Here is a 69,731-nt window from a genome sequence, read left to right as displayed (position 1 = left end):
AATTCCAGAGCATTTCTAATGCCAAAAAGAAAGGCCATCATTCCCCAGGCCCCATTCTCCACAGCTCCTGGCAACCACCAATCTACTCTGTCTCATCCTGTGCCACCTATTTTAATGTTTAATTGTGTAAAAAGCGAGTCTCTCTATTTTTTTATACTGTCTTATACTAATTTCCATGAAATCATGGTTTCGTTGTGCGCTATGTTTTCAAATACGTTTTACATACAGTTAATAAATGGAGAAGACTAAGGTAACTTTCCCACTTTTCCATCCTCTGGTGGGTGGTGCCCATAATAGAACCAACCACATATTCAACCCACGTTTTGATGAAGCACCCGGTTATTCGCATTTTGTTTTTCTGGGTTCATTTTGTTATTGCCCTTTTCTCCTATTCTAATGCTGCAGGGAAATGGAGCTCATTCCTCGTATTACTCCTCTAGGCCCTTTGGCCTTGTAACCCTTTGCTGGTGTTTGTATAACATCTGTCCTCATGGCATAATAGTCATTGCCTCAAGTGGTATGGGTCTTGTGACCTGATGTAGTGCAGCTGTGCCTAGGTTGCGAGACTTTATCCTTGTTTCCTTGATTTTGCTTCTTTGGATAAGTGGGAGGAATTTAGAGATGAGAGGTGTTTGTGTTTTTGTTTTTGTTTTGTTTTTAATCATATAGGGGAATTGACAAAGTTACTAATACTATTAACTCTCTTTTGTAGAGGTTATGATTAGATTGGTTTACTCTCTAGAATATTCTTCTCCATCTTGGGGTAGTCTTTCTTCATATGTGCTTGTCTTTATTTTTCAGGTAGTTAATGAATCTCTGCTAATTTGGGTACTGTTTGTTGAAACTAATTAGTACCTCCAAAAACAGAGTTTCTTTTATTTTGTTTTTAATAGGAACCTTACTCAGAATAAGGTAAGGTTTTCCTCTCCCACTGTATTTCTCTGGTACAGATATGAAGTTCAGGCATACATTTTTTTTTCAAGCATAAATTTTAAAGTTAATTTCCAATGTCAATATCAGGAGTTCAAGGGGTGGAGCAGGGGGTGTCTGTCTGGGAGGATCTCTTTCTGACTTGCTCTTTCATTGTTTTGATTAAGGCTAGCACTGCCTATTTAAGTTCAACTTCTGTTTAAAGTCTGTAAAGCTTTCTTGACATGCAAGCTTAAACCAAATAATCATTATGGAATTTTATTCTTGCACATAAGATTCATTTATTAAGCGTGTAGATCATTTACCTGATCTAAGTCACTGATATGTATTTTGCTGATCTGGAAAAACTTTTAGAGGAAGCATAGCTAGTGCTCATTTTTAGCCATTGTCCTTTCCTGTGTATTAAGTTCCCCAAGCCAGATGCTTTTGAAGATACCTGTTGCTCTAAGGAAGCAGAAATCTCTACCTGAGTTTGAGACAATAACAGACTCAGCCATCTTTATCTGAGTTGTTAAGAACTACTGTTTCAGTGCTCCTTATTTAAATGATCATTTTAATGGAGAGCAGGCCAAGTAGTACCAATGTCATTACTTTTTCCTTTGTTGAATGAATTACTTTTCAGGCAGCAGGGATTTATTTATAGCAGTGTCTTACATTTTGCAGCCAGCTCTAGAATAGTCATTTCATTCTGTCGTGGTTATGAAAGCCAAGACCTTTATTATAAAGAAATTTGGAAGATAACAGCTTTGGAATATATAATACATCTCCCTTATAAGTGGAGCAATTTAAAAATTGGAGAAGAAAGGACTCAAGGGGATTTGAAAATGTGGGCTTTTATCCCAAGCCCAAATATCGCATTCTCCAGTCCAGAAATGTGTCCTACCCCAAAATCCATATGTAAAATTTATCTTAAAATAGTTAGACATTAATTTTAACCTTTTTCCAAACATCCCAAGAATAGCTCTGACTTTCCTCTTTCTGAGGTGAAGAGGATATGACGTGTAAATTAGTTGTTCATTTGAGACTCTGCAGAACCTCTTCTCCCTCATTGTGTAGTCTAGCAGTTGAACTCATCACTATGTAATTTATACATCTTGAGCTCACTTGAGTTTGCTGTTTTCTCCTCCCTTTTTATGTCACAGTCAAAGCCTGTATGTACGTTAGGTGCAATGAAATATTTGTCTGTGGGTGTGGCACATGTAGGAGTGCCTTCTTCATCTGCCACTAACATTTAATTGCTAGAATATGGGATTGAGAAAGGCGATATTGGGGTCTGAACAGAAAGCCAGTAAAATCCACAATTGAGCAGCATTCTACTCTGGGAATCACCAATAGCTTTAGAAAAAGGTCAAAGTGCCTACAAATCTATGTAGAGTTTTCTGGTGTGGATATTCTTAACGGTAATATGGGGAAAATAATGCCATTTACTATAGGCCAGTTTTTCCAGAGGAACAATAGCTAAGCTAAATTATTTGTTCTATTCCGCTCGTATGTGTTGAGTTCCCACAGAGCATCAGAATCAAGATGATAGTAGTAAATTTTGAAATGCAGGATTTAAGTAGAATCCAAACAGAGTTTTTAGAGAAATAAGTATTGGAGCTGTGGTTTGGGTTCAGAATTAGTTAAAATTTTGGCATATTATTTACCAAAACCTACTGGAAATCCAGCTGATTGCAAACAGTTTTATTTCCTCCAAGATATAAACAGTGGTTTTCCTTTTCCCCCAGATTGCTGAATAGCTTAAGTGGAAAGAGGGGTAGGGTGGATATATGTCTTAAAAAATTGAGGAAAATTTTCCATACTCTTAGAAAATAGGTTAACAAGGTTTCTAAATGTCAGCTACCTCAGTAAATATTTCGTATTACCATTTAAGTGTTCTTAATTTATGATGTGTAGAAAGTACAAGAACACTCTAAGTTAAAATTTTTTAATATCTGATTTTTTTCTTTGTTGGAAATTAATTCAATTCCTGCTCATATTTTGTCTCAGCCTATGTTGTTATATAAAGTCTTTTCTGTTTTCTGTGTCTCAGTGATCCCTCTTTGGAAACATACAGCCTTCTCTTCCAAAGGATGGCCCTTTGACCCAAAGTAAAATCCCTCCCTGTCTTCCCCTTCAGTGGAGGATAAATCCAGTCCAGACTCTTCGATTAGCTGCATTTACTGCAGTCCTTCCAGCTTCTCTTCCTTTACCTAACACTTTAGCCTCTTGGAATTTTTCTGTTTTCAGGGCATGATGTTTCTTTCATGTGACAGGGTCTTTGCACGTACTCTCTGGAATGCTCTCCCTTCAGCGCGCTCTTCCATGTGCAAACTTTTCTTTAAGGAAGTACCACAATATATTCTTGGTGAAGCCTTTCCTGATTGCCTCAGAAGTAGTTATTCTTTCCTCTGGGTTTTCATGATTCTTCATGGTTCTATTATATCATGTATAATAATTATGTCGCTCCCTACTGTGAGCCTCTCAAGGGCTGGGAGAGAGTCATATTCATGTTTTTATCCCAGTATGGTGCTTACTACAAGTAGTTGCTCATTAAATGATCGACTGATAAGTGAATGGATAGATCAATGGACAGATGGATGGATGGTAAGCACTTTGTAAATAAACATTTGACTAGTTAGGTGCTGTGCTGACAGGAAATTGGGACTTGATTTTTCATGATTTCTAGGTAGAGTAACCATTTAATTTAGCATCCAACCTGGGACATTTTTGAGAGTGCAGATGGGAGGAGGGGTTTTCTATGAACAGTTATGCCAGGACTATAGGTGTAAACCAGAAATCTCTCAGACAAACTGGAACAGATGGTCCCCTACTAGGTCACCAAGGAAAATAACAGTCTAGCCAGGAGAACAGGTTTACCGGGGTGAAAAAGCACCTGGTCCTGTCTGCACCTCCAATTGCATGTTAACTCCAAACCAGTTGGTGCCTCTGTTTATATGGTTTATGTCACAGTTCTCATAGATAGGTAACCAGGGCCATTAGTACCAACTTTCATTTGCGTTAATAATGTGCAGCTTTATCATGGAAACAATTTGTAGACTGTTGTCTCAGAATAGAACAGTACTGAGGAAAGCTGCTTAGTGTCTATTCTAAAACAGACATCTACCTTCTGATGTTAGTTCCTTCTAAAGCCTAACCTACTTCCACTGTAATTCCTCTCTAAAGCCTAACCTACCTTCCAGTGTTATCTTCCACTTTACATTAACTCCAGTGCCCTGCGCCTAGTATATGCTACATAAATATTTATTATTATTATTTTTTAAAATATTTATTTATTTTGGCTGCTCCGGGTCTTAGTTGCAGCACACGGGATCTTCATTGCAGCATGCGGGATCTTTAGTTGAGGCATGCGGGCTCTTTTAGTTGTAGCATGCGGGCTTCTTAGTTGTGGCATGAGTACTCTTAGTTGCAGCATGCATGCAGGATCTAGTTCCCCGACCAGGGATTGAACCCCACCCCCCTGCATTGGGAGCATGGAGCCTTACCCACTGGACCACCAGGGAAGTCCCCATAAATATTTTTTAATGAGTTCATTTACTGTTAAATGAAAGGGCCTGTGTTTCTGTCTCCACGCCTTTCTTCTGCTCTCCTCCCAGCCTCTCAGAATCCTCCCCTTTCTTTTTAAATTGCACTCTTCAGTAATGCCTTCTCAGATTAGCCTGACCCACAGCTGTCTGAACTCTTGGTGTCTGCACATACCTTTTTTGGGCAATTATAGTGCACTGCTTTGTGACATCTCTTTGGTGTTGTCTAGTTTAACTTTTCTTGTGTTTGTTGTTCCTAAAATCAGCCATTCTGTGTGAAAACTCTGACAGCCTATTATTACCCCATTATTTTAAATAGAAAAATTATAATATGATGCACATTAACCACAAACTCTCAACCAGTCTCCTAAAAAAGTAATTTAAACACAGCAAAATGCCTGTGTATAAATAAGAGACTAGCACATAAGGATATAAGATGCTTAAAACAGTACTTCCTGGTCATCAGTAATTAATATGGTTCTTGAGAAACCGTTGCTTTGTATGCAGTATCATGCCTCTCTTACCGCTAGCCACACTGGAGGCCCAAGTATACCCTTTGACATTCTACTTTTGAAAATATCTCCATGTGATTCTGATGCTTTACCAGTTGTGTTAGTGTGTAACCAGAGACTTTTTCCACGTGTGGTTTTGTTTAAAAAAGTAATATTGAGGACTTCCCTGGTGGCGCAGTGGTTAAGAATCCGCCTGCCAATGCAGGGGACATGGGTTCGAGCCCTGGTCTGGGAAGATCCCACATGCTGTGGAGCAACTAAGCCCGTGCGCCACAACTACTGAGCCCATGTGCCACAACTACTGAAGCCCACGCGCCAGAGCCCATTCTCTGCAACAAGAGAAGCCACTGCAATGAGAAGCCCACACACCGCAATGAAGAGTAGCCCCCGTTCTCCACAACTAGAGAAAGCCCGTGGGCAGCAACGAAGATCCAACGCAGCCAAAAATAAATAAATAAATTTATTTTAAAAAGAGAGAGAGATATGTATGCTCTGTAAAGTTTAGTATTAAGAAAGCACAATTATTCTATTAGGAAAAACTGTTAGATATATCTGAATGTACTGAGCATTTATTATAATTGTAAGTCCTTTTTTGTTACTTATATGGCATATCTTCTTAGTGTTTTGCACACTATGTGCTAGTGGAATATCGGTAGATTTGACTTTAAATATACCTACCTTACCTCAAACCAAGTAAGGAGATTGAGCCCTGAAGAGAAAATGTACAAATGCTGAATATGTGCCTAATGCCCTTTTCCCTTCTGTTTTGCAGACTTTAATGCCAAAAGGAAAAAGAAAGTGGCAGAGATCTACCAGGCTCTGAACAGTGATCCCACTGATGTGGCTGCCCTTAGACGTATGGCTATCAGTGAAGGAGGGCTCCTGACTGATGAGATCAGGCAGAAAGTGTGGCCCAAGCTCCTCAATGTCAACACCAATGATCCATCTCCTATATCAGGTAATTAGGGGGAGGTGCTGTGAAGGGGAGCTTGTCTAGGAGGCAGGGAAAAAGAATGCCAGGGTCGGGCTTCCCTGGTGGCGCAGTGGTTGAGAATCTGCCTGCTAATGCAGGGGACACGGGTTCGAGCCCTGGTCTGGGAAGATCCCACATGCCGCGGAGCAACTAGGCCCGTGAGCCACAACTACTGAGCCTGCGCATCTAGAGCCTGTGCTCTGCAACAAGAGAGGCCGCGATAGTGACAGGCCCGCGCACCGCGATGAAGAGTGGCCCCCGCTTGCCGCAACTGGAGAAAGCCCTCGCACAGAAACGAAGACCCAACACAGCCAAAAATAAATAAATAAATTTAAAAAAAAAAAATGTATATTCTGGGAATTCTCTGGTGGTCCAGTGGTTAGGACTCCATGCTTTCACTGTCGAGGGCCCGGGTTCGATCCCTGGTCAGAGAACTAAGATCCCACAAGCCGCACGGCATGACCAAGAAACAAACAAACAAAAATGTATATTCCAGTTTACATTCACTTAGAAGTGGGTTGTAGGAATATGTATTTTAACAAGAATCCCACCTAATTCTGACGCACATGGACTGCATTTTGAGAAACATGGGGCTATGGGAAGAGATAATACCTCTACGGTCCTTATAAAAACAAAAAAACTTTTTATGAGGAAATACTAAGACCATTTTGAATTCTGAAATTCTGTAATTCTATGAAAAACTGTTACAGTTGGCCCCTCCAAGTCCAAGGATTCAACCAACCATGGATCAAATATATTCTGGAAAAAAAAACCTCCAGAAATTTCCAAAAGCAAAACTTGAATTTGCTGTGCTCTCCAACTATTTACATAGCATTTACATTGTATTAGGTTTTTAAAAAAAATTTATATTTTATTTATTTATTTTTGGCCACGTTGGGTCTTCGTTGCTGCGCACGGGCTTTCTCTAGTTGCTGCTAGCAGGGACTACTCTTTGCTGTGGTGTGCGTGCTTCTCATTGCAGTGGCTTCTCTTGTTGCGGAGAATGGGCTCTAGGCGCATGGGCTTCAGTAGTTGTGGCGCGTGGGCTCAGTAGTTGTGGCTCGCGGGCTCTAGAGCGCAGGCTCAGTAGTTGTGGCACACGGGCTTAGTTGCTCCATGGCATGTGGGATCTTCCTGGACCAGGGATCAAACCTATGTCCCCTGCATTGCCAGGCAGATTCTTAATCACTGTGCCACCAGGGAAGTCCTGTATTAGGTTTTATAAGTAATCTAGAGGTGATTTAAAATATACAGGAGTTGTAAAACAACTATACCCCAATAAAAAAAAATAATAAAAAAATAAATAAAAAAGTATATGGGAGGATGTGCATGGGTTATATGCAAATGTTACACCACTTAATACATGGGACTTGAGCCTCTGTGGATTTTGGTATCCTTGGGGGTCCTGGAACCAATCCGCCTCGAATACCAAGGGGCAACTGTACTTATTTGCAAGGCCTGTGTAGTTAAAAAAAAAAAAAAAAGTTCCTTAGAATACAGTGCAAAATACAAAAGAAAGTACAGCAAAACAGTGAATCCACTTTGTCATTTATTCACTCCACAAAAATTTATTGCTTTCCTGCTGTGTTTGGCAAAAGTCCAGGTGCTGGGGATTCTTTCATTCATTTGGCAAGTACTAATTGTGCTCCTAATGTGTGCCAGGTACTAGAGTTGATTAAAACAGCCTCTGCTGATAAAAAGTTCACAGTGTTGTGGTACAGCCGAGTAGATGGTTTTTTTGTTTGTTTTATTTTTTAGTATACCTATTTATTTTATGTTTTTTAATTAATTTATTTATTTATGGCTGCGTCAGGTCTTAGTTGCGGCATGCAGGATCTTTTTTTGCAGCGCTGGTTTCTTCTTCATTGCATCACGCAGGCTCTGTTTCAGCGTGCAGCCCTCCCTCTAGTTGTGGCGTGCAGGTTTTCTCACTCTAGTTGTGGCACGTGGGCTCCAGAGGGCGAGGGCTCTGTAGTTTGTGGCACTCGGGCTCCCTAGTTGAGGCGCGCGGGCTCAGTAGTTGTGGCGCATGGGCTTAGTTGCCCCACAGCATGTGGGATCTTAGTTCCCCGACCAGGGATCAAACCCACATCCCCTGCACTGGAAGGCGGATTCTTTAACACTGGACCACCAGGGAAGTCCCTGAGTAGATGTTTTAAGTTGCCCCTTGTTATTATCTTTGGAACCGGGCTGCCTCAGAGCAGTGATCTTTTTGTTGGAAGGAAAAGGCATTGCTATATTCACACTCTAAATCCTGAAATGGTGTTCCGTGAGATTCCAAATTTCCCATATCTTTATAAGATGAAGTCTGTGTATGCGGAAGTATTGTACAGGCTCCTCTAGTAAGTTTTGATTTCGGTTATGAAGGAAATGTACACTTTTATATATATAACAGCTAGAGACTGCCTCCTTACTTTCAGTTGGGCTTAACAACTGAACACAAGTACTATCTCCTGTTTGCAGTGTCTTAGTTTTAGAATTGCAGGGTCAAGAGAGGTTAGGTTCTTTTTTATGTGAGTTTATCTTAATACTCCTTTCTGAACAGCTCAGTGTTCCCTAGACTTTACAGATGTTAGAGTTTTTCCAGTGGTCTGTGGTTTCCACATTCATGATCTTATTTGATCCTTACAGTAATCTGAGAGGTACATATGGAAGGGAGTAATCCCCAGTTTATAGATGTGGACTTTGAAATTCAGAGCAATTCCCGGTGACACACAGTAGCAGCCTGCATGCAGCTCCTGGCCTCCTGACTTCTCCTCTGCGGCTCTTTGCACTCTGCAGCCTCCTGGATAATCTGTGTTCCCTCCTCTTATGGTCATCATGCCTTGCGTGAAACAGCGTGTTTGGAACTAAAACAGGGATTCCTCTCCAAATGTTGTATCTTGAGTCATGTCCCCTTCAAGAAAAGCCCGAGTATGTCTTTCAGGCCTTTTATGTCATGCCAGGATGTTTTGCTCCTGATGTGGCTTCCCAGACATTCTTGCAATAACATGTTCTTTTTCCTTCAATAGGGAACGACCTACGACAGATGAGCAAGGACTACCAACAAGTGCTTCTGGATGTCAGGCGGTCTTTAAGGCGGTTCCCTCCTGGTGAGACACGCCCTTGGTCTTCCTGGGTGGGGGGTGGCGGGGTGGCTTCTGTCCCAGTTGCACTTACTTTCCTGTGTTGGTGCTTGCTTGTCCCAGGAAGTTTCCATCCCAGCACAGAGCGTGACCACATGCAGGACCCTACCTCCTCAGGGACCCATTGTGCTCCCAATCTGCCGTGTCATTCTTTCACTGTCTCAGTCAGTTCAGAACCCCACTGTGAAGGCCTGAGCCTAAAATAATGTCTTTTGGCCTAGAGGTGGTGAATGAGAGAAGAGGGTTTTTCCCCCCTTCAGAGCCTTAGAGGAGACTTTATAGGGATTGCTAGAGCCATCAGTCTGGCTTTAAAGAGCAGATTGGTTTGGAAGTGGTCACTATAATAAGAACTATTAATATCTTCATTTATAAATAGCGGTATCTTGAATATACATATATTGGGGCCCTTGGACTGGAAGGAAGGCCAATCACTACATGTTTAAAGAGTCTGTTCCTAAAATTGTCTCCCCATTCCCAGGAATAATGAGAAGAATGACCATTGTCTCCACTTTCACAGTGAAGGAAACTGGCCAGCAAACCTCATCTATTTCTCTTCCTTTGGCAACTCCACCTTAGGTCCATGAAGAGAGGAGAATTGCTAGAGGGAACAAGAGCCTCTAAACCCATTTTCTCACTCTTCTGAACCCATGCTCTGGCATTGGATTTTGTCTGTTAAAGGGCCTCTTTCCTGCTTGCACCCTTGGTTCCTGGAAAGGCTCTTTGATTCCTTTGTAGCCAGTAGCCTGCCGTCTTGGTTTTGATAAACACATATGCCTATGGTCCATTCGCCTTTTCCTATCCTGCTGGGCTTGAGGAGACCACATAGGACAGATGCATTCCATATTTTTCCCTAGGTAACCTGTTTTCCCTCTGAGCCCTTTATTCCTCTTCCATTTATGTGACATCAGTCTATGATATTATTCTTGTAGGCTGAGCTTTCCATATGGTTTCATATTTTTTTACATTCACATTCTTCTGAGCTTAGCTGACCTCTTTTATACTGAAAGTTCAAATAAGGTTTACTTTTTTTCTCTCACTACTTTCATTACTTTACCTATCCATAGTAGTTGGTTTACTCCATGTTCTTTTTTATCTTTTAGAGTATGCCTTTTTGAGAAGGAGTGGGTAAAAATGGGCAAGAGGTGAGCTTCACTCTCACCTAAAAACCTTTGTTCAGTTTAGTCTGGGCTCTTGCATTAGCTGTTTTCTCTCATAAGATCTGTTTTTGACTGGAAAACCTAATGGTGTAGGAAAGCTGTGCTGTGTGCCGTTCTTCTAAAACAGGTCATGAGGCCAAGGGTTGGCATTTTTATACTAAAAGCCAGATGAGCTGCGGAGCCACACTGACCACTGCCAGAACTAGGTGCATGCGCTGAAAGATCTCCCGAGACAGTCTCTTCTGTTTCCAGCTGCATCTTTGGATCAAGGAGATCAGTACTTCCTGTGATATTTAGTTTGTTTCTGAGGGGAACATGCATCTCGTACATTTTTTGTTTTTATATAATTTCATACCTACAGAAAAGTTGCAAAAATAGGACAAGGAATTCCCCAGGTGGCTTTTACACAGATTTTCTTATATATCAACCTTTTACTATATTTACCTTAGTATTGCTTTCTCTCTCTCCTTTGTGGTACACACACGCAAATTTTTTTCTGAACTATTAAGAATAAATTACACACATGGTGCCCCTTTATCCCTAAATATTTCAGGGTATATTTTTTTAAAACACGGCTCTTATTACATAATCACACTTAAAATCAGTAACACATTGACAGTATTTACTGCTGTCTAATACAGATTTTTTTCAGATTTCACCATTTATTCCAATAATGTTCTTTATAGGAAAAGGAGATACAAATTCATGCATTTTCCATTCAGTCTTCATATCTCTTTAGCTTCCTTTATTCTGGAATAGTTCCTTTGTATTTTATGACAGGCCAGTTATTTTATAAAATCTCCCTCAGTTTGGGTTTATCTGGTGTTTCCTCCTTTTAAGATTCAGGTGATGGGGCTTCCCTGGTGGCGCAGTGGTTGAGGGTCTGCCTGCTAATGCAGGGGACACGGGTTCGAGCCCTGGTCTGGGAGGATCCCACATGCCGCGGAGCGGCTGGGCCTGTGGGCCACAACTACTGAGCCTGCGCGTCTGGAGCCTGTGCTCCGCAACAAGAGAGGCCGCGATAGTGAGAAGCCCGCGCACCGTGATGAAGAGTGGTCCCCGCTTGCCACAACTAGAGGAAGCCCTCGCATAGAAACGAAGACCCAACACAGCCAAAAATAAATAAATAAATTAATTAATTAATTAATTAAAAAAAAAAAAAGATTCAGGTGATGAAGTCTTGATAGGAATTCCACTGAAGTGGTGCTGAGTTTTCCCTGCAGCACGTCAGGAGGCACGTGCTGTCCACTAGTCACACTACTGGCAGCATGACCTGTGGTGACTTGGGTTTTAAGATGGTGTTGGTTGGGTTCCCCCACTGTAAGGTAGCCAGTCTGTGGCTCTATCCTACATGTCAGGCAGTATCAACAGTGTGTGGATCTTGATGTGTTGCCAAATTGTTGTAATTAATTTTCTTTTATTAAACACTTTCTCTGCTAATCCACTGCTGACCATCTTCCTAACCTCTGTGTTACTAGGCTGCTTGCCATGTTCAAGTGCATCTCCCCTGCCCTCCCCTCCCCAGGCATGCCAGAAGAACAGAGAGAAGGGCTCCAGGAAGAACTGATCGACATCATCCTCCTCATCTTGGAGCGCAACCCTCAGCTGCACTACTACCAGGGCTACCACGACATCGTGGTCACATTTTTGCTGGTGGTAGGCGAGAAGCTGGCAACATCCCTGGTAGAAAAATTGTCTACCCATCACCTCAGGTACCAGCACAAAGGAGCATAAGAGGATGGGTATCACTCCTCAAGTCCCCCTGGGGATAACTCCTCAGCCCATTTCCTAGTCAGTGTTTTCAATGGTTTGAACCCCACTCCACCCTACTGCCCCCAAACCCTGATCCCAGTATTTGGTCTGACCAAGCTCATTGAATTGTCTCCTTCTAGGGATTTCATGGATCCAACAATGGACAACACCAAGCATATATTAAACTATCTGATGCCCATCATTGACCAGGTGAATCCAGAACTCCATGACTTCATGCAGAGGTATATATGTGTCTACATATATGTGTGTACATACACACACACCCCTCTTCAGCTTTCTCCTAGCCTTTGTTTATTCTTCACAAGTCTAGCTCAATTGCATCATCATCTTAGGTTGATTAGTGTTAAGTTCTTCCGAGTTGTCCTTTCCAGTTATCAGCCATCTGGATAATTCAGTTCTGTACACAGTCTTGGAACACTTTTTGGGTGCTGTGCTTTTTGGGGGATAGAAGAGATGTCACAGCCCATGCCCTTGAGGAGTTTACATCTAGTGGAGGGAGGTGGACAAGGTAAGTACGCCAAGGTAGACTTTGAGGTTATTGCTGCAACAGAAGTACAGAGTTCTATAGGATCCAGAGGCGAGAAAGACAAGGCCACCTGTGGGTTGTTTTATTCACCACATACCAAGGAGAAGAAATACTTCTTTGCAGTTCTCGTATGATTTTTCTCTTCTGTTTAGTTGGAAATGTGTCCTTGGCCAATGCCTGCCTCTCTTTAAAAAAGAAAAAAAAAAAGGCTGTGTCTTAAGGTGTTACAGTCACCTCATGTTAACTGTAAAATTAATACAGTTGTGTTTTCAAGCCTGAGAATATGTGCCTGTGCCCCCCCAAAGGATGGACTTTCTCAGAAGGAAAATGGTGGTGTAGTTCTCTGAAAACAGCTAATTCTTGTTGCTGTAGTTGATGTTTGTTGGCCATTAGGAGAGCACCCAGGGAGATAAGGCCACCAGGACCCTACTGTGGTATTAGTGTCATGATGTTGGGTATATTGTAAGGACTTTCTGTGTTGTGAGGAGAAGATGCTGAATTTGTAGGCGGCTGAAATTTCCAGAAAGCATGTTTCTCAAATGCTTTCTTCACACAGCACTGAGGACAAAATAGGCCCAGGGAGGGGGAAGGGATGACTCGGGAGGGGGAAGGGAACCTAACATCTGGACTTCCTTGCTCCTAGTGCCGAGGTGGGGACCATCTTTGCGCTCAGCTGGCTCATCACCTGGTTTGGGCACGTCCTGTCTGACTTCAGGCACGTCGTGCGGTTATACGACTTCTTCCTGGCCTGCCACCCGCTGATGCCCATTTACTTTGCAGCTGTGGTAGGTACAGACCATGAGCCAGCAGCTTGGTGTGCATCCTCAAATCCAGCTTGATCATGTTCCCTAAAGGGAAACCTGGTGATTATGGAAAGATGCAAAAGACAGCACTTCCCGGGCTGGCGTCTCTGGACACTGTTCTGTGGAATGTTAGTGGGAGAGTCATGGGAGAAAAAAATGTTCTGTGTAACAATAAGTTTGGGAAATGCTAGTTAAACAGAGTTGTTAGATTTGTTTACTGCTTGATTCTTCTGAACCTTTAAAATGCTCATGTGCATTGTGAATTATCAGGGTTTCTGTTGACAACTGCTGGAGCTAGTACAACCCCAACTCCGGGTTTAAGAAAAGAAGTGTGGCATTATGATAGAAAGTTGAGATGGCTTTTAGTCGGGGTTGAGGGGCCCCAGTTATCAGAGGGGCCTGAACCATCAGGCGTGAGAGTGGAGGTGGGCACTCACAGCGCTCTTCATTGTCCTTGAAAGGGAGCAAGACCATTCTTTCTGCTGTTTTGAACCATTTCTTCTGTGCTGGAGCTAGGAATCTCCAGTAATCCTTCTTCTTTCCTTCCTCCTAAAAGAACCTCCTTCATTTAATTGGTCAGCCTTTCACGTCATGGGGCGGAAGTTTGCCTCAGCAGGAAGGGTTTGCCCAGTGGGAAAAGTGCTCAGATATGTACATCATTACTTCTAGATGAATACAAGAATTTGCTGAACTTTTGGGGTGATCCCTGTTTGGTACCAATTTAAATTCACCTCTAAGGAGAATGAAATGAAGTGGCCAAGGCCCTGTATGTTCTGGTCTCTGATGCAAGGCCTTGCTCCCCACAGATCGTGTTGTATCGAGAGCAGGAAGTCCTGGATTGTGACTGCGACATGGCCTCAGTCCACCACCTGTTGTCCCAGATCCCTCAGGACCTGCCCTATGAGACACTGATCAGTAGAGCAGGAGACCTCTTTGTTCAGTTTCCCCCGTCCGAACTTGCTCGGGAGGCAGCTGCCCAACAGCAAGCTGAGAAGTGAGTGGGGCCACGGCACCGGTTGAACAGGGGTGTTCGTTAGTGAGCAGAAATGATGGAAGACTGTCTGGCGGGGACGGGGCTGGGAGTGGTGTTTCCAGAGACCTATGCTTATGCTAGTGGAATCCCCACTTGAGACTTCAAGGGTCTTTATAAGAAGAGTTTTCTGAGCAATGGCTGTCTCTGCCCTCAGCCTATTTAATCTAGTTTTTTCCCTTCTTCTCTCATCCCATTCCCTTCTGTCTCCTTCTCCTCTGCAGAACGGCAGCCTCTACCTTCAAAGACTTTGAGCTGGCATCAGCCCAGCAGAGGCCTGACATGGTACTGCGGCAGCGGTTTCGGGGACTTCTGCGGCCTGAGGAGCGAACAAAAGATGTCCTGACCAAACCAAGGACCAACCGCTTTGTGAAGCTGGCAGTGATGGGACTGACGGTGGCACTTGGAGCAGCCGCTCTGGCTGTGGTGAAAAGTGCCCTGGAGTGGGCCCCAAAGTTTCAGCTGCAGCTGTTTCCCTAAATGCCTGAGAAGACACTTCCTCTTACATGACATCAAGGTCTCACCCTTCCATGGACAGATTGGGAGGGGGTGGAATTTCCTTTATTAAAAGGGTTTCTGTCAAGGGTTTTCTATTCCTGCACCCTTCCCCCAGTCCGTGGATGCCTTTGCTTCAGAGGCCAGTAGCAGAGCGTGCGTGACGCTGGGCACTCGGGTCCTGAGCACAGAACTCTTTCTCCCTCACAGTGGGCTTCTGAGTGGGCTCTCTGCTGCCTCCTCTTGTGTTGAGGGAAGTGGGTTTCTGCAGCTCCCAGCTGCCTTTGGAACCCGCTGGGCCTGGTCACTGGGGAGCATCTTGGCTGCTCGTAGTAAGCTGGACCACTGAATGCCCTCCTGGCAGCTCCTCCCATTCTGACTGCTTCAGCCAGACAAAGAAGGACGGAGCTGCTGCTAAAGAAGTCAGACCTTGGAATGAAGGCGAAGGGGCAGAGAAGGCCAGCCTGGGAGCAAGATTGGCCCCTTTTAAGAACAGCTCCATTAGCTGGTCAGAAATCTAAGAGACACATGTGAACTAGGTTACTAGGTAAATCCTACCTATTTTCAGCCTAGAAATCACTTGGGCATTTCCAGTCAAGCAGGAAGGAATGTTACGTTTTAGGGCGCAGACATAGGCTGGTTTTTGCCTGCCTTTTTTTTTTTTCCTCCTTGTTCTCTTCCACAAGCCACATGATGATGCATATAAAAGACACTTTTACTACTATTTTTAGAATTACATACACCCAACATGTAAAGTACCCGCACTTTTAAAGTAATAGTTCCTTCATGGAAAAAAAAAGTCGTTCTTAACAGAAGGATGAGCTTCTAAAACCCTGAAGTTTCCTTTCTACTCAATTATTTAACATTTCACTTTAGTCAGAGTTGCTGTTTGTAAGCAGCCCCACACTTCCGTAGTGCCCACTTCTTCTCCAGCTTCCCTTCCTTCCCTCCTGTTTTCCTCCCGTCACCCTTCTACTCCCAAATAGGCATCCACTCACAACCTTGGCTTTGTTTTTTGGGTTTGACTTACCTCCTCAACTGCTGGTCTCTCCTTCCTGGTAGGAAATGTCACTGGGAACTTGTCAGCACCCAGAAAGGGACAAACTGCATCCTGAAGCGTGTGGTGGGAGCCTGGGACAGCCAGCTTGAGGCTTCCTAAGGACTCTCCAGGTCTTAGAGAACAAGATGGATACTCACTTCCTCTGGTACAGCTTTTCCTGTAAGCGAAGCCAGGTTTGTTTTAGATTAACTGTGGCTTGAAAAAAAGTGCCTTTTGCTGCTTTGAAGAACTGGGGTGTATAGTATGAAGCAGCCATGTACTTTTATTTTCCTGGTCTGTTGCAGGCACTGTTCTCTCTTGGCAGGTGTTTTCTTAAACATGCCAGAAGCACTCCACCCCACCACACCCAGACCTCCACATCCTCCCCGTATGCCCACGGTGTGCAGAGTGGTTAGGAGAGGCATCTGTCTACACTGAGTTACACTAAGCACTTTACAACCAAAAAAAGCTCAAAGTGGCAGGTCATTCTCCATAGCAGGAGTCCCACCTGGGGTTAGCATGATGTGGAGGATGGATTAGTCTAGAAAGTGGTAGATTCATCAAGACAAAGGAAATTCTTCCAGGATCCAGATGATGTGAGAAGTTCCCAGTCTTCTCCCGCAACGAGTTTGTCCTCTTGTCATCTTTCCAAATGGGCAGCATCGGCCCCTCCTGCCACAAGCCCTTGGGCCTGTCTGTAAATACTGAAGGAATTGATGGGGAAGAGGAAAGGAGGTGCATGTGATCAGGGTCCCAAGGCCATGGCTTTTTGGATCCCAGGAAGCAGGTGGCATTGACTTTTGTGGCCTAGGAAGGAGAAAGTTCATTTGTTTTATAGCTTTTCTGACATCAGGATTATCCCCTGCCAATGAGAAGAAAGCAGCATCTTTTTACCTTCAAGTGGTTTACTATTCTGTAAGGAATATGTGTAAATATTTTGTACAGAGCCCTGTATGAAATAAACAGCCATATGTGGTTACTAATCTCTTCTGTCATTCTTTCCTTGTTGGAGTGGCTTTAGCTTTAGACATCTGGCCTTGATGCTCCCTCCCTTCCACCCCTGACCTGGAGATGTGCTGTATCTGTGGACTCCTGGTTGGCCTTGACTTGCCCGGAGAACTTGGACAGTACCTGCAGTCCTGTTTCTGTTTTTCCTGAGGCAAGAATCTACGTTGCCTGGGTTCACTGTTTCCTTGGCCCAGAGGGGAGACGTAAGGGGGCTGAAGGCTGAGCAGGCATCACTCGGCTCCCCGACCGTGTCCCACCACCATAGGCCAGCTGCCCGTGCTGTCCTTTGATTTGACTTGTGGAGGACACAGGGCTGGCCAGGACACCGCCCTGCCTCTGGGAACTCACCAGAGAACTGCATTGAAGGAGTAATTTGTTTTCAGTGGCAGTTTCATAGTTGATTGAATGTAAAGAGAATTTTGATAAATGGAAAACTGAAGGAAGGGTATGTGTGGTGAAATAAATATTTGGGTTTTGTCCCCACTTCCCCTGAAACCCTTAGAATTTTCTGAGTGATAGGAGTGTCTTTTGTTGTTCATAATGATTTCCTTTTGATCCCACCTGAGTTTATGCTAATGAATTGAGTTAAGGTGGGACCCCTGGATAGCCTCAGGATGGCACAGGTCACCGGAAAGACCAAGTGATTAGAGAGTGAGAACTTTGAGCCCCACCACTGACCTCCTGGGAGGGGAGGGGAGGCTGGACATTGAGCACTGCAAAATCTCTTGATTCAGAGTTCAGGAGAGCTGCTGGGTTGGTGCACACATCAAAGTGCTGGGAGGGTGGCATGGCCCGAGAGGGCTTCGGAACACTGCACCCTCTTCCCCCCATTCCTTGCCCTATTCATCTCTTTTATTTGGCTCTTCCTGAGTTGTGTCCTTTATAATAAATCAGTACATGTACGTAAAGTGTTTTCTTGAGTTCTGTGAGTACTTCTAGCAAATTATTGAAACTGAGAGGGTTTTGTAGAAACCACTGAACTTGTAGTTGGCCAGGCAGAAGTGTGGGTAGTCTGGGCACCCCATTTGCAGTTGGATCTGAAGTGGGACAGTCTTGTGGGACTGAGCCCTTTAACTTGTGGCATCAGATGCTAATTCCAGGTAGTTAGTGTCAGAACTGAATTGAATTGTTGGACACCCAGTTGGTGTTGGAAATCAGAGAAGTGGTGTCAGAAAATACTGCACAACATTCAAGGCTGAGGGGGAATTAGTGTAAAAATAATAGCTGAATAACAAGTGTGGGTGTTTTGTAGAAAGATGGAGTGGGCAATGTCAATGGAAGGGTACTTGGGGCTCAGGCCAGGGAGAGCTTTGAGCTCTGTGGAAGGGAGTTGGGAGTCTCTGTAGGCAATTTGGGGGATGAGGATGGGCCATGACCAAAACTGGGTTTGGAGAGAGTTCCTGGTGACATGATGGCAAATGTGTTCCTTCCTGGCTGTGTGAGCTTCTTCAAGTCACTACATCTCTAGAACTCACTGTCAATGACAGTAAAATAGGGATAGTCCCATCCCACATAGACGGTTTAATGAACTGATGTTTGTGAAAATTCTTTACAAACTGAAGTTGTGCAAGTGTTTTGATTCCATTTCAGTGAACATTAATGGATCAATAAATGCCTTAAGCCAGCCTTGCACTTGGGCCCGGGGAGCTCATCCCTGGATTAAGTGACTGAAAGGAAGAATAGGCCAGAGGCTTTTGCCAAATCTGACTAAAAGATGATGGGGCCTGAGGCTCAGCCTGGCTTGCTTTCTTCCTTTTGCTGCTGGTGACTCCCTGCTGCCTTTTCTGCTGTCCTCACAAAGGCCCTTTACTTGCTAGTTGTCTTTTCTGCAGACTTACATTTGGTTGGAATTTGCCAAGCAGCTTTTGTGAGCTGGCAAGGCTGTGGGCTTGCCTCCAGCTTCCTGCTTTTTAAGTGAGTGGCTTTCATGGCAGCCCCAGACACTAGAAGACACATGTTACTCTGGCACGGGCTGTGGGGCCCATCCACCACTTCCTGCCCACATTAGCAGCTGCTCTTTATCTGAGCAATGTGCTTCCTCTTGCCTTCCCCATCCCTGGACAGAAAGATTGTGTCACACAAGCACATTTGGGACCTCTGGCTGCTTCCTCAGGTAGATGGTCTGAGTCCAGAGCCTGTGGGGTTTGGTTTCAAGTCCGCCCTGGAGAGTTGGTGCTGGGGCCCAGTCTGGGGTGACCCCTTGGGAGGGGGAGGCACCTCCACTTGACCCTGCAGTAGGGAGCACTTGTGAGCCTGCCCGTCTTAGATCCTTCACCCACTGGCATGTGAAGTATGGCGCTGAAGGTTAGAACCCCGGGACAGCCCTGCGCCCTTCCATTTGCCCTCCTGACCCCCCACTTGGCTGCAGCAGACATAAACTCGATGCCCGCCTTGGTGTAGATGGAGTGGGCCAAGTGAAAGACGCACGCAGCCCATGTGGTCCCCCCCTCTGCCAGCCTCAGTTTTGATACAGCCATGGGTAAAGAAATGTTTCATTAACACTTCTTAGTACTCATTGGAGAAAGAATGGTGCAAGGGCACAGGAAAGGCCGTGTGAGGAGAGCTGGGGGTGACGAGGACTGTGGTGAACTGGATCAGGAGCATCACGTGACTCTGGACCTGCCATGTGGAAATGAGGAGCCAGGATTACCAAGCTTCGACTTTCGCAAGAGAACTTGGGCATCTAGATTTTCATGTAGCATCTCCAATTTAAAAATACTGGCAACCAATTCAAATTTCTAAAACAATACTGCTAGATAGTTTACCCCCTGTGGCTTGCTGGTTTGTACCTGTGCACCAAAAGAATGATCTGCTTTCCTCCCCTACAGGCCCCTAAGGTTCACCAAGACAGGCCCTGGCAGGAGAGGGAGGAGGGAGGAGCCGGTGAGAGCAAGCGGTTAGCCCTGATCTGGGCCCCTGCAGTGCAGCTCTGCTCAGCTTGCCGTTTCCTCCAGTCAGTGGCTCTGCCTTTCTTGCTCCCGGGGCGGGGGTGGCTCATCAGCCAATGCAGAGCAGGAAGGCACTCACGTTCTCTCACCTCTCTGCTGGGGTCAGCTCTTTTGAGCCTTAGCACCCAAGGACAGGGTAGCAATGCCTTTCCAGGGTCTAGAATAAGCCCTTTCCGCCCTGCCCCAGTGACATGCCCCAACTCCTGGAACCTGGAGTCCAGACCTTGAGTCGCAGAGACGCCCTCCGCCTGTTGTAATGATGATCCACATCCCGGCTCAGACAGTGTGCTGGCCTTCAAAGTGGGGGGTGGGAGGGGTGTAGGAGGGGTCAGAGAATGAGGTAAAAACAGAATGGATGCCCAGAACCGTGTTTTATTAATCTCTGGCCAGCACAGAGTGGGCTTAGTAAACAGCACTGGACCAATACTGTGCCATCTTGTCTGAGATGTTAAAAATTAGGATCACAATCTCACCCGCAACTGCAGCAGGTTCACCTCTTCCTGAAATATCTCTGTTCTCCAACACTGGATGCCCACTGAGAGGTCAGAAGTTTGCAGCAAGAATTTCCTGCCAGCCTGTAGCTGCTGCCTCGGCCCCTCCCTCCCCCTGAAGCCCACGCTGACCTGCAGACCCCGCCTTGTGGACTCTGAACACACTGCAAGCTGCCTGTCCAGGCCAACGCTGACCCAGAGCATCCTGCCCCTCGAGTGGGTGCAGGGGTGCTCAGTCCAGAGCAAGTATCCCAGTGCTCAGCCGCACCCTCGTTCTACACTGACGGGGGCCAACACATCAACTTTTGGCTGCAATTCCCAGAGAGCTTGGGATCCTGCCTGTCTCCGTGCAGAGTCGCAGCCCATGACCCTTTTGCTCCCTCTCATGACATCACACTCATCCCTTCCTGGAAAACCTTTTTTAAAAATAATTAATTAATTAATTAATTTATGGCTGTGTTGGGTCTTCGCTTCTGTGTGAGAGCTTCCTCTAGTTGCGGCAAGCGGGGGCCATTCTTCATCGCGGTGCGCGGGCCTGTCACTATCGTGGCCTCTCTTGTTGCACAGGCTCCAGACGCGCAGGCTCAGTAATTGTGGCGCATGGGCTTAGTTGCTCCGCGGCATGTGGGATCTTCCCAGACCAGGGCCCGAACCCGTGTCCCCTGCATTGGCAGGCAGATTCTCAACCACTGCGCCACCAGGGAAGCCCCCTGGAAAACCATTTTAATTAGTTTACACAGGCGGCAAAGAGGGAGATACGGAAGCTGGACCAGCTGGGCTGTCTTTGGAAACTGCCAGGTCTCCCTCTTGGCTCTGAGCAGAATTAGCAGCAATTCTAAGAGGCCCCAGGCCTCCAACAGCAAAGCCAGAGAAAAGTCACCCCCAGAAAGCCGACAGGGGAGGTGGTAGGCTGTGAGTGCTCAGCGTCCTGCAGACGAGGGAGGTGGATGAGGGAAGTGTGGACTCACACGGGGCTCTCAGAGGCTCCATCCAGCAAGGCCTCCGGCCAGGGCTGTGTTTAAGGCTGGGTTAGGCAGAGATGGGAGCCACAGAGAGGAGATGAAAGGTCTGGCTGGCAAGCCCCAGGAAGGGCAAAGGCACTGGGGCAGATGCAGCCGCGGACAATGGCCAGCTCAGGCAGGGCCTCTGCAATGCCCACAGCAAACAAGGCCATCCACACAGCTCAGGGGCCTTGGTCTCTTCAGGGCCCCTGTCTCAGCCAAGCGCAAAGGCATCTCCCAGGCCACAAATCAGAGCCAAAGCACCAGCCCTGTCCCACAGCAGCTTGCAGATGTGGGGCTGGGTCAGCATGGGGACCAGGCCATCCTCAGCTCAGTGGCAGTTCTGACAGCTGGGGTGGCAAGGAGCCCCATTCACCCGGCAGCGGCAGCCCCCGCTGGTGTCTCCTGGGCCCTAGAGGATGAGCGGGGAGAGGAGAAAAGGTCAGGGCAGTGAAGACAGTGGGCCCCTCCCCCTCCCCCGTGCACTCCATCACACCCCCAAAGCACAGACTCCCACCCTGGGCCTTGGCTCGGGCACATCCCCCTGCTAAGATGACCCTCTCAGCCCCAGCTACCGGATGGAGGCAGCCGTTAAGGCCTTTCTGGGCGGCCTTTCTGGGCTCCCGTAGCAGCCCCAATTACGCGGTCTGGCTACCCACCCCTAGACCTGGAGCCAGAGAGGACACTTGATGGATTTTTGCATATTCAGGATGGGTGAGCACACTGGCGGCATGAGAGCGTGTTCCTTCCGCCTCCACCTGTCTCACTGTCTGCCTGTACGGATAACGCCGAGCCCCAGTTCCAGGAACACTCCTCCCAACAACAGCCACCATGAGCCACCATGCACGTGCTCACCATGTGACAGATGCACCCCGCTAAGCACTGCTCTTGCATTTTTTCATTTGATTCTGACAATAAGCCTGAGGCCCAGCTATCATCTCCACTTCACAGACGAAGAAACTGTGGCTCAGAGAAGGGAGTAACAGCCTAGCCACATGGTCAATGTGTGCCAGAGCCGGGGACCCATCCCTCTACCTCTGACTCCCACCCACACCCTTGGCCGCTGTCCTCTAGGGCAGGGGTGGGCAAACATTTCTGTAAAGGGCCAGACAGTTACCTGAGTCTTTCCCGGCCAGTCGGTCTCTGCCTTTGTAGCGCAAAAGCAGCCACAGACAGTATGCAAACGAATGAGCGGGGCTCCCATAAAACTTTACTTATGGACACTAAAATTCGGCTTTCATATAATTTTTACATGTCATGAAATATTCTTCTTTTGATATGTTCAACCATTTTAAAAGATGCAAAAAACGTTCTTAGTTCACGAGCTACACAAACGCAGGCAGTGGGGTTAGAACTGGCCCATGGGCTGACCTGTCCAATCTCTACTCTCAGGCACTCTCCCACAGCACCCCTGAGCCCTCTGCTCCCTGGGGACTCACCCCGGGGCCCCAGCGAGGACCCTTGGTGACCCAGCAGATCTCCGTGTGGCAGACAGTGCAGCGGATCCAGTCACAGCCATCCTTCTTCTGCACCACGATCTGGCACTGTGGGCAGTGCATGGCCTCGCCCTGCTGCAGCATGGTCTGCAGCAGAGCAGGTGCCGACCTTAGGCCCAGCCCCGCTCCCTGGCCCCCGCCCCACTGCAGAGAGAAACCGGCCACCCCTCCGAGTCGCAGAATCACTCTCCCATGCTGCTCCACCCAGGCCTGGCTGCATGCAGCCTCCTCTCCCATGCGTCTGCAGTCTCCTCTCTCCACCCGGACACTCCCTGCTGCTCGCCACTTGTCCTGAGTCCTATCTCTGGATGGGAGTGATGCCAGCAGGAGCTCAAGCCTCCAGGGCTGGATGAACCACAGTCCTTTCTGAGAAGTCCCCATCCCTCCCCAAAACTCAAATCCCCGGCCCTCAGCCTTGACCCAGCCTCACCCTCAGCATCTCCGTCGTCTGCCGGGCAGCCACGTCGTTCTGAGCCCGCAGGGCCAGGTCGTCTTGGTACTCCTTGCAGTTCATCTGCTCATGGATGGCCTGCAGCAGGATGAGGGGCTCGAGGTGAGAAAGTTACCCAGGGAGTTAGAGAGGTGAGGACCAGAGCAGGCATCCACATAAGCACTTAACGCTTCTACACGGTGTCAGTGACAGAGCCTTCCTTTGTAAATCACACACACCCTGAGGCCAGGGAGGTGAAGCCAGGGTCATCACATATGATAATAATCATATATACCTATTTATTTTAAGTCCTGACAGGCACAGAAATCCCTAAACCGCAGCCACTCGTCGCCGGCTGGGTTCTGCCCTGGCTGTAGGCCTAATGCTCTGAAAGTGAGCTTGCAGGGCTGCGAGAAGGCTCAGCCCTGCCTACTCGCCCGAGACCAGTCTCTGTTGTGGTCATCTGTTGAGAGGATGAGGGCAGGGATGGCCTGAGGTGAGGGTCAGGCAGGGCTCAGTTCAGGATAGGAGTTGACACTCGGTCTGGGGCCAGGGCTGGGGTTGGTCTGTGACGGATCGGGGTTCATCAGAGGCCAGGATCGGGGCTCAGTCTGGGGCCAGGATTATTCAGAGGCTCAGTCCGGGCTCAGGGCTCAGTCTAAGGCTTAGGCTCAGATCAGGGCCCAAGCCAAGCCTGGCCACTGACACACAGCTCTAAGTCATGGCAACCAGGTCAGTATCCCAGCTCCCTTCCCAGGGGAACAAACTCGGAATGGCAGTGAGCTCCTGGCAGGACCAGAGTGACTGGGCAGTGTGGGTCCCTGTCCCCACCTTGCAAAGCAGGCAGTTGACGTGGAAACACACAGGGCAGGTGAATTCGTTGACATCGTCCTCAAAGAAGCACCATCCTTTGCAGTCCGGGGTCTTGCAGTGGTAGCTGAAGGCACTGCGGTTTTCCGCAATGGAGATGCCCAGGTCCAGAAATCGCTGGTAATCCTCGGGGCTCAGGAGCTGCCAGCAGACCACAACCTTGGTGCTCTGGGTTCAGAACACCTGACAATGTGCCCTCTTGGCCACCAAATATTCCTCAGGAAGCCCCCAACCCATGAAGTCCAACATAGCAGTGTTAAAAACTCCATTCAAAAAGTGGGTGAAGGGAATTCCCTGGCAGTCCAGTGGTTAGGACTCTGTGCTTCCACTGCAGGGGGCGTGGGTTCGATCCTGCAAGCCGAATGGCTCAGCCAAAAAAAAAAAAAAAAAGGAAAAAAAAAAGTAGGTTAAAAGTTCTGGAGATGGATGATTGTACAGCAATGTGGCTACACCTAAGGCCACAGAACTGTATACTTAAAAAATGGTTATGTATAACTGATTCACTTTGTTATAAAGCAGAAAGTAACACACCATTGTAAAGCAATTATACTTCAATAAAGATGTTTAAAAAAAAAAAAAAAGGTTAAATGGTAAATGTTATATATATTTTACCACAATGGTTTAAAAAGGGGAAAAAGTGGACAAAAACAATAACAAGCAATGCCAGGAAGATGTGGTTAAACTAGCATCCTGGTACACAGCACTCTGAGAAAGCCACGTGGCAATAATGTTTCAACCATCCCAAACTTTTCTGACCCTTTGAGACTTATTCTACAAGTTTATCCTAAGAAAATAATATATAAGAAGGAAGCGACACCATGCAAAATGTTCCCTGAAGCATTCCTTACAAACGGGAAGGAATTATTAATAATAATTAATAATTATTAATATTAATAATTATTGATATTATTAATAATAATTCCAGAAACTGGAATTATTAAGAGAAGAGAACTAAACAGGATGTATGCCATGGAGATTTATAATAATCTTTAGAAACGTTTTGTAGCAAAATAGCAAAAGCTGTTGTACCTACACTGGTTACAATGAGGTAAAAATCATGCCTATGTTCTATATCTTGACTGAGTGGTAGTCTTAAGAGTTACATTTGTCAAAACTCATCTAACTGCATGCTTACAATGGACGAATTTTATTGTGTGCAAGGTATACCTTAACAGTTAATTTAAAAAGAAAAAAAAACCACGTCTACCCAGGGACACCAAAGGAAACAGAAGAAAACGCAATCAGAGATTTTCTGGGATGGCAGAGTTGGTGGGTGATTTTTCTCTTTGATTTCTGTTCTGGTTCTTGTGGTTTAGGTATGTTTTTTGTAAAACCACCTCCACTGCATTACTCTGCTGATCCCTGCCCCTTCCTCTTTCTCCGCCACACTTGACTATTCTCTGAGGCTTCAGTCAACGTCCAGGGGCTCCAGGGAAGCATGAGCCCTGCAGCTCCTTGGCATGAACTCTGGCCCCATCACAATGCCCCTTGGCAGAGGTGGGTTTTACAGGGAAAGCCTCTGGGCAGCGACTGTGGGTGCCAGGACATATGGAATGATCTATGTCTTGGGGCCTCTCCAGGCAAGAGCAAGGAAGCCAGAGCTGCCCTTCTCAGGTGCCCCACAAACAACAGTTAAAAATGGGGCTTCTCTTAGTGTAAAGGCTGGGAGTTCCCAAAGGCCCACCCCTTCTGTCTGCCCTTTTTCCCGAGGCAGAACCCCTTAGGCGCCAGGAAATACTTGGTAAAGTTTAGGGGGTTCTGAGAAGCAGCATCGTAGGAAATAGGCAGAAGTGATGTGGAGAAACAGGGTCTTGTATATGCAGTGGTGGGGGTCTCTCATTTGGACCTCAGCCACCTTTGGCCCTGCCTCCATGTTGGCCTGGGAATTCCAAGATGCCCAATTCTGGGAAGGCCATTCCCCAGCAGTTTAAAAACCACTGATCAAGTCCAACAGTCCACTTTACAGATGGGTAAATGTAGGCGCAGAGAAGGGAGAGCACTTGCTCAAGATGACCAGCGGTCAGGGGCATAACTTGATAATAATAACATTAATAATAATAGAAAACACACACATGCAGACACATACAGCCCTGTGAAAGGCTGCTGGAGGAGTGGCCCCTATTTGTTCATGTCTCCCCAACTCCACACCCTTGGGTGGTTCCCTCCCACACAAACTCTGGGCTTAAGCATGTGACCTGCTTCGGCCAAAGGGACAGGAGCAAGTGAGCAGCCTTGGAAAGCGCTCCTGCACTGGCTGCTCTTGGATCCTTGAGACACCAGCACATGAGCAGGCCCTGGCCAGCCTGGGGTGGATGAGACCAAAGTGGAAAGAGGCCCTGTCATCCCAGCCATCACAGATAAGACCATCACACCAGTCCATGACAGTGGACCTGCCAGCTAAGCCCAGTTGAGCTCTGCCAGGCCCAACCTGGACCATATGAATCATCCAGCTAAGCCCAACCCAAATTGCTAACTTGCAGATTCATAAGCTAAATAAATGGTGGTTGTTTTGAGTCTGGAGTAATCTGTTACACAGCAGAAGCTAACTGATACAAGGGCTAACTGATACCACATATCAAGCACTACTCCAAATTCTTTACACGTCTTCCACTATAATCTTCACAACCCTTGAAATAGAAACTAACTCTCTGACCCCAACCAAGATGAGAAAACCAAGGCACAGAGAGGCTGCGTATCTGACCTGAGGTCACCAGGCCATCTGGCCCCAGAATTCCCCCCTGCTAACTGCTCTGCTGTCTTTTCTTCATAAGGGTGTTTTCTTTACTAGGTATTTCCCCTAGTTCCTGTCCTGCCCACCCCTTGGGCCTCCAGCATCCCACACAGAAAAGGCTCTTGATAAATGACTGGTGCCTGAGCCTGGGACTCTCAAACCGGTTCCCACCTGCCAGCTCAGGGCCCAGTTCCCTGGGACAGGCGGTGTGCCCCTTCCTCCCCCAGGCCTTACCGCCCGGATCTCCCTCTCCAGCAGCTTGCCCGAGCATGAGTAGGAGTTGTCAATGAAGGGGCAGGCAACCTCGGCCTCCTGGCTGTTGCGGATGGTGCCCTGTAGACACTCCCTGGGGGAGATATGAAGGGGTGGGGAGGTTAGGGGTCATCTGAACCCCATCCCCCAGGACTCCAGCCCCCAGGACTCCAGCCCTCACATGGTGAGGCCTGACCCCAGGCGGGCTTCTCCTCAATACCTCCCTTCCTTCCGATCCCTCCCACCAACCCATCACTTCCGTCCACCCCACTGCCACCCTTATCACTCCGGCCCAGGTCCCATCACCTCGCCTGCAGGACTGCAGGAGCCTCCTCACTGGGCTCCCTGGGGCTACCATGTGCCTCCCCGCAGCCTCCCATCCCATCCCGCCCAGAGCAAACCTGAGAGCCCCGGTGACTCACCCTCCCTAATACCTCTCTGCCCCCATCCCCTAACCCCCTCCATCCCTCTCCTCCAGCTACACTGACCCCTTGCTGCCACAGGCAGGCCAGGCACATACCCACTTTGGACCCCCTGGTCTGCTCAAGTGCAGCCTCCCTCGGGGTTTCCCAGACCTCTTGTAGGGCAGGGCCTCTGTTACTTTTATCATAATCCACTGGTACTTAGCATTTGGCACAATTTACAATTATATCAGTGATTATTTGATTAACATCGGCCTGCCCACAGGAATGTAAGCTTCAGGAGGCGGAAAATGAGCTCTTTTGTTCACTCCTGGATCCCCAGGCCTAGCCCAGTCCCTGGCACCCAGGGCAGCTCATCAAATGTGTGCTGTGAAGAAGGACACGTTCTCCACAGCCCAGGGCCAGGTGTGGAGCCTCAGAGGGCAGACTGTCCACCAGCGAGGGTCAGGGCGGGGTTGGCACGGGCTGCCAGGCCAGAACCCAGGCCTTAACATGGGCCTGGCGGTTGTGTGGAAGGGCGCATGCTCTGGCGACAGAATGCCTGAGCTGTGTGGCCTCGAGCAAGTTGGTGGCCTCTCTGTACCTCACATTCCTCCTCTGCAAAAAGGGGAGAGAGTGCCTACCTCGCAGGTTTCTATGGGCGTCCAAAGAGATGTTAAGAGCACTGCGCCCCACCCCCTTTCAGCCATGGGTACTGCGCAGCCGTGAGGAACTACATCGCTGGGGGTGGGGTCAGGGCCGCACCTGCAGAAGGTGTGCAGACACTCACGCAGCACCACGGCCTCGCCGGGCGCCAGCACCGAGTAGCATACGGGGCACTCGGTAGGCTCGGTGTTCAGCACCAGGCTCCGCTGATCCAGTTGCACGTGCTGTAGGTAGTTCCCCTCCTGCTGCTGCTGCTTCCGCTGGGCACACGGGGGTGGGGCCGCGGGACGGGTCAGGGTCTCAGGGGCGGGCCAGAAGGGCGCAGGACCAGGGGATGGGTCAAACCTGCAGGGCCGGGGAGGGTCTCGGGGGGCAGGATCCTGCGGTGGGGGTGGGACTGGGCAAGCTGAGGTTAGGCGCAGGAGATGCTGGGAAGGGAGGGCCCGGGAGCGGGGCGGGGCGGGAGGCGAGGAAACAGGGGGGTGGGGTGGGGGTGGGGTGGGGGTGGGGCAGGAGGCGGGCCAGGCACTGGCAGGTTAAGGCTGCAACCTGGTGTCAAGCCAGGGAGCGATGGCGTTTGGAAAGGAAGGGGCCAGGGTCTGAGCGGGGAGTCAGGAGTAGCAAGGCTCCCATCTCTGCCAAGAAGCAGGGCAGGGCTAGGGCCAGGGGGGTGAAGGCAGAGCCGGGTCAAGGTCACAGAATAGGTCAGGGGTATGGGAGGTGGTGATAAAGCGAGGGAGCAGAGCAAGGCGGGAGAGAGAACAGGGTCCGGGCCAAGGCTGTAGATGGGACCAGCAGTGAGGTCATGGCCGGGGCGGGACAAGGGCAGACTGGGTCCAAGTGGGGGCTGGGAGCATCCGATCAGAATGGGGGAACGCTCAGGGTTAGGTATCTGTGTAATCAATGCGTGCGTAACATGATGGGGGTGGGGCTGTGGGAGGAGCAGGACAGAGGGCTGGGTCAACCTCCCAGGGAGCGGTGAAGGGCTAGGTCCAAGATCCTAGGAAGTCTGGGTGGGCCACAGCCAGGGAGGAAGGGGAGGTCAGGAATAGTAGGATTCAGGGTGAGGTCAGGGCTGAGTGGAGCAAGAGCTAGGTCACAGGCGGACAAAGGGGTGGCGACGGGGGAGTGGTCAGGGTCTCAGCTAGGATGTTGGGGTCAGAGCCCGGTACTCTCGTGTGCACAGTGAGAGTGTAAGTCAAAGCCAGGGGCAGCGCCACAGCCCACTGGGGGGGCGGGGCAGATAAGCCTGGATGTGCATCACAGCCGGGGAGCAGGGTCCTAGCAACAGGATGACCTCAGGGAGAGGCCAGTCACAGTCAAGTGCAGGGTCACCACCAGTGGTGTGATCAGGAGGGGGCAGCAACAGGGGGAGGAGCGGCAGTGTGGACGTGCCTCCCTTCCTGGCCTATGCCTCCCCCGTCCAGTCTGCAGGTGTCTGTCCGGGGTCCGCGCCCACCTGCTGGTACTGGCGCAGCGCCTCCTCCTCGCCGGCCAGACGCGCTCGCTCCTCCTCGTCCGGCTGGTACGAGGCGGGGACCTGGTAGGCCTCAGGCCGCGCCCGGCAGCACATCTCGCAGCCAGGCCGCGTGGGCTTGTTGATGAAGGTGCAACCGGGGCACTGCCAGCCCACCTGGGGGCAGAGGGGCGGTGAGCGCAGGGAGACGAGACGGGCGGGTCAGGGGCGCAGGGGCGCGCACTGGGCAGCTTACCGGCGGGGGCTCTGGCGCGGCGTCGTTCTGCCCCCGCCCCGGCTCCTGGGGGCCCCCGGGCTTCGGGGGGACTGGCTCCAGGGGGCCCCGTGGCTGCAGCGTGAGGTCCTTGAAGCCCAGATCTGGGGAGGAGGATTCAGGGGTGGTGGATCCCTGCAGCCCATTTCGTCCACACCCTGGGCCAGCCAGGAACCCCGGGCCCTGCACTGACAGCCCCCCCACCCCGCCCCCTTCTATCTCCCTCCTTCCGGAGGAGTCTCCAGCTCGGTGGTCCTGCCGGGTGGGTCCAGACCTGGCCAAGTGTCCTGGCTCCCAAAAGTCAGAGTCCCTCCTCCACCCACGACTGCTCCTGGGTCCTCCCAGCTTAAAAACCCTGGTTGAAAACTGATCTCCTGTGCTCCTAAGTGTAGCACCTAGAGGGATGAACAACACTTCTGAGGTAGTCCTGCCAAAATACTGAACCTGAATCCATTCATGAGGACACGTGGGACAGAAAAACAAAAAACAAAACTGGCCTGGACTCTTCAAACAACAGGAGAGCCAAGGGAAGACAGGAGACCAAAGATTGAAAAAGACTGAGACACCGAGGCCAAGGGCCAGGTCTTTCACCATAAAGGACATTAGTGAGACAACTGGTAAAATTTGAGCAAGATCTGTCCATTAGATCAATGGACCGTATCAATATTAATTTCCTAAATTTGATAGGTGTATGTAGTAAGAAAATGACCCTTTTTTTTTTTTTAAAGGAAATACACACAAGTATTTAGGGGAAAGGGACAATGTGTCTGCAACTTACTCTCATAACAGTTCCAAAAAATTACTTATGCATAAATAAATACTGAGAGAATGATAAAGCAAAACAAATATAGTCAAATGTTAATATTTGGGGAATCCACATGAAAAGCACACGAGAATTCGTTATACAATTCTTTATACAATTTTGCAACTTTTCTGTAGGGCTGAAATATTTCAGAATAAGAAGTAAAAAATTTAGAATAAAAACTAGCTATTATCATATCCAATTTACAGATTTAGAAAACTGAAGAGCAGAGATGGGAAGAGACTTGCCTGAGGTCACACAGCTGATAAATGCCAGGGCGGAGACTGAGCTCAGACCCTCTCCCCTAGACCAGCTGTTCTCTAAATGGTTCCCAAAATGGCTCCTTCCTGGGGTGTCCTTTGTCCTCTCTTCCCCACTATGGATAAGGTCCTCCAGGCACGTTCCTGACAGAAAGCCCCTGGGCTCTGCTCCCTGCTCCCTCTCCCCTACAGCCTCAGGAGAGTGCACGAAAGCCCCTGGGCTCTGCTCCCTGCTCCCTCTCCCCTACAGCCTCAGGAGAGTGCACGCCGCTCAGGAGCAGAGCCTCACCCTCCAGCATCCGCAGCTGCCGCTCCCGCTGCAGCTCCTGAGGGTTGAGTGAGGTGTTGCAGGCTGACAGCAGATAGAGGTAGGCGCTGGCCCCGTTCCGCCGCACCCCGTGGGAGTGCAGGGTCTCCTGGTCCCGGGCCAAGCGCTGCCCAATCACCCACTGCTGCAGGGTTGGTGGAAAGCCATAGTCCAGGAACACCTGGCAGGGAGGATGCAGAGGGAGTGTGGGGAGGGAGGAGCAGAGTAGAGAGAGGCAGGGCAAAAGGGGAACCTCCGCCCTGACGTGTCTTCCTTTTGCCCCTCACTCACCATGTCCTTGAGGGAGGCCACCGTCATGTCAGGCCGCACCGTGAGCCAGATAGTGACCGTGTGCATCTGCGCATCCTCCACGCTCACCCACAGCCTGCGGGGAGGGCAAGGGGCCGCAGGTCCAACCTCAGCCACCAGCCAGCTCCTGGATTCCCACTCCCCTGTGCTTCCTCCTGTATCAGAACTCGCTGCTCAGGCCCCTGCAATGGCTCCACATGGCTCTCAGAATAAAATCCAAACTCACTGTGGCATGGCAAGGGCCTCCATGCTCTGGCCCCTCCCAAGCTCTCCAACCTCTTCTATTATTGGCTATTATTGGCTCCTTAGCCAAACCACAACAGTTATTAACTGTATGCCAAGACTCTTCAAAGCACTTAACATGTATTAACTCATGTAATCCTCTCAGTGAACACATGAGGCAGGTACTGTTGTCACCCCTATTTTAGAGATAAAAACAGGAGGCACAGATAGGTTACAGTGGCTCTGCCAAGTAAACAATTAATAACTGTTAGAGGCAGGATTTCAACCCAAACAGTATTATTCCACAGAAAGCGGTTTTAAACACCAACCTTCTCAAAGATGCTCAAACTTTTTTGGAAGACCAAAAGCATGAAAAGGGAGGGCTAAGACAAAAAAACAGAACTGATCCCAGCACACAGAAAAATTAGGGTGTAGAACAATAACAGGAAAGCCCACTTAGAACCTCCAGAGTGATTTGGGAAAACGCTGCATCCTTAAAGCAAGAACAGCAAGAAACAATCAGAAAATGAGGAAGAATTCCTGTGAATGTAACAGTGACTCCTTACTAACCTAACCTTAGGTCCAACTACAAGTTCACAAGGAAAATGAGAGATATTAAATTACACCATGAGGAGGCAATTCATAAACTCAGAATGTGGGAGAATTCTGGAGGTCAAAGACCAGGTTTCTTAAAAAAAATTAATGGCACTAAAAATAGAGAAAGTGAATAAAAGAGACTCAGACAACATTAAGAAATGCTATTTGATCTCGTTTGGCTCCTGATTGGAACAAACCAACTATAACAAACACTAACGAGGGAGTTACCAGTGGTCAGGACTCTGGGGACCCAGGTTTAATCCCTGGTTGGGGAACTAAGATCCTGCAAGCCATGTGGTGTGGCCAAAAAACAAAAAACAAAAAAACAAAAACACTAACGAGATAATCAAGGAAAGTTGAATATAAATACAGTATTAGGGAATTTTAAGGAATTATTGTTAATTTTTTAGGTGTAATAATGGTATTGAGGTTATTTTTTTAAGTCATTTTTAAAAGACATATCAAATTACTTATGAATGAACTAAAATCTGAGACTTGCTTTAAAATACTCCAGAAAATACCTCAAAATTCCTCAGGATAATGATTTTCAACACCCAGCCAACTATCAGGGAAATAAGAAATTTTTAGACATGTATAGACGCCAAAAGTTTACCATCCACCTCTCCACATGAAAAGTTTTTGAAATACAAGAAAAAAAAAAAAAAGAATAGCTGAGTCTGATGCAGGAGAATGGAAGAAAAGTATAAGGAAATTTAAAGAAGGACGAGATCTTAACCTTCAAGACATTCTTCTTCAAGCAACAGGGGTTTTGAAACATGAAAGTGCATAAAGTTTCAACTGTACTACTTATTCTACACTGAGTAATATTTCCATAATCAAAATACTATAAATGCTATTTTAGTGGGTTTACATTTTTAGAATCAACCTAGAGGCAAAGCATAGAAGCCTGAATTTTACTTAGGAAACAAAATCTAAAAGCTATAACCTTAACACCAATAACAGAAAAGTACAGTTGGAACCCTCATATCTAATGTCATCAGGATCAGTGGTGATCAGTTAGACAGAAAAATCGTTAAAGCAGAGAACTGCAAAAACAGCTGCAGACTTTAACACTTAATTTTACCTTACAGGATACAAATGCACATTCAATGGCCAATCTCTAGGTAAAAGGCCAATGGCTTTTTTTGAGTACAAATCTGCTACTGGAGTTCCCCATGATTTTTTCTTTTTGTATGAACCACACGCATTATACATGGTCTATGACTTCCAGTATCAGCTTCTTCAAAGTGGAGCAAAAACTTACACTCTCAAAGCATCTGAGTACAGAGCCCTTCTGGATTTTTACCATATTTTTTACAACTGTCCCACCCTAAAATGATAACAGGTTTTTTTGGTGCCTCATTTCTACCTTGTCTTTCTAAAGCAATCAACTTAGTTTTCATAGACACAATTCTCTTTTAGCACTCATGTTTTATTGATTGATGTAACAGCTAATTAAATTATGCTGTGGCAGTAACAAGTACAACTGATATAAACAAGCTGTGTGTAGTGGTATGTTTTATAGCAGAAACTACAATGCCAGTTAATATTCAAGTATTTTATTTAAATCAAATGGCCAATTGATCGACAGATTCAATGCAATCCCTGTCAAAATCCCAGCTGACATTTTTTGCAGAAATTGACATGCTGATCCTAAAATTCATATGGAGATTCAAAGGACCCAGAATAGCCAAAAAAAATCTTGAAAAAGAAAAACAAAGTTGGAGGACTCATGCTTCTATTTTAAAAACTTACTGCAAAGCTATAATAATCAAAACTGTGTGTTAGTGGCATAAGGACAGACATATAGAGCAACGGAATAGAAATAGATTCCAGAAAAATACCTCAGATTTATGGTCAATTAATTTTCAACAAAGGTGCCAAGACATTAAACAGGGACAAAATAGTTTTTTTAACAAATAATGCAGGTACTTCCCTGGTGGCACAGTGGTTAAGAATCCGCCTGCTAATGCAGGGGACACGGGTTCAATACCTGGTCCGGGAAGATCCCACATGCTGCCGAGCAGCTAAGCCCATGCGCCACAGCTACTAAGCCTGCGCTCAAGAGCCCACAAGCCACAACTACTGAGCCCTTGCGCCGCAACTACTGAAGCCCAAGTGCCTAAAGCCCGTGCTCCGCAACAAGAGAAGCCACCGCAATGAGAAGCCTGCGTACCACAAAGAGAAGCCCACGCAACGCAATTAAGCCCATGCACCGCAACGAAGAGCTGCCCCTGCTAGCCGCAACTAGAGAAAGCCCGTGTGCAGCAACGAAGACCCAATGCAACCAAAAATAAATAAATAGATAAATTAATTATTTTTAAAAATGCTGTGATAACTCAATAGTCACAAGCAAAAGAATGAAGTTGGACCTCACACCATATACTAAAATTAACTCAAAAGGGATCAAAGACTTAAATGTAAGAGCTATAACTATAAACCTCTTAAAAAAATAAATAGGGATACACCTTTATGACCATGTATGAGGCAGTGGTTTCTTAGATGACATCAAAAGCGCAAACAACAAAAGAAAACAGATAAACAGTCCTTCGTCAAAATTAAAAACTTGTGCTTCAAAGGACACTATCAATACAGTGAAAAGACAACCCACAGAATGGGAAATGAAAATATGTGTCCATTGTATACATAAACACCACATTTTCTTTATTCATTCATGGTTACTTAGGTTGTTTCCATGTACAGTATATATACACAGTGGAATATTATTCAGCCATAAAAAGAAGGAAATCCTTCCCTTTGCAACAACATGGGCCTTGAGGTCATTATGCTAAGTGAAATAAGTCAGACAGAGAAAGACAAATACTGTATGATCTCACTTATATGTGGAATTTTAAAAAACTGATGTCAGAGAAAAAGAATAGACTGGTTGGCAGGGTGGGGGGTGAAGGTGGTCAAAAGGTACAACTTCCTGTTTTAAGATAAATAAGTTCTGGGGAAGTGATGTACAGCATGGTGACCATAGTTAACAATATTGTATCATACATTTGAAAATTGCTAAGAGAGTAAATCTTAAAAGTTGTCATCACAAGAAAAAATAATTTATCACTATGTGAGGCAATGGATGTTAACTAAACTTACTGCGGTAATCATTCCACAATACATACATATATTAAATCATTATGTCATACACCTAAAATGGTTCTGAGGCTCAATTTCCAACCTGTGGAAGGGGGAGGAGGGGGAAGGCTTCCCGCACACCACCAAGCAATTTTCAGACACCAGCAGGGCGTCCTACAATTCAACTCGATTCTGGCACTCTCTACCCAGAGACAGCGTCAGCTTCCACAGGTTGAGGGCTCAGTCCTACAAGACTGCCCCACCACTTCACACACCAATTGAAAGCCCAAGTTGTCACCTGTTCTCTGACTGACTGGTTATAGGTTAGGAATTCCAACGACCTCCTCCTTGGGTTTGATTATTTTGCTAGAGCAGCTCACAGAACTCAGAGAAATATTTACTTACTATATTACTGGTTTATTATAAAAGGCTATAACAGCCAGATAGAAGAGATGCATAGGCAAGGTATGTGAGAAGGGGCGCCATTCTCTCCAAATCTCCAACCTGGAAGCTCTCCGAATCCTGTCTTTTTGAGTGTTTATGGAGGCTTCATTACATGGGCATGATTGATTAATCCATTGGCCACTCATGATCGATTCAACCTCCAGCCCTTTTCCTCTCCCCGAAGATCAGGGTGATGGGACTGAAGGTTCCAATCCTCTAAACACAGGATTGGTTCCTCTGATGACCAGCCCCCATCCTTAGGTGATCTAGGGGCAGTCCAAGAGTCACCTCACTAACATAACAAAAGGCACCTTTATCATTCTCATCACTTAAGAAATTCCAAGTGTTTTAGGAGTTCTGTGCCAAGAGCAGGAAGAAGACAAATATATATTTCTTATTATAAGTCACAATACCTTTAACTATGTATGCCAATTATATCTCAATAAAACTGGGGAGGGCTTCCCTGGTGGCGCAGTGGTTAAGAATCCGCCTGCCAATGCAAGGGACACGGGTTCGAGCCCTGGTCCGGGAAGATCCCACATGCCGCGGCGCAACTAAGCCCGTGAGCCACAACTACTGAGCCTGAGCTCTAGAGCCTTCGAGCCACAGCTACTGAAGTCCACGTGCCTAGAGCCCATGCTTCGCAACACGAGAAGCCACCGCAATGAGAAGCCCGCATACAGCAACGAAGACCCAACACAGCCATAAAAAACTGGGGAAAAAATACGTCCATATAAAAACTTGGACACAAATGTTCATAGCAGCGTTGTACATGTTAGCCGAAAAAGTGGAAACAACCCAGATGTCCATCAACTGATTAATAAAGAAAATATGGTATATCCGTACAATGGATTATTATTCAGTCATAAAAAGGAATGAAGTTTTGATACGTGCTACAACATGGATAAATCTAGAAAACATGATGCTAAGTGAAAGAAGCCAGACACAAAAGGTTATATAGTGTATGACTCCATTTATATGAAATTTCCAGAATAGGCAAATTGCTAGAGATAGAAAGTAAATTAGTGGTTGCCTAAGGTTGGGGGGATTGGGGAAAAAAAGGTAAGGAGATAAGGAGTGACTATTAGCAGGTATGGGGTTTTGGGACTTCCCTGGTGGTCCAGTGGTTAAGGCTCCAAGCTTCCACTGCAAGGGGCATGGGTTCAAGGGGCACAGAGCAGCCAAAAAAATTAAAAAAAAAAAAAAAGTACAGATACAGGGTTTCTTAAAAAATGTTCTAGAACTGGTGACGGTGATGGTTGCACAACTGTGAATATACTAAAAGCCTTGAATTATAAACTTTAAATTGGTGAATTGTTTAAATTGTTGAATATGGTCTGTCAATTATATCTCAATAAAACAAAATCAAATGGGATCCACCACTTAAAATTAGAAACTGTAAAACTATTGTCTTACTACACAGCAGGAAAAAAGCAGGAAAAAACAACGTTTATTGAGTGATTAACATGTGCCAGGCACCGTGCTAAGCATTTCAGCATCAAGTTTAAGTCTCCTGGGGCAGACTAACAGTATCCATTAACCCTTGCCTTGAATTCTAGTGGAATACCTGGCTGTATTTCACAGCCTCCCTTCAAGCTGAGTGTGGCTATGAGAATAAGTTCTGGCCTTGGGAGTTAAGTGGAAGAAGTGTGTGCAACTTTCTGAGCTCTGTTCTTAAGAGGAGAGTGGGAGGGGGCGCCCTTCTTCCCTTCTTCCTTCCTGCTGACAAGAATGCTGATGCAATGGCTAGAACTGGAACAGCCATTTTGGACCATAAGGTGAACCTCAGAATGGAGGCCATGAATGGCATGATAACAAGACAAAAGCATGAGTCTCTGAGGACTGCAGGGAGCGGAGCCTCCACGTCTGGACTGTGTACCATCAAACTTGTTTATACCACTGTTAATATGTTTCCTTCTGTTATATGAGCCCTAACACCCTAATACACCTCCTAACAATTCTAAGAACAGCTACTAATATTGCCCCATTTTTTAAATGAAAAAAACAAACTCTGAGAGGTGAAGTGACCTGCCCTAGATCTCAGAGTTGATTTGTAACAGAGCTGGGGTTTGAAGCTAGGTCTCCTGACACCAGAACCTGCCATTAAGAATAACTTAACTGTTCTACAGGCAAGACTGTATCGCGGCCCACTGGGGTTCAGGAAGCCCTAAGTCCCTGGTCAGCTACGTACTCCTCACCTGATATCCTGTGTCGGGGAGACCTCAGGCTTCAGTTGCACGTTCAGGGGCACCCGTTGCTCTGCCAGCCATATGGCACACTGCATAGCCACCTGTTCATCCCCGCCAGCCACTGCTCGGGTGAGTCTCTGGGCCACCTCCTCAGCTGAAATCCACAGTGGAAGCAGGTTAGCACAGGGTTTATTTTTCAGGAGCTGGGGTTAAGGGGGTGAGGAAGGAGGTGATCCTTTGTACATGCTGCTTCCTCTCTGTCTTCCTGGTGAACTCCTACATATCCTTCAGCACCCAGCTTAAAAGTCCCTTTTCTCTGGTAGGCCTTCTCTGTCACTCCCCACTCCCCCTCCCTGCTCATTTGGTTCTGTTTTCCCTTCATACTCCCAGGTCCCCCCATACTTCCACTCATTTATACAACAAACATTTATTGAATTCTTACTGTGTGCCAATCACTGTCTCAGAAACTGGTCTTCAACAGTGAATAAGATAAACAGGGTCCCTCTTCTCATGGACCTCCCAGCCCAGTAAGACTGGGCTGACAATTAACAAGTTTAACAAAAGAAAAAGATTCAGATTGTGATCCATGCTGGCAAGGAAATGAACAGGGTAAGGAGATCAGGGAAAGCCTCTAGGAGGAGGTGACATTGAAGCTGAGACCTGAAGGAGGAGAAGCTGGGTATGTCAAGACCCAGTTGGGCAAAAGTGTTCCAGGTACAGAGAAAGGGAAAGGGAAAGGCCTTGGGCAAGAAATGGCTGGATTAGAACAGAAACCGGTGGGGCTCCAGCAGAATGACCAAGGGGCCCAATGGGGGAAGGCAGAGGTCAGCGAAGCCAGCAGGCCTGTGGGCTACCCAACTGCTCTGGGCTTTGTTCTAAGAACAAGGAGCACAGGAGGGTATGTGAGCAGGTTGGTGACATGACCTAACTTAAGTTCTCCCACGCTGGGTGGAAGGGGCCGGGGGAAGGCAACGACCCTTGAGGTCTGCTCCCTCACCAGCCTGGGTGGTCTCCTGTGTCCTCTGGGAGCTCCCTACACCCTTCCCAGCAGAGCTGGCCCACTGAGGCCTCAGGGGCATCAAATAAATGAATGACAAGAGGCCCCTGGAAGGAACCAGGCCCCAAGGGAGGAAACTGAGGGGCAGGTGGGCAGAGGGAGGACAGGGTTAATGCCCCTCCCCCCTCCCCCCGAAGTTTCTCAGTCGCCTCCAGGCTGTGCCCACCTTTCTTGATCTTCTCGTCCATCCGGCGTGGTTGTGCCCATCCCCCCAGGCGGGGGCTGCAGCTACGGGGAAATGCCACCTCCCGGTCACCTGCTAGAGGACGGGCGACCACGAGCAACTCAGTCCAGGTCGGTGGCCTCTGGCGCGGCCCAAGCCTTCTTTGTGCCTCGGTGTCCCCGGTGGCAGTCGGGTAGCATCACACTACCCGAGGACCGGGGATGGGGCCTGGGATAGGGAACGGGCCGGGACCCCGCGTGGGAGGTGAAAGGGGGCACCAAGCCAAGCCCGCAAAGGGCAACAGAGGAAACGGGACAGGCCTGGCGGCGGGGAGGGACGACGCACAGCAGGGGCGCTGCGAGTCCCCGAGGAGGGCCTCCCCTTTTCCCTGCAGGGGAAAAGCGCCCTCCGGGTCGCTGGATTTCAGCCCAACTCCCTCCCCCGCGGAGCGGTCCCTGTCAGTCAGGAGAGGGAAGGGAGCAGCCTCCACGGAAAAGAAAGTGAAAGTGGCGGCCCCGGAAGTGGGGCGGAAGAGTCTCGCGGGATCTGGGTCTTCCCCCCCCCCCCCCCCCGTTCCGGCGACCCGGCGGCGGCCCCTGCTCTGGTTCTCGGCGGTCCCGGGCGCTCTGTCCCGCAGTCCGAGCCGTTCCCACCCCGCCCCCGGCCGGACCCGGACTCCTAGACCCTCACTCACCGGAGCAGCCTAGCCGGCAGCGCCGCGGGAGGGGTGGGGGAGTGGGCGGGGCCGGGAGGGGCGGGGAGCGACGTGGAGACCGCCCCTACTCAGTCCAGCTGCCAGCACAGCGGCGGGCAGGCCGGTCCTTGCTCCTTTTGCAGAAGAAATAGAGGCTCTGTTTGTTTCTGATCTGCCCGAGGCCACGCAGCTGGATTTAAATCCAGGCCGGACGGCCTCAGGAACCCACCCTTAGCCAGCCGGACGCTGCCTCTCGGCGGTCACTCTCCACCTTTTGATTGGGCCACTAATGAAGTTTGTTTTCGCCGGGCACAGGCTGGAAGCTCTTTGCATCCTCCAGTCTTCCCACCCCTGAACTTTTCTCCCACCCCTCATCCCATAGATCAACAGATCCTATGGGCTCGGCCTGCACGATAGTTCCAGAATCTGTCACCTCTCACCTCCTCCACCCCCCATCCCAATCCACCTCCATCCTTTCTCCTCCAGCGTACTGCACCAGCCTCCTCATTGGGCTCCTTGCTTCCCCTTTTGGTCACTACAATCCCTTTTCCACCCAGCTGCCAGAGGGCCCTGTTAGAATCAAGCCATGCCACTCCTCAAAACACTCCCAATAGCTCCCATCTCACTCAAAGTGAAAGCCGAGGTCCTCCCAAGGCCTGCAACTGCCGCCACTCCTTCTCTGACTACTATCCTCTTGGCTCACTCCACTCAAGACCCATTGGCCTCCAGATCCTGGAACAAGGCAGACACACTCCCACCTCAGGGCCTTTGCACTTGCCATAGCCCAAATATTTCATGGATTGCTCTTGCCCTTTATTTTGGTCTTTAGCCAAAAGTCTCCCCTGTCCACTCTATCTGAAATTTCACACACACACACACAGCTAAATCTAGCATTTTATAAAATTCTTCCTGGTTTCATTTTTTCCGAAAGCCTGTATTACTATCTAACAGCATATTTTACTTCTTTATCTTGGTTATCTTTTGGCTGTTTCCCTCTTCTAGAGGGTGGGGACTTTTGTGTGTTTTGCTCATTGCTGTGTTCCTGGTGTCTAGAACAGTTTCCAACACATAATAGTTGCTCACGGATTACGTTAAATGAATGAAGGAATCTCAGACTTTCATCTGGGATCAATTTCTTTTTGCCTGAAATATATCCCATAAGACAGAGGTTCTCAGCCTGAGTTGTATGTTTGAATCACCTGGGGAACTTTTAAAAATCCTATGCCCAGGTCACATCTCAGATCAATTGATTCAGAATATCTGGGGTGGGTCCAGGCATCAGGAGTTTTTAATGCTCTTTGGTGAGTGTAATGAGAAGCCAAGTTTGAGAACTTTTGTTTTAGAAGTCCCTGTAGGGTGAGTCTTCTCATGACAAACTTTCTTGGTTTTTGTTTGAAAAATCTTTATTTAGACTCACTCTTGAGAGACGTTTTTGCTGGGTATAGAATTCTAGCTGGCATTTAGCACCTTGAAGACAGCATTCCATTGTCTTCTGGCTTCCACTGTTGCTGTTAAAACATCTTCACCTGTCAATCTAACTGCTGTTCTTTCTTTAAATAGCTTTATTGAGAAATAATTTATATACTATAAGATCCACCCATTTAAAGTGTACAATTTAATAGTTTTTAGTACAGAGTTGTGCAACTATCACCATGATCTAATTTTAGAACTTTTTTCTTAATATTTATTTTTATTTATTTGGCTGCATTGGGTCTTAGTCGCGGCATGCGGGATCTTTCTTGCAGCATGCGGGATCTTTCGTTGCGGTGCACGGGCTCTTTGTTGCGGCACATGGGCTCTCTAGTTGTGGCATGCAGGCTCAGTAGTTTTGGCACATGGGCTCTCTAGTTGTGGCGCACGGGCTCTAGAGTGCGTGGGCTTAGTTGCCTTGCGGCATGTGGGATCTTAATTCCCCAACCAAGGATTGAACCCACATCCCCTGCATTGGAAAGCAGATTCTTAACCACGGGACCACCAGGGAAGTCCCTAATTTTAGAACATTTTTACCACCCCCAAAGAAACCCTGTACCCATAGCAGACACTCTCTATCTCCTACTCTCTAACCCCCTCTGCACTAGTCTACTTTCGGTCTCTATAGATTTTCCTATTCTGGACACTTTATATAAATTTAGTCTTACAATATGTAGTTCTTTGTGATTGATTTCTTCCATTTAGCATAATGTTTTTGACATTCATCCATGTTGTACTGTTGTTCTTTTGAAAGTAATCTCTCTGGATTTTTTCCCTCTGACTGCTTTTAAGATTTTTTTCTTTGTCTTTGGTGTTTTCACACTTTCACTATGATGTGTCTGTGTGTAAAAATTTATGGAGTCTCTTGACTCTGTGATTAATGTCAGCTTTCTATCTCCCTAGTTCCCTCTTTAGCCACATCTAATCTGTGGTTTAACCCATCTGTTGATTTTTTTATTTTGGTTATTGTATTTTTCATTTTAGAAGTTCTTTTGGGTTTTCAAATCCACTTTGTTACTTGATATAGTTTCCTATACTTTGGCCATAGTTTCAAACTTGTTATATATTTATTTAAGCACATTAAACGTTTCTGTTTTATAATGTCTATCTGATAGTATTGCTATCTGAACTCTGAGTGTCTGTTTCTGCTGGTTTTCACTCCTGTTGCCTTGTTTTCTTCTTCTGAGCCTGCCGGTTTATAATGGTCACATTCACCTGAGCCCTGAAGTCACCAGCACAAATTTGTACTGGAGGCAGATACGTTCTTTCATGTGTTCTGGTCTTAGCCTTGGTCCTTCAAGGGCAGAGCTGGCATTCACTTTGGACATTTTTCATCCCAGTGGATAGACTCTGTAGTCAGTCAAACCTGGGTTCAGTCCCATAGTTACACTATCTGTGTGGCCCTGGACAAAAGATTTCCCCTCTCTGGGCCTCAGTTTCTCCCTCTGTACAATGGTGATCATCATTGTCCCTCCCTCATAGGGCTGTTTTTAGGATCTGTATCAGTTATTGATACATAGCAAATTACCCCAAAACTTAGCATCTTAAAACAATAATAAACATGTAGATCTCACAGAGTTTCTATGGGTTAGGAATTCAGGAACAGTTTCTTAGGTAGTTTTTGGCTCAAGGTCTCTCAGAGGTTGTAGTTAAGATGTTGCCTGGGGCTTCAGTTATCTGAAGGCCTGACTGAGGCTGGAGGATTGACTTTCAAGAAAGCCCACTCATAGGCCTGGTTGGTGCTGGTTATTTGCAGAATGTGTAAGTTCCTTACCACATGTATCTCTCCATAGGGTACTTGAGTGTCCTAGCAACATGGCAGCTGGCTTTTCCCAGAACAGATGATCCAGAAGAACAAGGCAGAAGCCATAATATATTTTATGGCCTATACTTAAAGTCATACTCGTTTATTTTCACAGTTTCCTATTAGTTACACTGTCAGCCCAGCTCAGAGTAGGAGGGAACTATACAAGGGCATGGATACCAGGTGTTGCAGATCATCAAGGGCCATCTGGCTATCACGTATCAAATGAGAGAGTGCATATAAAGCACTTAGAACCATGCCTGGCATGTAGCATGTGCCTGTAAACATTAACTATCCCTAATAAGTGTCCTGGCTCTGCTCTAGGCGTGTAGGATCTACACAGCAACAACTTTCATTTACAAACATTTATTGAGCAGCTCTGTGTGCCAGACACTTTTCTTGGAGCCAGGGAGACAGTTGTAAACAAAGCATATCCTTGGACTTATGAAACTCACACAAACAAATGATAGAGAATGTCCTGCCAGGTGGTGCTAAGTGCTGTGCAGAGCCACAAAGCCAGGTGAGGGGAGAGAGAACAAGGAGGGAAAGAGGGCTACATGTCTCTCCCCAGGATGCTGGTACAACTTAGGTGGTGGCTGAGATTTTGACCTGATAAAGCCCCCCACATCTGTGAGCCCATCCTAGCATCACAGGCAGGTAGAATTTATGCCCACTTTACACCCATTTGCAAACAACCCAGAGAGGAGCTAACATGAGCTCTCTGAGTCCCCAAGGAGGCAGGATTTCTCCAAACACAGAGGTTCTCCAACTCGGATGCTCAGCAGCATCACCCAGGGTGATTGTTAAGATGCAGAACCCCAAGTGTTCTAACTCACTAGGTCTGGGCAGGGTCCAGGGATATGCATTTTAAACAAGCACCTAGGGGACTGACTGACCACCTCTGAGAAACCCGTTCTGTGGGCTTCAGTGTGCAGGGGAGGGCATGCCCGCTCTGAAGAGTCTCCAGGTCCAGCCTCAAGGGAGGGGCAGGGCTTAGCCACACAAAAGGAGGGGAACAGGCTGAGGCCCAGAGACACCAAGCAATTGGCCCAGGGATCTACTACCTGCAGGTTCAGTTTTAGGTACACTGTAGTCAACTTACTTGATCAAGTATACCTCATGTTGTATATTGAAGAAAAAAAAAAAGGCCACATATTATATTCAGGTCCTTCCACTGAGAGGGAGAATTAATTTCCCCACCTCCTGGATCTGTCTGTGGGACACGCTGATGTGACAGAAGCACAGCTTGGGACTGGGATTTGTTCTTCCTTGTTGCTTTTTGAAACCCCAAGACTACCACATGAAGGAGCCAGCGCTGAGCCTGTTGGAGGCTGAGACAACGTAGAGCCGAGATGAGCCATCCTAGCCAAGGCTCCCTGGAGCCTGCCAATCGGCAGACAAGTGAGTGAAGCTGAGCTGTCCTGGTGGGCCGCCCTTTGCCTGCAGCCGCATGAGTGACCAGCTGAGCCCAGCCCAAACTGCTGACACAGACAGTCACGAACCACTATGTTTGGGGGTTTGTAATGCAGCAAAGACTGATACAGCCTAGTTACTGGGAAAGAGAATTTTCCTTCCTTCTGTTGTGGCAAGTTTTTCTTAGTCATGGTAATTAACACTAACTGCCCAACAGACAAACTCCAAATTGCAAAGACTTAACATAGGAAACTTCATTTCTTGCTCAGTAAAATCCAGTGTGGATCTGGTGGTCCTCCTCTATCTTATAGCTAAGGGAACGCATGGCCTCAAGGTAGCTGTGGAAGGGAAAGACAGGGATTGAGGCCCATCAGCTTTCAGTTGCTTTAGCCCAGAAGTGACCACCCCTATGTCACTTCTACACACACACCATTGGTCAGAACTAGTCCTGTGACTCTAAGAGAGGCTAGGGCATGTAGGGGAGCATGGGACTTATTGGTGACGCTTGTCTTTGCCACAAAGAACATACCACAGGTATAATTAATTTCTTCATTTGTGTGGTTATCTGTTTAACATCTGTCTCCTCTGTTAGACTGAAGTCCATGAGGGCAGGGACCACGTTGCATCCGTCTTGCATGGGACCTGCTCTACTGTTCGTTGGCGTTAGGAATAGTTGTTGAATTGCTAGGTGAATGAATAATTGGGCAGGCCACAGTGTGATATTTTGTGTTTAGCTCCCAATTGCATATAAAATCCCCAATTAAATTTCTAACAGTCCCTCTCTCCCTGTAATATATAAAGTAATATATATGTATTACCTTTGATATTGTAAAACTCTTATACAGTGATCATTCAATGAATACAAATAGAACATGAAAGTCCCCACTAATTGCAGTCAGGGGTGTGGTTATGTGCATTGTATTGCTTGGTGAGAGTGGATTTGCATTTTTTTTTTTTTTTGGATTTGCATTTTTATGTGACAGTTTTCTTGTGCCTGCCTCAGAGTGGCCTTGGCAAAAGTTCCTGCTTCAAGGCAAAACCAGGTGAGTTGTTCTCTCTGTTGTGGTTTTGGATGAATCTTTTGCTCTCTCTAAACCTCATTTTTCAGGAATTCCCTGGCTGTCCAGTGGTCAGGACTCCATGCTTTCACTGCCATGGACCTGGGTTCAATCCCTGGTCGGGGAACTAAGATCCCACAAGCCACGTGGTGTGGCCAAAATAAATAAATAAATAAGTAATAAACCTCATTTTTCTTATCTGTGAAATGACAAGAGCATCTGCCTTATAGGGTTGTCGTGAGGCGTAGATGAGTCTCTCTGTGTAATGTAAAGACCTGCCACTTGGCAGCCCCCATTTTATATAAGCTGTCCCCCCCTTGCCCTTGTTCCACAGGCACCAGGAAGAACACAGCTTGTGAGGGAGCTGGGGCAGGGCCTATTGGAGGGTTTGGGGGAAGGGTAAAAGTTGGGGACTGCTCCATGAGACCCTAGACAGAGCTGGGCCCTATTCTGGGTGATGCTGGGTGCACAGAGAGGAGGCTGACTTGTCCCTGTCTATATTAGTTAGCATTTGCTGTGTAACAAAACACCCTAAAACTTAATGGCTTAAAACAATGATCATTTTATTTAGCCCATGATCCTGTGGGTCAGTTGGGGAATTCTTCTGGTCTGGGTCAGCCAGACTGAACTCTGCATTTGTAGTCAGCTGGTGGGTCAACTGGTGGCTGGACGATCTAGGATAGCTTCCTTCACCTGTCTGCAGTTAGCAGGCTATTGGCCGAGCTACCGCAGTTCTCTTCCTCGTGCTTTCTCCCACTACCTCCTCCCTCTCAGAATTTGATTTTGTTCATTTATCACTACCCCACCCTCCCAACCCCCCACATGTAGCATGAGCCTCAGGGAGGCTGCTCCCACCTACAGCTGGAGAACTGGCTGATTAATTAAGATAACTGCATTTCCCTTGCTGGTGATTGGTCAGGAGAGGTCACAGTGGCCCAGTTCTGGCCAAAACGTCTGTTAGGAGTGCTCCTGGGAAAGATTTCCCCATCCCATGGAAGAGCTGTAGAGAGAACAACTAACTCTGATTGAGGACTTGTTATGCCAGCCACTGTTTATTCGAAGTGCTTTAGCTAAAATAACCCATTTGATTCTCTTGAGTTAGTTATTATTATCCCTCATTTTACAGATTAAGAATCTGAGGTATAGCGTGATTAAGAAACTTGCCGAGGGTCAAACAGCTAGTGAGTGTTGGAGCCAGGATTTAATTCCAGGTAGCCTGACTCCAGAGTACTGAGTTCTCAAGTACTACCATGCCACCCTCCTTCTTCCTCTGGTCATGGATCTCTCTTATGTGACACCTAGGACTGCTGTAGCCATTGTGCCAGCAGTTACCTGGGACAACAGAGCAAAGAGATAGAATGAGCCTAGGGAGCCAGGTACTTGCTAACAGCTCTGAGAGCTGAATCAACCAGCCCTGAAGCCCACTCCCCACCTGTTGACCTCTTGCTTTGTGTGAAATACGTTTTCTTCTTTTTAAAGCCACTTTTTAACTCACGGTTTCAGTTACATGCAGCCAAAAAGTATCCTGAGACACCAAGACATCCAGAAGGAACAGAGGGAATGAGGGAAGACCTACTGGGTCTTCTGTTCTCATGAACCACTCAGCTGAGATTGACACACAAGGCCTCTGGCCTTTCACCCTGGGGCTGGTTTGGAGGCAGGGAAAACTCATAAGAGATGGGGAGAAGATGGATGAAATAACCAGGAGAAATGACAGTACTTCATAATTCCTTTATTAGGCACAAGATAAAAACATATACTCATGGCATCCAAAACCCACAGTGTTGATATAGGGTCCTGGACCCCAAGTGTCCCCAGAACAGAGCTTGGGACTTTTCAGGAGGCCAGGGGACAGAACCTGCCTGATCCTGGCCCCCAACTCTGGTGCTCAGGTCAGGGACCACTGAGGTGGACAGGCCTGGCCCTTCACTCCAAACTACTCTTTGAGTTAGATGAGGACCAGCCTCACCATTTGCACTCTTGATCTTCCAGCCCAAATCCTTGGCTCAGGCCTGGATGGAGAAGCCCTTGACCAAGAGGACAGAGCTGCTGGGAGCACAATTCCCAGCACGGTCTGGGCTCTAGAGTCCTGAGTTACAGGGGAGAGGCCTGGAGCCTTTGGCACAGGGATGCTTCCCTTTCTCTGAAAAGGTGCAAGATACAAAGGCAGCTGGGTTGTTCGTGAAAGGGACTGTCCCATGTCAGAGGTACCTGGGCATCAGCATGAGTGGATGCCGATACCTGCACTGTGGGTGCTCAGTGTAGACACTGCCCGGTGGGCATGGAAAGTGTTGTCAACTCTGTGAGCAGGACTTTTGTCTCTGTCGTTCACTGCTGTGTTCCCAGCACTGGGAGCGGGGCTTGGCACAGCGAGCTCCCGAGGACTCGGTGAGGCACGAGCTCCTGTGCACAGGTGTGTGCATCCAGCACGCTCCACACACACCTCCTCCTCTCTCCCTCCCAGAAGGCACTTAAGGCTCGGCTCAGTTCAAAGAGGCAGGAGAGAGCTTAGAGATACCCCAGCCTCAACTGGCAGTCTGAGGCTGAGAGTCCAGTAGGGTGGCGTTAGCCGTAGAGACCCACATCTCTCTCTCCCTCCTCCTCCACCTCCTCCAGCCCCAGCCCTTCTGGGACCACCTGGTCAGCCTCGCAGAGGCTGGATCGCGAGGGGGGTGTAGGGATCACATTCTCCCGCAGCCAAGGGTGCAGCAGGATGCCTGAGGCTGTGAGCCGCTCAGCTGGCTCCCTTCGGAGGAGGCAGCGGACCAGGCAGCGGGCCGGGGCCGAGAGGCCCTCGGGCAGGGCGAAGACCCCACGGCGGATCTTGCCAAAGAGCAGGGCAGGCTCTGAGTCCTGGAAGGGGTAGTGGCCAGCCAGCATGGTGAAGAGTGCCACGCCCATGCTCCAGACGTCTGCTGCCTTGCCGGAGTAGGATGGCCGGGAACTGAGGATCTCGGGGCCCACATAGGCTGGGCACGCGTGCTTGTCCCACAAGGAGTCGTCAGGCCCGGTCAGCACACAGGCATCCTCCAGGTTCTCCAGCACCAGTTTTGTCCTGTGCAGGGGGAGAGACGGGGGGTCAGATAGTGGGGCCCCCCACGCCACCACCCCACATTGTCACACTTAATGGCACCCATTTCCCAAGTGCCCGCTGGCATTTGCCAGACATGAGCCAGTCCTGTGAGGCTGGCTGATTAATCCCGTATTACAGATGAGGAAGTCTAGGCTCAGAGAGATTAAGTCATGTCTTAAGGTCACAGAGCAATTAAATTTGAACTAGGACTCTGGGAGGAACACATTTCCCAACTGTCTCTGGGGCGGGGGCCCGGTGTGGGGAGGTGCATACTCAGGTGGCTGAGGGCATTAAGCCTCTATTAAACCAGATGCAAATTTAGGGTCTAGGCAGGTAACAAAATTAGAAGTAGGAAGTGGGGACTGTGCCAACTATCTCAGCACAAACCCTGCCTAAAAAGGGCACCACTAACAACATTACAGTCAATATTTGGAGTGTCCACTGCGAACCTGATGCTGGGCTAAGCTTCTACCTGGTGTATGTCATTTCACCCTCATACAACCGATGAGGAAGATGCCATTTTGCAGCCACGGGGAGCAGGGTTGGGATTGAATCCTGGCTCTTTCCAGCCCAGAGCCAGTGCTATGAGCTGCTTATGTAGTTCCCAGGGTGGCTCCATGGTCCCCTTTTCCACAAGAGAAGTCAGAGATCATATTTTAAAGAAAAAAATCCCAGCTTTTAAAAAGTTAGCAACCAATTTTATTTATTTTTTAAATTAATTAATTAATTTTGGCTGCACTGGGTCTTTATTGTGGTGCACGGGCTCTCTAGTTGTGGCGCGGGCTCAGTAGTTGCAGCGCGTGGGCTTAGTTGAGGTATGTGGGATCTTAGTTCCCTGACCAGGGATCGAACGGGGGCCCCCTGCATTGGGAGCGTGGAGTCTTAACCACTGGACCACCAGGGAAGTCCCTTTATTTTTTTTATTATTTTTTTGGCCATGCCGCATGGCCTGTGGGATCCCAGTTCCCTGACCAGGGGTCGAACTCGGGGCCCCCACAGTGGAAGCCTAGAGTCCCAACCACTGGACCACCAGCGGATTCCCGCAAGCAATTTTAATTAAAAACACAAACGAACAGGAATGTGGGGCAAAAAAAAAAGTGTATGTAGACCACCATTTGCAACTTCTGCTTTAAATAACTCCCACGGGGCTTCCCTGGTGGCGCCGTGGTTAAGAATCCGCCTGCCAGTTCAGGGGACATGGGTTTGAGCCCTGATCTGGGACGATCCCACATGCTGGGGAGCAACTAAGCCCGTGTGCCATAACTACTGAGCTTGTGCTCTAGAGCCCACGAGCCACAACTACTGAGCCCGCGTGCCACAACTACTGAAGCCCACGCGCCTAGAGCCTGTGCTTGGCAACAAGAGAAGCCACCGCAATGAGAAGCCCGCGCACCGCAACAAATAGTAGCCCCCGCTAGCCACAACTAGAGAAAGACCGCGTGCAGCAACGAAGACCCAACGCAGCCAAAAATAAATAAATAAATAAATTATAAATAAATAAATAACTCCCACAGAGCACTCTAGACTACTTTAATAGGAAGCATACTATTACCACTGCTATTAATCTTGTTCCCTGGGTGCCTGTCTGAAAACGCTGACTAGTCCTGTGAATCACTGCCCCGGGGGTGGGCTGAGGTGTTAGCATTATTGGCCCATTTTTCAGATAAAGAAGTCAAAGTTCAGGCAGGTGAAGCCATTGCTCAAGGACACATTGCAAGTTAAAAAGTAGAACCAGAATTTGAACCCAGGTTTGCATGATTCCACCATCCCTCTTCTGATGGTGCTTCTCAAACTATTGCCTTGAAAAGGGAAGAAAGTACTTTTCTCACTTCTGGGTGGTGGTCTGGGGCTGTTGTACTCACCCTAAGCACAAAATTATTTGAAGCTGTGTATTAGCTTAAAAATCATTATAAAATTTACATTCTACTTCTTACCAAAAGCATGTTCATTTTAGTATAGAATGTAAAAGGAAATAGAAAACCACCCTTAGGCAAACATCCTAGGAATAACTGCTACAGGCAGAATGGATGGTGGCTGAAATTAGTGGGTGAAAGTTTAAGGAGAAACAGGATATTTACATGCAGAACCCCAAAGAACCTCAAAGTACTGATTAATTACAAGGTATTGCCCAAGGTATTTATTAATTATAAATGGTAAATTAGGAAACTTCCAGTGGAGAAACTTGGCAGAAGCCACCTTAACCAAAGATTGAGGTTAACATCACAGCAATCCGTATCAGCAGCCCGTATCTCCTGATAGGATGGGCTGAGAAGGCCCTATGGCTTCTGTGGTATTCTTGCCAAAAATGCATAAGCTCAATCTAACTGTGACCAGAACGTCAGTCAAGGCCTTATCCGTGGCCATGCTCACCTCTCCGGGTCAGTAAAGACGAAGCGCTGCAGCTTGAGGTCGCGCAGGACCAGCCCGTGCTGGTGGCAGTGCGCCAGGGTGGCGGCCATCTGGCGGAAGAGCGCAGCGGCCTCGGGCTCCAGGAGGCGCCGCCGGCGGCGCACCAGGCTGTGCATGTCCCCATGTGGCCGCGGGAAGAAGGCGTAGAGGTGCCGCGTGCCTGTCAGGACCTCCACAGGCCGGGCCACATGGCCGTGGTGGGGCAGCCGCGAGTAGGGCTCCAGCACCGCCAGGGCCTCGCAGGCCGGGTACACCTGTGGGAGCATGGTGTGAACGCGGGTGGGGACCCCGCGGGGCCCAGGTCGGCCTTGCAGCTGGTCACAGCCAACCCTTTAGACACTACTGTGTGCTGGGCCTTGTGTCCCAGCGTTTCAGCAGCAGGTCACTCAATCCTGACCAAGCGGAGGGCCACACGGCCAGCAAGGGACAGAGCTGGGATTGAATCCCTGTTCTCCATCATCTGTGCCCTTAGCTGCGAGCTCATATGGCCTTAAACCTCAGATAATTAAAAATAACAGGTAACCTGAACAAAAATAAACCCCCCAAACAGAGGGAGTCCAAAAGAGCAGATAATGCAGAAGTAACTCATCCTTCTCCTCATCATCAATATGGCTACCATTCTCTAGGATTCACTGCCCACCCACCCTTTCCTTTATTCCACAAGCAGGCATTGAATGCCTACCTGTACCAGCCACTGGGGTGCTAACTTGACTGACAGCCATGGTCCCTGCCCTCCTGGTGCCCAGAGTCCAATGCATGAGACAGTAAACAGGCCAAAAAAACCAAATACTTACAAATTCTGATAAGAATTGCAAAGGAATGCTGGAATTAAGAGTATTCTGGCAGGGGGCACCTATTTTAGAAAGTGTAGTCTGGAAGGGACTCTGAGGAAGTGACCTGAATGATTGAGGTACCCAAGGGATAAGCTTTCTAGGTGGGAGGCACAGGCAGTGTAAAGGCCCTGAGGCAGGAAAGAACCTGAGCTGCTCTAGAAACCCAGCCAAAGATCAGTATGGCTTGCTCGTCTGGAACCTGTGCTCCGCAACAAGAGAGGCCGCGATAGTGAGAGGCCCGCGCACCGCGATGAAGAGTGGCCCCCACTTGCCGCAACTAGAGAAAGCCCTCACACAGAAACGAAGACCCAACACAGCCATAAATAAATAAATAAATAAATAAATAAATTAAAAAAAAAAAAAAAAGATCAGTATGGCTGGAATGGGGTGGGGGAGGAAGGTGGGGCCCGTAGTGAGAGTGGGGAGGTTGTGGGGAAAGATGCTAGGGGCTTTATGGACATTAGATGGAACCCTTGCCATAGTCCTGAAAGGATGTTCAGAGGAAGGTGACTTGGAAGCCACACAGCTAATCAGTGGTAGAGCAGTCTACTCACTTTGGTTTATCTGCCTTTAAACCCTTTGCTTGTTATTTTGTCTATGACACACAGAAAATAAAAATAAATAAATAAAGCATATACATATTTAATCCATGAAAAAATGTAAGTAGATGTGTTAAAACAAAACAAAACAGTTGGGGTGGCTTGGAGGCAATAATCCAAAAACGGAGGCTTTTTTAAAAGTCAGGGCAAGCGCATCCCTGCCTCTGAGCATTTGCACTTGCTTTTCCTGCCGTCTGAATGTTCTCCTCTAGATACGCACAGGGCTGGCTCCCCCAGTGCAAGTCACTGCTCAAAGTCACCTCCTCAGAGAGGTCTTTCTGGACTTCCCAGCTAAGATCACCTTCACCCCCTCCCCTCCCCACTCCCTTCTCTCCCAGCTCCTAGTTTTTCTCCATAGCAGTTAAGATCACCTGACGTATATTTTACTTATTCACCCCCAGCGTGAACTGTGGCGGCAGAGCTTGGTCTACTTTTGAGCCACAGCATGGTACATGGTGCATGGTGCACGGCACGTACAAGTGCTCACTGAGAGTTTGTTGAATTAATGAATAAGGCGATAATCTAGGAAGACAGGATGTAGATCTTTCTACACACCGACCAGAAAAGCCTAGGCAATGTGGAAACGGCACGTCGGCCCCCACAGTCCACTCTGGACATAGGAACAGGCACATCCCAGCAGATTTCTTTAAATGTTCCTGAATATCTGGGGCCATGTGAAAGCATGGTGCTTCTGGCTCCAGCTTGCCATGGTCGTTCCTCTCAGCATGGACCTCCCTCCCCAGGGGAACAGAAAAAAACCTGTGGTGCTGCAGGAAGGGCACCCAGAGCTCAGGGGTTCCTTAGAGCACCTGGGGTAGCCCTGGGGACCAGCATCAGGCAGCCCAGAGCCCAGTGTGATGTCCAGATCTGGCCCTGCCCGCTGCACCCCCATCAGCAGGAGCTGGAACCACCGTTGCTGCTCCTCCCAGTTGGATGGAGGCTTCAGTCCTTCTGCCTCTCTGTGCCTTCCCAAGGGGACCCAGCCCCCTTCTACCCCTCCCTGTGTACCTGGGTGTCCCTATCCTCCTTACCCCTGCCCACCAGAGCAAACCTGCCCTGCTTGTATCTGAACCACCCGTCCTAGCATGGGGCCCACAGCTCTGGGCTTAACCTGCTTGGGCCCAATCTCAGCTCTGACACCTCCTGGCTTTGTGAGGTGGCAAGTAACCACAGCTTTCTGAACCTCAGAGCCTGTCCCCTCTCTATAGAATGGGGCCAATAATAGTAACTACCTCATAGACTGTGTGAAGATTAGAGGAGTGATGCAGACTAGACAATCAACCTGGTGCATAGTAAACACCTACGATTATGCTTTCTCATCTCTGTCCTTGTGAGCTGAGACCTGGCAGTGTCCTGTATGGGTCACTTGGCCCTGCCTGTTGCCTGAATTCTGCCAAGAACTCTGATTTCTGTCAGGAACCCTGGACTATGCCCTAGGATCCAGGCTTGATGCCATGTGGCTTCATGCATGGCCCTTCTCCTCTCTTGACCTCAGTCTTTCCATCTGTAAAATGGCCACCGGTAGGCCCAATGACCTCCAGGTTCCCAGGAGTTCTGATGTCTATCATATCTCATCCTACTCTTGTGCAAATACTTTAAACGGCTCCCCACAGCCTAGTGGGGGCTTCTTCCTAATGCTTTCACAACCAGTGGCTGCCAGCTCTCATCTGCTGGCCCTGTCTGCACCCCCTCTCCACTCCGGCCATAATGAAGTCCTTTTAATTCTCTGAAGTGCCATGCTCTCACTCCTGTAGGCCTCTGCATAGCTGTTTCCCCTGCCTGGAACTCCCTTCTCCCACTTTTCCCTGGCTGACTCCTACTCAGCCTTTTCTGACTCTGCCTTTGAATATACTAGAGGCTTCTCTGTGCTCTCATGGCCCCTAAGCTCCACCCCAGCAACATTTATCATACTATGGGGCCTAAACTGTGAATTCCCCCAGGGCTGGGACCATCTGCTTTACCTCTCGGTTTCAGCCCAGCCTGGAGCTTGACAGAGAGCTGGGGATTCATTGGTTGCTTCCCCAATAAAAACAGAACTAAATTAATATAAGGGTCCCTCAGCCCTGGCAATCCTTTCCCAGCCCCCTGTGATGCTCGCGGACAGTGGCCCCTGGGGAATGTACCTTGCAGATGTACTCCGTGCCTGTGGGGCAGTGCAGGGTGCGGTAGGTCCGGCTGCCCTCCTCAGGCTCCAGGAGAACATAGGGTCCAAGCCTGGAGGCAGCGGTCACAGCAGGGGTGTGAACTGGAGCAGGGGGTGGGCTCAGGGGCAGTTGGCAGGAGGGCAGCCTGGGCTGGGGCCCACATCGAGCATGTTTCTGGGTGGGACACTCAGTGTCTAGGTCATCATCCAACTCCAATCGCTTCTTCCTGGAGGGGGCACCCTCAGGAACAGCCAGAGAGGTGGCTCGCATCTAGAAAGAAGGGGAGAAAAGCACTAAAGTAAGGCTGCTTGGTGTCCCCTCTTTTCCTCTGCTGGTGGGAGGATACACTGGCACAGCCTTTATGAACGGTGACTTGGCGGTGTGCATTAAATGGACAAATGTGTATACCCTTGACTGGGTGTCCCACTTCTGGGAATTTATCCTCCAATTAAAATGCCTAGCAAAAAATTAAATATGTGAAAGGCTGCTAATCAGAGCCTTGTGTCTAACAGTAAAAAGCAGGAAATTCCCCCAGTTGTCCAGCAGTAGAAGACTGGTTAAAACATCATGGTACAGCCACACAGTGGAATACCATACAGCTCTGAAAAAGACCAGGAACTCTCTACATACTGATGTAATGATGCAAGTACAAGGTTATCCCTACAGCCCATATGATAGAAACAGTTAAATGTCCATCATTAGGAGACTGGTTAAATACATTATATTTCTCTATATGTGGAACAGTTGTAGCCATTTAAAAGACTGAGGAAATTCTTTATGTGCTAATTGGAAAGATCTCCAGAGTGAACTGTTAAGTGAAAAAAAAGTACAGTGGAGAGATGGACTTGATGGTTGGTGAGAGGGAGGAAGAGAGACTTTGCACTGTATCTGTTGAGTGCTGTAGTATAGGCAGCTATTACCTCTGAAAGGTAGGGAGGGATGGAAGGAGGGGGAGGAGGAGTAGGGATGATGAAGGATGATGAATCAATGAAGTGTATACTGAATTTACATATGAATGGATGTTCTGGAATGAATATACTTATTGTCAAGTGAACAAAGCTAGCTGCTGAACAATATACCCAAGATGATCTCATTTATGTAAAAAACCCCACCAGCATGTAATATGATGTATCTGCATATTTGTATATATAGGTGTGTAAATGCACAGGAAAAGGTCTGGAAGGACCCAGACTAAATTGGCCACAGTAGCTTCTGGCCTCCTGAGAGACTCCAGGAGAGGAAGGGATTTGGTAGGGAGGCAAGGGAATTTTCAATTTCAATAATTTAAAATAAAGATTCCACATTCATTTAGTGCTTGAGTATTTCAAAACAGATGGAGTGTATTTCTTTTTTAAAATGTGAACTTTGTCTACATGCAGAGTTAGTCCACCAGCCAGCTCAGTTTTACCATCAGGTGAGAATGAGGCCGGGAGGGGAGGTCTCTCAAAGCCCCAAAATTCACTCATTCAACTTCAGAGGAAGCACTCCCCACCCCCACCCCGGGCACAGCTGTGTCACTGTGTGTGTGGTGGGTGGAGGAGAGGGCAAAGGCGTGTCAGGGAGGAAAGGTTCTCTCCAGGACCCATCTGACCACCCATCCAGGCTCCAGATAAGCAACAAGGAGGCCCAGGTATGAGGTGTGAGAGGGAGATAGACTTCAGCCAGGTGAAGACCTTCCCAACAGTCCTAGGCAGGATTGGGGGAAACATCACTCAGAGTCAGCTCTCTGACTGAGAGATCTCTCCAATCTCTCCAATCATGCCAAATGCATGGGCTCCCAAATGCATGGGCTGCCTTGGGAGGGAGCCCCCATCTTGAATGAAAGACCATAATTCCATCTTGGTAAGAATGCAGTAGGGGGTGACTGTAATCAGATATTCCCTGGATGTCATCCTGGCTCAGACCCTTCCTGGCTGGAGAGCCCTAGGCAAGTTCTTCAAAATTCCTGAGCCCCCATTCCCTCATCTGTAAAGTGGATGCAAAGCCCATAAGATTTTTGTGATGTTGAAATGAAAATACAAATAAATTAACATGGCCCTGTTGCAGGGTAGGTGTCAGGAAATGGTCACTACTGTTGGTTTATCATTATTATTATTATTATTATTATTATTATTACTCACAGCTGAAGATGCTGAAGTGCTACCCTTGGGAGTCTCAGAAACTTCTGCAGGGATGAGGTTAGGATGACACTCCTTACTGCACTGGCTATTCAGAGAGTAAAGCAAGATGATCCCTGTCTGTGTAGATGCTTTGTGCCCTGCAAAGCCTGAGACTCCCTGGAGTGGCTCTCCCATAGCCACATCAGCACCCCAGGCTGCTTTTGCCCTATCCAGGGCTCAGAGCCTGGTCGGGCCTGGGATAAGCTCCACTGGACAGATGGGGTAACTGAGTCTATAGGTGAACAAGGGAATTTGCAGGCCGCAGGGCAAGATTAGAATCTCTGCCGTAAGATGGAGGCAGCCCCTAATTTCTACCTCTTGCTGTTCCCTGACACCCCCAGGGGAATAAGGGCGGGTCATACCAAACACACATACTCACACAACCCAGGGCAGACGGGTGTACACACGCCCCCCCAAAACACACTCTGTCCAAGCCAGCCAGCCAAGGCACACATACAGGGCAGAGAGGGGCACCCACATCATTAAGAGACACACACCTCGCCCTCCACCGGCAAGCGTGCACGCACACGCCCACAGAGCTCTCCCAACTATCATACTCACGACTGCAGGACGGATACCAACAAGGCCACACGCTCTGTCTGACCCCTCCGCCCACCCCGCCCCCACGCCCCTACAGCGAAGGCAGCGGGCGGCCTCGCCCAGTCCTCGGCAGCCGGGATCGGAAGCCGTAGGAGAGGAAGCGGCGGAGGGGCGGGGGTCCCGGAGCAGAAGGTTCAGTGGAAACCGAGGGCCGGCGAGGGGCCTCGGAGGGGCGGGCAAAGGGAAGGAGGCTGGGCCCCTGGGCTGAGATAAGAGGCCTCGCCCCCACGCCCCAGAATCAACAGGTACAACACACACAGTCGGCAACAACAGAGTACGCGCGCATCCTACAGCTCGCAAACCGGTAGCCGTCAGGCCCGTCACACCCGTGGCCCATGCCCTCGCGCCGCGTCCTGGCTGCCCTTGACCCTGAGCCCCGCCCACGGGCACCCCCGTCCCCGCACGGCCCGCACCTGCCGCCCCGTGCCCAGCCCTCCGCATAGCTCGCAAGGTCCCCGGAGACACAGCCCCACCCGGACCCCACTGTCCCACGCGGACCCCAGCAGATCCGCACGGACACATCCCACAGGTAGACAGGCTCCCCCCGGCCCCCAGTGACCCCACAGACCTCCCCGCACCCAGCCACACAACTCCCCTGCCCGCCCCACACTCACACAAACGCGGACACCACACACCCTCCGCCCCCGGGACACGCTGCCACGCCCCGCGGGTACGCATCCTCCCGCCAGCCTGATCGGCCACGCTCGGCGACCCCACGCCCTGCGGGGCCGCGTCACCTGGGCCCGGCGGGAACACTCAGCCCAGGTCGCTCTCCGGACCGTGGGTTTCCTTAAAAGTTGTGTGTATGTGTGTGTGTGTGTGTGTGTGTGTACGTGTGACACGCGGCAACCCCAGCCGCCCCGAGGCTCCCGGCCGCCCCTCAGCCCCTCCGGCCGCAGCCTTCCGCCCCCGCCGGGTACCCTGCCCTCGCGCGCGACGGAGTCCTGGCGCCGGCCAAGCTCAGAGTCCCCAGGCACCCCCGGGTGGCCCGCGCTGCTCCTCCGTGGCTGAGCTCGGCTCCGGGTCGGGCTCTGGCTTCGGTCCCCAGCAACCGGACGCGTGCGGAGCCGCCGCCGCTTCCGCTGCGAATGTCTCGGGGGCGCCGAGCGCCGGGCTCCAGCTCCGGCCCGGGTGATGTAAACCTGAGCTAATCAGCCACCGCCTGATGCCCTCAGGCCCGGGATTGCACCATCCCCTGAGCCCCGCCCCCCGGGGTCACCTCCGAGCGCGCCCCGCCCCACCCCTTCCGTGCGGTCCGCTTGCGGTCCCGGAACCCCTCCCGGCTCTCTAGGGGTGTCTCGTTTCCACCCCCGCCCCCTGCCTACCCCTCCCGCCCCGTGCTCGAAGACTCAAAGCGATGCCGGTGGCTGGCTCTCCCTATCACCTTGGAAAAAGCATTTTGCTTTTCTGGGTCTCAGTTTTCCCATCTGTGAAATAGAAGAAAGTCCTTCTTTCTCAGGATGGGGCGGAGGAGAAAAAGAGCAAACCGTGACAGTTTTCTGGGTGCCCCCCCCCGCGGTAATAAAGCACTTGCCCACCATTGCTTTATTAAACGTTTAGGAGAACCCTGGGCAGGCCGGAAGCCCCATTCTCCCCCATTCTACTAAGGGGCAGCCTGAGGCCCAGCTATGTGAAAGCAACCCAGGAGCTTTGCAAAGACCACAGACTTAGGAGCTGACTCTGGGCTCAACAGTACCATTGTGGTGCCCTGGGGAGGCCTGGGTTCTGGTGGGCTTCACAGCACTTATTTAATAGAGGTAGTGCAGCCTGGTAGTTAAGAGCAAGTCCCCTGGAACCGGCCTGCCTAAGCGTGCCCAGACCCTAACTCTGCCCAGACCCACTGTGTTCAGACCCACTGTGCTACCTCAGGAAATGGATTAAATAAGTTAACACATGTTAAATGCTTAGAATGCATGGCACATGGTAGATGCTCAGTAAACAGAGTGGAGACAGTGGAGGCTCAGAGAGGGACGGCACCCATAACAGGACTTGCACCCCAGGTGTGGGAAGCCCAGGTGCCACTTGCTGTTTGGTGAAGCATCCCTGTGCAGCCCTGGGGGTCCAATCCCTTTAAGGCCTTGATGTCTGAATTCACCAGTGTCAAAAAATAACTCCTCCAAGCAGAGGTTGATGGGAGGCAGGTGGAGTCACCTTTGTTTCCTTGGTTGCAGAACTCCAGGGACCAGCTCACCTGTGTCTCAGAGCCTTCAGGACACACCAGGGGGCTCTGGGATCTCATTTAACCCTGGAGATTCCCATGCCTGGGAGGGATGAATGAGCTCATTTTCTACACCAGGACCTAGACTCAGTTGGACACTCCCACAGCTGTAGGGGGCAAGGAAAGGCTGGGATGTTGTTTTCCCAGCACCTATCTGAAGCCAGACTGTGGCTGCGTTTGCTTATACATTCCTAACTTTGTTTCATGCTGTGTCAGACCCTGTTCTAAGTGCTGGGAACTCAGCAGTGACAAGACTGACTCATCCCTGCCCTCACGGATCTTATAAATCAGTGGGGAGACAGACCATTCTCAGGAAAATAAAATCAATAAACCAAGATCATTTAAAATAGATTATGTGTCATGTATTTTCTTGAATAAATAGCATAGATTTATTCTCTATCAGATATGACTGAGGGCTGGCTATTTTCAGTAGGGCTCATCAGGAAGGTGATGTTTAAACTAAGATCTTAAGGAAGAGAAGGGGTGAGGAGTGCAAAGATGTGAGAGGAGACGGAGGAAAGAGTTAAGTGCAAAGGCCCTGGGGCACTTAAGGAACTGTGAAAAGGGCAATGTCACTTCTATTCTATAGATGAGTCAAGGTGAGGGGCTTACCCACGACCACCCAGCTTATTATATGAAGCAGATTTGAGATCTGAACCTGGGGCAGCTGACTCCAGTGCCCACAATGTCCAGGGACATTTCACAATCTTTGCAACCCAGAAGCCTCCTCCAAGACTTGTGGGTATGGTCACTGAAACTGTACCTTGGGCATGGACCCCAGGTTTGGGGACCTTATCACAGTTAGGGGTATCAAATCCCAATTCTCTAGACCAGCACTTTTCAATAGAACATAACAAAACCAAATATGTAGTTTCAGATTTTCTAGTTATGCATTAAAGAAGCATAAAAAGAAACAGGTGAAATTAATTTTAATAATATAGTTTATTTAATCCAATATATATATAGCATATTATAATTTCAACAGATAGTAAAAAATTGGTAATGAGATAACCTAAATTTTTTTCATACTAATATCTTCAAAATCTGGCATATATTTTACGCTCAGTTTGGACACAAATCAGCATGGAAGCTAAATTGTCAGTGGTTAAAGTAAAATTGTCAGTGGATAAAGAATGTTAAAGTATCAAAACAATTAAGGTTTGTTTAATGGAGAAAATGTTTTACCTGTTTTAAAATTAAAATTAAAAAAAATGAAAAATTCAGTTCCTCAGTCACCTTAGACACACTTTAAATGGTCAATAGCCACCTGCAGCAAATGGCTACCATACGGAGTAGCACCACCCTAGACATCCCTGGCACAGGGTCCAGTGAGTATAGCAAAGAAGTGAAGAGCCTGTTGGGTCTACAACAAAGATGCCAAATAGCCTTGAGCCTCAGCTTCTGCATCTATAAAATGGGATTAATTATACCTTCCTTGCATTGTAGTCTTCAGGATTAAATGTACTGAAGCATCCTTATGTCATAGTCAAACCACATTTCCTGGGTTCAAATCTTACCACTGCCGAGTAGGGAGATTTTGGGTAATTTACTTAAGCTCTCTGTGCCTCAGTTTCCTCATCTGTAAAATGGAGATTTTAATAGTATCTGCTTCATTGGTTTGTCATGAGGATTAAATGACAATGTTTGTGAAGTGCCTGGAATATAAATGCTATATAATGGGACTTCCGTGGTGGTGCAGTGGTTAAGAATACGCCTGCCAATGCAGGGGACACGGGTTCAAGCCCTGGTCCAGGAAGATCCCACATGCCGCAGAGCAACTAAGTCCATGCACCACAACTACTGAACCTGTGCTCTAGAGCCTGCGCGAGCCACAACTACTGAGCCCACGTGCCACAACTACTGAAGCCCGCACACCTAGAGCCCGTGCTCCGCAACAAGAGAAGCCACCACAATGAGAAGCACATGCACTGCAGCGAAGACCCAACGCAGCCAAAAATAAATACATTTATTTTTTAAAAAAAACAAAATAAATGCTATGTAAGCATTTGTTAAAAAGTGAGAAAATAAAAGGAGACCAACACCCCCCCCTCAAATTAAATGCAAAAATGTGCACTTTCCTGAAGAGAGAGTTTGGCTTTCATGAATTTCCTTCTCTCCAGACTCAGAACATCCCTCTGCCCAGGTCCCTGAGCCAAGCAGGCTGCATTTCTATTTGCTGTAGTTCTGAGGACCCTCAGCAAGGCCGGGAGGAACTCAGAGGGAGGAGAGGAGGTGGGGTCCGGGGACTGCTGTGCTTAACTTCCTCTCCACCCAGGTGTTGCTGGTGCCTGCTGTATGCCTGAAATTCCACCACTGGTGTCCTCAAAACTTTCATCTTTAGGTTTTCCCCCACAAAAGTGAAATGATGGCTTAGAAAGAGTTCTGGTTGCATTCCAGATCTGGCTGAAGCCACTCACCCTGTGAGATTGTGGGCAAGTCTTCTCCTCTTTGGGAGCCTTAATTTTCTTATGTGTAAACTAGGAGGAGAGTTGGATTAGGTCAGGGTTTTCCCAAATATGTTGCATACAGCAGTAGTAGGATGCCAGACGGTTTTAGGGTCTCAAGACTCTATTAAATAACATTGAATCATATTGTGATACACGTATTTCCTTTTGATTTTCTTCCAGTTCCTGCAATTACTGGGGGGGAAAGTCTCATTTAACAGCGTCTGTGTTCTTAACACCTCAACGTTAAGGAAGGGAGAGCAGAGCTCAGCGAGAAACAGGATTTAGCTAGGATTTAAGAGTTTTGTTTTGCTTTCCTCGTATTTAATTTTACAGTTACTTCCTCTTTATGGCAAATGATAGTGGCTTTCCATTTGAGGTCAGTGATTTAAATTTTTTTCCCTTTTAGATGAATATACCTAAGTTTTAAAAAATGAGCTGATTGAAAGAAAAACATTACGGAACTAATAATACAGGTGGGTAAATGGATTTGGGCCAATCAATTTGGGAAAAACGGTGGGTGATTCAAGAGTTGCAGCTCTGGACCTGTGCTCCTCTTGGGGAGCATTTATTAGGAGACCGGGCACCTCCCCCGTCTCTGGGGTTTTCCAGTGGCTTGGCAGAAATCCCTCAGCATCCGAATCTGGTTCAGGCTGGGCCGCAGAAAGTCAGGAAGGCCAGTGTTTGGGCACAGCACCAGCCCAGTGGTGGTCCCGTTGCAGGCATGGCTGTGTTGGGTGATCCAGCTCTGGCCCGTGGGCCTGGGTTTTCTTCATGAAGAATGTGATTCTTGTGCCCATGGATCCAGCATGGCCCTGTGTGGGTGCCTCCCTTACATCATCTAATGCCTCCACAAACTTCCCCACCAAGTTGCTGTTTTCATCCCTGGAGGCAGATGAGGAAACTGGGGCTCAGAGAGGTGACATCACTGCCTAAGGAGGGGGGTAGGCAGTGGGATTTGGAGCCAGGTCTGGCTGAAACCCTGGGTGGTCTTTGAGTACACCGCCTCCTTGGCCTGTCCTAGTTGGATGACACTGAGCAAGTCACTTAGCTACTCTGAGACCCAGAGCCCTCATCTATCAATGGAATTGAGGATAGATTCCTCCTGATAGGGTTACTGAACTGCTTACTGTTATGGGGAACTATTATTGGATTAAGTGGAGAGTTATATGAGTTAATTACAAGTAAAGAGCTTAGAAGAGTTCCTGGCACATGGTAAGCACTTGATGATAAGTGATTAACATCATTTCCAGGGGGCCCGGGCTTCTACCTCCACCCCCAAGCACACACCCCTTGAGAGCTGAGCATCCCCCATGTGGCATGCCTAGGCTGTGCCCTCCATCTGCTTTCTCATGTAATCCTGGCCACAACCCTGTGAGCTAAGAGTGAGTTTATGCCCATTTTACAAGTGAGGAAACCAGGTGTCAGAGAGAGGAAGTAACCTGCCCAGGATCACACAGTAAGGCGGGGGTGTTGAACCCAGGTCTGTATGGCTCCAAAGCCCATGTTGGTCCACTAATTCAGGAGCCTCAACGAGAATGATTGAAAGTTCCTGGGGAAGTCCCATGCCCTCCTCAAGTGTAAGGGGTCCTAACCCCAAACTGTGGTGGGAGGAGCTGGAAACCCAGGACAAAAGCTGGTTTCTGGTTCTGACCTTGCCTCTGACAGTTGGGTGACCTTGGGCAGCCACCAGTTCTGCTCTGGGCTCAGCCACATAATTACTGTTTTGTGTGTGTTGGGGGTGGCACTCTCGGAACTTCCAGGGATCCTGACTCCCTCCTTTACCTTCCTGCTGCAGGGAGGAGAGAGCCCCAGATCCACCCCCTCCTGATACTGGAGTCCTGCTGAGTTGGGTTGCTGAATCATCTGATTCCTGCCCTGCCTTCTTTCTGACCTGCCTCCTTCCTGTCCCGAGGCCACCAGGGCCAGGGAAGGAAAGGGATTATGTGTGTTCAATCCAGGCCACTGCCTGGCCCTTCCCTTTCTGCGAAAAGCTTGCAGGGTGTGGAGTGGAGGGTGCCCAGGTGTTCAGCCAGCAGCCAGTTGCATCAGAAAGCCTTGCGCAAGGCGCCCTCCTGGGTCAGGCGTAGAGCCCTGCCCCACAGCCCTACCCCCACCCCACCCCTAGCCCGGGGCCCCCGGGGTACCAGAGTGAGGATGGTTAGGCCTTGTTGGAGACACTGAGCCAGACTTGGCCTGACCTAGCCAGGGCCAGAGGACGGAGGGGAGGGTTTGGGGCAGGTGCTGCTCATCCCTCCGGGTGATGGAAATTAGGCTGGAAACTGCTCCTCAACCAGTCCAGGTCAACCCACCCACTCAGCCCCTCCCTGGACAAAGAGGAGATTAGGCCAGTGCCCTGGACAGACTGAGCCCTGATCCTTACTGGTCATAGACTGAGCCCTATTCCCTGACTGGGGACTCTGACTAAACCCTGACCTGAACCTTCAGATGTAGCCTGAGCCCTGATCACTGCCCACAGCCATGGCTAGATCCTGACCCTGGTCCCAGGCTGAGTGCTGACTTGGTCGCTGACGGGGCACCCACCTTCTCCCATCTTGACCCCTGACCTAAATTCCAAGGCCAGCTCCTGACTGAGGTATAGTCCTGCAGACAGACTCAGCTCTAATTTACTACCCTTGACCCCAGTCCCCAGATAAGCCCAACTCTCACCTCAGGCCTGGTCAGAGATACTCTCCTGAGAACCAGGAGCTGCGCTCAGGCCCAGGCATCGAGAGCTTGGCACCTGCCGGCCTCCCTTGTGGGCATCTTACCCCCTCCGAGGATGAGGATGGCCAAGGGGCTGGGTTGAACTGGGGGCCCCATGGAGCTGTCCTCTGACTAGCCCAAGACTGTGACTCAGCAGGGTGGGGGCTGGATGTGGAGTCAGGCAGGGCCACTGGAGAGGGGCTGGGCAGGTGCTGAGTCAGTGCAGGGAGAGAGAGGACAGTGTCTCTGAGGTTAGAGATACAGGTGGGGTGTGGGGAGGCCCTGGGTCTGGAAACAGATGGTGTGCCTGGCAGGCTGGGACCATTAATATAAAGCAACTCAGCCCAAGTCCTATCTACCTCCATCTTCCCATTTATTGACCATTTTTCCATTGCTCATCCATATTTTTCTCTCTCAGAGCATCCTGTTCTTTCCCTTCATAGCACATATTATAATTTGGAATTATACATATATTTTATTATACATAATTATTATATATATATATATATATATATATCTGTCTCCCCCCTAAGCTGTAAGCCCCCTTAGGGTAGGCACCTGCTGGTTTGGCTCACCAGCATATCTCCAGTACTTGGTATAGTGCCTGACACATGGTAATTACTCAGTAAATAGTAGCTGAATGAATTAAATCCCTCCACCTATTTATTCATCCCTCATCTATCCATTTACCATTCATGTGTAACCCATTCCCCACTGTTTATCCATTCAACTTTCTCCTACCATCTCTCTATTCTTCCATCTATGCTCCATTCAACCATCACCCATCCAAACTCCCACCACCTATATATCTCTCCAGCATCAATCAAACCATTTATATATTCATTCAACAAATATTTATTGAGTACCTACTACCTGCCAAACACTGTCCTAAAGGCTGGAAATACTGCAGAGAAAATAACATGTATATATCTGATGTAACAGATGATGTAATAACAAAAAAATGCTTACATCCCAGTAGAAAGAAAATATGCAAGAAATAATTAACATAAGACATACTTAAAGTATTAGGAAAAAAAAAAAAAAAAAAGTATTAGGGTATGTTAGAGGGTGATAGGTGCTAGGGGGAAAAAGTTAAAAAAAAGAAAAAAAAGGAAAAGAGTGGGGAAAGAGGATCAGGAGGGTAGGGTGGAGGTAAGCAGTAGGTAGGGTGGTCCAGTGGATGCCATGAGACTGTCTGGAGGACACATTGTTCAGGCAGGGGGAATGGCTTATGCAAAGTCTCCAAGGGGAAGCCTGTTTGGTATGGCTGGAGTGGAGCAAGTGAAGGAAGGTGGTGGTAGATGAGGTCAGAGAGATAAATGAGTGTTCAGACCATCTGGGGCTTTGGAGGCCTTTGAAAAGACTCTGGAGAGAGAGGAGCAGTGTTGCAATAATTCTGTTGAAGAACTCTGGTGGCTCAGAGCAGGGCAGTAGCTATGCAGGTGGTGAGATGTGATTTGATTCTGGGTATATTTTAAAGCAACAGGCTTGCTGATGTTTCAGATGTGGAATGTGAGGGGAAATGGTTTGTCAAGGATGCCCCCAAGCTTTCTTGACCTCAACAACTGCAAGTATGGAGCTGCTATCAGGTGAGATGAGCAAGGTGTTTGGGGGAAAACCAGAGATTCAGCTTTGGTTGTGCTGAGTTTGAGATATCTTTTAGACATTGTAGAGGAGCCGTTGGGTAGGCAGTTGGATGTACGCACCGGAGTTCAGGGGAGAGATATGAGCTGAAGATATAGATCTGCAGTCATGGACATGAGGCTGGATGAGAGCAGCAGCGACTGAGTCCTGGACCACTCCAGCAGGCAGGGTTGGGGAGAAACCAAGGAGTGACCCGTGAGGAGTGTCCTTCTGACAGCCAGGAGAGTGTAGAGGCCTGGATGCTAAGTGAAGAGAGAAGGTATATCAAGGAGCAGGGAGTGTTCAACTGTGTCAAAAGCTATCGATCAGTCAAGAAGATGAAGGTTGAGAATTGAGCATTGAATTTGGTAACTAGGTGACCTTGACAAGAGCAGTTTCAATGGGGATGGGGTGGGCAGGTAGAAGTATGATCCTAATAGATTTAAGAGAGAAGAGGAATCAGAGACAGTGAGTACACACAATTTTTTTCAAAAAAACCTTTGCTACAAAGTAGAGTAAAAAATGAACGGTAGCTGTGGGGAAGACTGCAGGATCAAGGGAAGGCTGTTGTCTTAAAGATCCATCCATCTACCATTTATTCATAAATCCATTCAACCACCATCTACCATCTACTTGTCCATCCACCATTCACCATGCATCTGCCCAAACATCCATTCTTTATTCATAAGCTAAGAAGTTTGTCCTGAACCTCTACAGGGTACCAACTCCCATGCCAGGCACTGGAATGTGGGGTGGAGGGAAAGAAATGGAGAACCCAGAATCTGGCGAAGGTAGCTACTCAGTTTAAGTTAATTGAATGGGTTAAAGAACAAGAAAACAGGGTGCCTGCCCTCCAGGTGCTTGGTCTAGCAGGAGGACACAGAATGCCAGAGCTGGGGCAATATCTGGCTGTCATCTAATATAAACCAGAGAGAGGAGGTGTCTTGCCTGAGGTCACCCGATGCGCCAGCAAGGGAACCAGGATTCACATCTGGACTTCCTGTCTTGGCAGACAGGTTGAGACAGGTTTTTTCTCTTCCAGGATCTGTCCGGGGGATGGAATTTAACTGGGAGAAGGAAATGTGTGAGAACATGGCATTTTCAAGAGGACAGATTTGAAAATATTTTTATTTATTTACATTTTGGCTCAAAATTCAAACGGTACAAGGGGTCGTACTTGAAAAGTCTCCCTCCCATTCCTGTCTCCTCTTTTTGCAGGCAATCAATTTTCTTGTTTCCTTTAAGACATAAGTTATGACTATTTTCCCCTTTTTACACAGATGGGGGCATACATTCAGTCCTTCAGGTTACTTTTTTTCTTCCTATTTAACAATTTGTCTTGGGGATTATTCCTCATCAGTTCAGAAAGTTGTTCTTGTTTGTTTTTTTTTTTCAGCTTTGTAATATTCTGTTGTGGGGATGTACTAGTTTACTGCAACCATCCCTTGTGAATGAACATGTCATTATTTCCAGTCTTTTGCTGTAACAAAAAATGCTGTGATGTTCATACACGGGGGAGTAGCGAGAAACTCTGAGCTAATTTCCTAGAAGCAGAATGGCTAAATCAAATGTGTGTGCATTTGCACTTTTGACGGAAATTTCTGGATGATCCTCCATCAAGATTGTGCCAGTCTACCTCCTGCTGCAGAGCTTGTGAGGGCTGTTTCCCCACGAGTTCGACAGCACAGTTTTGATCTTTACTGATCTGATGGCGGTGTGGGGCGGACACTGGAAGTGTCTTCAGGCAGCTTTTGTATGTTTCTCTTGGGCTGAGGGATGAATCTTTTCCCTTTTTACAGCCACCTAGGCAGCAGATGTGGAAGAGGCACTTCTCAAGGTTGGCACCGCCCAGGCTGCCTAGGTGGTGGGCAGTGAGTGCCCCATCTCTGGGGGAGGTGAGCCAGGGGAGGTGCGAGGAGGCCAGGCCATCCGCCTGGCAGGGGCTGCGCTGCTGAGAACAGTTTCACACCCCTTGCACTAGGGAGGTGGCTTTGGGCTGCATGTGTTCCTCACAACTCTGGGGCTCCTGGTAGAGAGGTTGGCGCTGAGGGCCACCGGGGGTCTCTCTGCTGGGAGGTCTTTAGCCCTGGGGTCCAGGGTGCAGGCTGATTGGAAGGAGCAGCTTCGATGTAGGCAAGACAGGGGCAGGTGGAGGCCTGGGAGGGGAAGAAGGAGGAGGCTGCGCTTGTGCTCACGGGACACACGCATCGGCAGACACCAGGCTTCCGGGCGCTGGTGCATATGCGCGCGCACACACAAACTCTCTTGCACCCTCTTGCTCCCCCAGCACGCTGAGGACTGCTCACACTGGCTGAGCCACTCTGAGGGTCAAGGGTCCTCCCAGTCCCCTGGCCTGACTGGCCTCACGGGAGCGCTTAGCCTTGCGAGGCAGGACTGTGTCCGCCCTGTTCACCGAGCATCCCAGTGCCCAGCCCAAGCCCAGCCCAGGGGAGGCGCTCAAGAATTGTGGAGATGATAAATTCATTCCCTTCCTCTTTCCATCATTAACTTATTACCCTTTCCTTCACTCACTCACTCACTCACTCACTCAGGGCCTCCAGGATGGGGCAGAGCTGCTCCCTCCCTCACCCCTTCCTCCCTCCCTCCCACAGCCTGCATCCACGAAGTGCCCATTAAATGCCAAGTCCTGGCAGCTCTTTTCCTGCCAAACCCGGTCCTGGACCCTGCCTGGGTGCACACCCAGTGGACATTCTGTTTTTCTCCCTCCTTCTTCCTGCCCTGACCACACGTCCCAGGCCAGATGCTTATGAAACCCTATAAGTTCTTCCATCATCAGGCTCCTGATGGCCTGATGCCCAGGGTTTGGCTTTGAATCACGTGCTCTGGGGCTTGGCGAAGCTGAGACTGGAAGCTCACAGCCCTCGGTTGACATCAACCCAGGCTGAGACTTGGAGCAGGACCAGAGTCACTGGGCCCATCACCACACACATCCATGGAGCACACCTGTGAACAGACGTGTGATGGTGTGCCCTGGAACAGAACGTGATGTGTCCAAGGTCACAGGGGGTGTCCATGTAGAAATACCACCGCAGCACATCTGTTCACTCATGAACACATCTGCACAGCAGTGGCAAGAAACTCCACTTCCTAGTATCAAAGGACTAGGGTTTGAATCTCAGCTATT

General features: G+C 48.6%; 3 protein-coding genes across 4 annotated transcripts in view; 1 reads left to right on the top strand and 2 right to left on the bottom strand.

The window, feature by feature from the left end:
- TBC1D20 (TBC1 domain family member 20) overlaps positions 1 to 16,832 on the top strand; it is a 17,550-nt gene extending 718 nt beyond the window's left edge. Inside the window, exons 2-8 of the mRNA XM_061208035.1 lie at positions 5,739 to 5,924; positions 8,951 to 9,031; positions 11,747 to 11,933; positions 12,114 to 12,215; positions 13,164 to 13,305; positions 14,130 to 14,317; positions 14,578 to 16,832. Coding sequence (XP_061064018.1) covers positions 5,739 to 5,924; positions 8,951 to 9,031; positions 11,747 to 11,933; positions 12,114 to 12,215; positions 13,164 to 13,305; positions 14,130 to 14,317; positions 14,578 to 14,833 — 1,142 coding nt within the window. The 3' untranslated portion in view covers positions 14,834 to 16,832. The remainder of the gene's footprint in view (positions 1 to 5,738; positions 5,925 to 8,950; positions 9,032 to 11,746; positions 11,934 to 12,113; positions 12,216 to 13,163; positions 13,306 to 14,129; positions 14,318 to 14,577) is intronic.
- A 3,373-nt stretch (positions 16,833 to 20,205) lies between these two features.
- RBCK1 (RANBP2-type and C3HC4-type zinc finger containing 1) lies at positions 20,206 to 40,060 on the bottom strand. The gene is made up of 13 exons (XM_061208711.1): positions 40,034 to 40,060; positions 39,343 to 39,435; positions 38,129 to 38,273; positions 31,572 to 31,665; positions 31,263 to 31,461; positions 29,894 to 30,015; positions 29,641 to 29,814; positions 28,281 to 28,441; positions 27,097 to 27,208; positions 24,093 to 24,272; positions 23,262 to 23,360; positions 22,775 to 22,918; positions 20,206 to 21,747 (listed from the first exon to the last, which is right to left on the bottom strand). The coding sequence occupies exons 2-13, from the start codon at positions 39,362 to 39,364 to the stop codon at positions 21,667 to 21,669; spliced, it is 1,533 nt and encodes a 510-aa protein (XP_061064694.1). The 5' UTR covers positions 39,365 to 39,435; positions 40,034 to 40,060; the 3' UTR covers positions 20,206 to 21,666.
- Positions 40,061 to 47,499: 7,439 nt separating this feature from the next.
- Positions 47,500 to 58,680, bottom strand: TRIB3 (tribbles pseudokinase 3). 2 transcript variants are annotated; one of them, XM_061208635.1, is made up of 4 exons: positions 58,516 to 58,680; positions 54,816 to 55,106; positions 51,222 to 51,514; positions 47,500 to 48,833 (listed from the first exon to the last, which is right to left on the bottom strand). In XM_061208635.1, the coding sequence occupies exons 2-4, from the start codon at positions 55,104 to 55,106 to the stop codon at positions 48,344 to 48,346; spliced, it is 1,074 nt and encodes a 357-aa protein (XP_061064618.1). In that variant the 5' UTR covers positions 58,516 to 58,680; the 3' UTR covers positions 47,500 to 48,343. The 2 variants fall into 2 exon arrangements, with proteins under 2 accessions (XP_061064618.1, XP_061064619.1); XM_061208636.1 differs by having other exon boundaries at positions 58,521 to 58,680.
- Positions 58,681 to 69,731: the final 11,051 nt, after the last annotated feature.

This window comes from Eubalaena glacialis, chromosome 13 (assembly GCF_028564815.1).
Source record: "Eubalaena glacialis isolate mEubGla1 chromosome 13, mEubGla1.1.hap2.+ XY, whole genome shotgun sequence".
In the NCBI taxonomy this organism is placed as follows: domain Eukaryota; kingdom Metazoa; phylum Chordata; class Mammalia; order Artiodactyla; family Balaenidae; genus Eubalaena; species Eubalaena glacialis.
Note: the sequence above shows the minus strand (reverse complement) of the source record. Positions and strands in the feature narration are given on the sequence as shown.

What these genes read in the sequence shown, in the direction of transcription:
- RBCK1 (XM_061208711.1), bottom strand. Translation starts at nt 39,364, where the DNA reads ATGGACGAGAAGATCAAGAAAG. An exon ending in CCGCGCCAGAGCCCCCGCCG is followed by an intron (nt 29,815 to 29,893) that starts GTAAGCTGCCCA and finishes CTCTGCCCCCAG; the next exon opens with GTGGGCTGGCAGTGCCCCGG. An exon ending in AGACGACGGAGATGCTGAGG is followed by an intron (nt 22,919 to 23,261) that starts GTGAGGCTGGGT and finishes GCTCTGCTGCAG; the next exon opens with ACCATGCTGCAGCAGGGCGA.
- TRIB3 (XM_061208635.1), bottom strand. Translation starts at nt 55,106, where the DNA reads ATGCGAGCCACCTCTCTGGCTGTTCCTGAGGGTGCCCCCTCCAGGAAG. An exon ending in GCACGGAGTACATCTGCAAG is followed by an intron (nt 51,515 to 54,815) that starts GTACATTCCCCA and finishes ATGCTCCCACAG; the next exon opens with GTGTACCCGGCCTGCGAGGC. An exon ending in GTCTTTACTGACCCGGAGAG is followed by an intron (nt 48,834 to 51,221) that starts GTGAGCATGGCC and finishes CCCCCTGCACAG; the next exon opens with GACAAAACTGGTGCTGGAGA.